This window comes from Helicoverpa zea, chromosome 13 (genome assembly GCF_022581195.2).
Source record: "Helicoverpa zea isolate HzStark_Cry1AcR chromosome 13, ilHelZeax1.1, whole genome shotgun sequence".
NCBI classification, from domain to species: domain Eukaryota; kingdom Metazoa; phylum Arthropoda; class Insecta; order Lepidoptera; family Noctuidae; genus Helicoverpa; species Helicoverpa zea.
In genome coordinates, this window is record NC_061464.1 from 1,952,014 (window position 1) to 2,024,102 (window position 72,089).

General features: G+C 36.2%; 5 protein-coding genes and 1 long non-coding RNA gene across 6 annotated transcripts; 1 reads left to right on the plus strand and 5 right to left on the minus strand.

The window, feature by feature from the left end:
• Positions 1-4,533: 4,533 nt before the first annotated feature.
• Positions 4,534-6,621, minus strand: LOC124635970. Its single transcript, XR_006985092.1, has 2 exons — positions 5,601-6,621; positions 4,534-5,151 (listed from the first exon to the last, which is right to left on the minus strand). It is a non-coding gene; the product is annotated as an uncharacterized LOC124635970 (long non-coding RNA).
• Positions 6,622-18,141: 11,520 nt separating this feature from the next.
• Positions 18,142-22,211, minus strand: LOC124636005. The gene is made up of 4 exons (XM_047171966.1): positions 22,067-22,211; positions 20,112-20,906; positions 18,459-18,611; positions 18,142-18,233 (listed from the first exon to the last, which is right to left on the minus strand). The coding sequence occupies exons 1-4, from the start codon at positions 22,209-22,211 to the stop codon at positions 18,142-18,144; spliced, it is 1,185 nt and encodes a 394-aa protein (XP_047027922.1).
• A 151-nt stretch (positions 22,212-22,362) lies between these two features.
• Positions 22,363-25,793, plus strand: LOC124635825 (protein ALP1-like). Its single transcript, XM_047171780.1, has 2 exons — positions 22,363-22,779; positions 23,650-25,793. The coding sequence occupies exons 1-2, from the start codon at positions 22,487-22,489 to the stop codon at positions 24,533-24,535; spliced, it is 1,179 nt and encodes a 392-aa protein (XP_047027736.1). The 5' UTR covers positions 22,363-22,486; the 3' UTR covers positions 24,536-25,793.
• On the minus strand, positions 22,803-26,202 carry LOC124635827. Its single transcript, XM_047171782.1, has 2 exons — positions 25,795-26,202; positions 22,803-23,619 (listed from the first exon to the last, which is right to left on the minus strand). The coding sequence occupies exons 1-2, from the start codon at positions 25,985-25,987 to the stop codon at positions 22,826-22,828; spliced, it is 987 nt and encodes a 328-aa protein (XP_047027738.1). The 5' UTR covers positions 25,988-26,202; the 3' UTR covers positions 22,803-22,825.
• Positions 26,203-40,210: 14,008 nt separating this feature from the next.
• Positions 40,211-51,873, minus strand: LOC124636006. Its single transcript, XM_047171967.1, has 5 exons — positions 51,661-51,873; positions 51,429-51,549; positions 51,075-51,296; positions 50,710-50,847; positions 40,211-40,759 (listed from the first exon to the last, which is right to left on the minus strand). The coding sequence occupies exons 1-5, from the start codon at positions 51,759-51,761 to the stop codon at positions 40,211-40,213; spliced, it is 1,131 nt and encodes a 376-aa protein (XP_047027923.1). The 5' UTR covers positions 51,762-51,873.
• Positions 51,874-54,853: 2,980 nt separating this feature from the next.
• On the minus strand, positions 54,854-70,431 carry LOC124636009. The gene is made up of 5 exons (XM_047171968.1): positions 68,267-70,431; positions 67,621-67,756; positions 56,043-56,175; positions 55,060-55,343; positions 54,854-54,889 (listed from the first exon to the last, which is right to left on the minus strand). Exons 1-5 carry the CDS (start codon positions 70,429-70,431, stop codon positions 54,854-54,856), a joined length of 2,754 nt encoding a protein of 917 aa, XP_047027924.1.
• Positions 70,432-72,089: the final 1,658 nt, after the last annotated feature.

Here is a 72,089-nt window from a genome sequence, read left to right on the forward strand (position 1 = left end):
ACAAAGCCGATTGTACGAACAAATCAACAATGACTTAATAGATATTCCTCCTGCCAAAGCATTGCCCGTAATACACAATGATAAACCAACCAACATTGCTGCAACCGCAGCTTTGCCCTATATTATTGTAGGAGATGAAGCATTTGGGTTATCTAGCCATGTCATGCGGCCATATGCTCGAGCTCTCGATTTAAACTACAAAAAAAAAAATATTCAATTATAGGTTAACGAGAGCGCGACGTTATATTGAGTGTACATTTGGTATCATGGCTAATAAATTTCGCATACTCCGTCGTCCATTGAACGTTGGAAAAGACAAAGCAATTTGTTTTCTTAAAACAATTTGTATTTTGCATAATTTTATAAGATCAAGAAGTCAAATTAATGACTTTCATGATATTGTCATTATACCAGACCATATACGTTCAGTTCGGGGGTTAATTGGAAATACCCACAGAGATTCGTATACATTACGCGATAACTTCGCAGATTATTTCGTTGCAGACGGACAGCTGTCATGGCAAGATCGCAGTATTTATTGAAGGCTTTTTTATAATTTATGTACATTCAATAATTGAATTTTTACGGTTTTTTACCACACATTTTTTATTAACATAGCAGGCATATTTTAATAATATACCTAATGATTTTATTTGTTAAATTCATCGGATGTAACCAGTTGCGCCGCCATGACAGTCGAAAATTATAAGAAATTCAGTATTCTTACATTAAATAGGTAAAATGTTATGTAATTACCAGTGGTCGGAATAGGTAGAGCTATTTTGGCTACTTGCGACATGAGGACATAACATGGATATGCCAAATATTTCCCGGAATCCCGGGAATTCTTGGAATTAAAAAAACATTGTTCAAGTAGTTTTTATAGGAATAAGTAGAAGTATTTTTGTTATTTGCTACATGCGGACATAACATAGATATGCCAAATATTTCCAAAAATTCCGGGAATTATCGAAATTAAAAAAAAAACAACTAAGTACTTTCTTTTGTCAGTGCTTAATTAGAACATTATATTTAAATGGATAATCCACTTTTATTAGTTTACTATAGTAAATAGGAGACATGGAATATAAATAAAATGCGATGATCGAGTTAGATATATTATTTAATTTTCAAAACAGTTGACATTACTGGTTGGTCTGTCTACAACGATATATAAATATACTTAACTAAAGTAGTAAGTAGCAAATAAATTACAAAAATATGCATAAAGAACTTTGTACTATATCATTCGTAAAAATGTAATTATGACATTTTCAGCATTAATAACGCCGTCGTATTGAAAACATTGATAGAGAGTAGGTATTTTCACGACTCGCAGTGACGTGAAGCCGTTTCCTTATGTTAATCTTTAACGATTAGTAACAAAACTTTACGATACACTTTCTATTCCTAGAAGCTCTTGACATGCTCGTAAATGAAAGACTTCACGCTACTGCGCGTGATGAAAATAATTAACTATTTTTTTATTAATTTAATCTTTTTATTAAATTATTCTAAACCGGTAGACGATGATGTTTCATCGTCTACCAATTCTTCGCTGAAAAACCCATCACCATCTACGGAATTGAAATAAATGACCATCAGTTTTTCTATATTATCCATTTTTAATGTATTTCTTTTTACATCCATAATCCATTTATATATGGAAAATGAACGTTCGACATCTGTTGAGGTCATTGGAGCAAATTTGCATTTCAATAAAATTTGGTCATCTGTTTCATTTCTTACAATTTTTTCACTCCATTCTCGTAATATATCTATATCCGGATTTCTTTCTATAACTTTTTCAATTTTATTTTTAATATTTTCTGATGCACACTCATTTATACAAGTTCTGACTGTATCTAATATTAAAAATGAATCACTTAGCGTCAAGTGGTGCTTTTGTAATTCTTTTAAAGCAAACGGTATAACTGAAAAATATTCATCTATATATTGTAACTCGTTTTGTATGTTTTCTTTTTGTAATATGTTTTTCGCGTTTCGGATAGCTATTGCATCAGAGCTGCATAAATGAGACAAAACATCTTTTATTGCATCAAAATGTTTTGCGTAGTATGATGCTGCCTCCAACCAAGTACCCCACCTTGTAATAATTGGTTGTGGAGGTAGTGGTAAGTCAGGGTATTTTCTTTTAAAAATGCGAACACGGCTTGGCGCTTTTAGAAATATTTTTTTTACATTTGATATCAAAATATCCACATCATTATATTCCATTCGAATTTGCTCAGAAACACGATGAAGTGCGTGAGCAAAACATGTTACATGTTTTAATTGTGGTAAATAGCATTTCAATTTTTGCCCTGCAGATATCATATATGCTACACTATCAGTACATAGTATTAAAATATTAGGGTCATAAACAAACTTGGGTTTCAAAAATAAAAATAAAATCAAAGTCGTATTTTGTTTGGTTCGAATCAGCATTTATTTTGAGAAACATAAAATAATTATAATAAAAATATTCTCAGAGATCAAAGCTTTGATTTTAATTAGTTTTTCAATATTTTAATTTATAACTGTCCACAGAAAAGACTTCACAATCAACAGAAAAGACAAAAGTTGTAATTTGTCTAAATAATTCTAAACTAAATAAAAGAGTTTTATTAAAATTACAACAATCTGGCTGTATTAATCATCTTCACATAAAAAATGTCATAAAATAAACAATCCTCTCGTTTTGAAAAAATAATGAATTTATGTCCACAGAAGGGATTTATTTTCGGTTGACTTAAATCAAACATAATGTCAACCAAACTGAACGTAAAATAATATAGAAATAAACATAATGAGACATATCATATTGTTTTATTCGTCATCGCCACTATCAGTGTAGGGATCGACAAAAGGTTTTTGAGACTGCTTAGGTCGTACAATGAAGTCGCCTTCGCTGCTGCTGTCTGTGGGCAATGGATGACGATAGCGAGGTGTAAAAATAACATCAGAGTCATCAGAGTCTGAAAGGAACTTGGATCTCTCATCCTGCAGAGGTAAAGACACGTCTGAATCATCAGAGTCTGGCAGGAAACCAAATCTTTTACAGGGACGTGATGGGACATTATGAGAAGTACCTCCATCAGGTGTAATCTGATCTGACCTATAAGTTATTGTAGAAGCATTAGCCGTGTCTTCACTTCTCGGAGAAACGTTCCTTGCGTCAGCCATACTCAAGGGACTATGCGTTTGTGTATTATTGGACGGAACCTTTATCTGGCCAATTTCAAAATGCGGGCAAACAGCATTAGATGCACAAGACAGACAACTAAGCCTTCGGGCATGTAAAATATTTGGATCATTTTGATTCCAAGAAAGTTGATGTATCTTAAATGTCCCTTTATAAGCTTTCATCGCATTTTTATCTACTATTTCTTGAATGTCTTCAATATTTGGATCCCCAATTCCGTAGATCTCAATTCCTTTACAGTTCTCTTTTAGACATAACATAAGTGAGTCATAGTCAGACACATCTTTGCCCATCGCAACCGAACTGTCGCACAGCCTTTTTATGCAGCCACCTACTCCGTCTGGAGCACCTTTGCCATGCCCCTTTTCGCTATAGTGCCAAACAATATCGGTCACGTCATTTAATTCTCGACTAATGAATTTAACAATTAAAAGAAACATAGTTTTGTTTCGGTATTGGGTCGTTGGGCCGTCACTCAAAATATGTAGTTCTGTTAAATTTGGACTGAGTTCTTTAATTCGCTGTAGAATTGGTTTAAGGTGGGCACAGATCATAACAGGATCATGGCGTAAATTTTTTGAAATAGAACACATGGATGTAGTTTGGAAACCATTATTCGGAAATTCTGCCGCGCTATAATAAACGCAAGTATGAAGAGACAATTGAGGCTTCGAGCCACCAAAATGAGCCGACTGAACCTCAGCACTATACTTACAATTATAGTTTTCGGAAAAGTCTACATGCAACAAGCCTTTGGTAGACGTTAATTGTTGTTTAAATGTTTGTATTGATCTCATTTGATGAATCATATTAGCTACATGTTGCATGAATACTGGTAAATTTAAATGTAATAACTTCACTAGCGCACCTATCGTAGTTTTAACAGTTTCTTTAACACATTTCTTGCACTTTTTCTGTACACCTTTGATAACTACATCCACGTCTTTTGTAACCCATCTATCATAAGTTATATAATCGTTTTCGGCAAAGTTATTAAAATCAATTTTCTTATAAAGACAGCTCTGACACTCTCTCTCTAAACATTTAGGAGTCAGTGTATTATTACAACACAATGCCTTAGCGGCATCGGATGCAGATCCGTAAGAAACAACTTTCGATTTTTGAAGTGATCGAATTATGTGATCATTATTTTCGTGTAACGTACAGAGACACGTGTTTCTTGAAGCTGCTTTTGGAAACAGAACCCAAAAAGGTCTATATCTCCTAAAAGTCTGATATGAAATATTAAATCCTGTTTTGAGTTTAAATATTATGTGTAAGTTTAAAAGTGTGTCATTTAGTAAACGAATTTGCCTTTTGCTTTTTTCCCTAGTTATTGTTTCATTTTTACCTGCAGTTAATCTACTATATTCGTCATTTATTAAAAAATCATGCACAGCTTTTCTTATATCCGTTTTCAAGACTTTATTTCTAGAACTCGACTTCGATGCTTTCTGTTTTCTTTCTTCTAGTCTTCGTATTCTCATTCTATACTTTTTAATTACCTTCCCCATCTGAAACACCTTTTTCTTTAAAGCCTCATTTTCAGCTTTTCTTGCTCTTTTATTTCGGGCAGCTACTGCACGTCCAGATTCAACTCGCGAGAGTGAGGAAGACGGACTTGCCGGTGGAGTATTTTCTTGTATAAGTGATTCAGTAGCTTTTCGCATCTTTAATAATTGTCGCCGTTTCTTCGATTTTTCGCGCCACATTTTTCTTATTTGCCGCTGTTGCCTCGGTGTAAACTGATCAATTGTTTTAATATCTCCTCTATCCTTTTTCTTATGGTATCTTTCTCTATCTTGTTTGCGTATCTCTTCAACAGCAGCTTCAGTTAACTTAGCCCGAGCTCGACGCATACTTAATTTTTTTTGTTCACGCCGTCTCATCTTTTTTTCTTCATCAGTAAGATTCTTTAGTGTATTTTTTCTAGGCATTTTAATTTACTGAAACAATGACAATGAACCATGTACCCACACCAAGCCAAGCATTAAAAAAGACATAACACGTAAATGCAACACAATATTGGTAAAAAAGTCCCATAATAAACATGACAATAAATATATTATACATGGCATAATATCCTATGCAAAGTAACAAAAACAAATGCTCTAGCTGTTCAACACATAATTTGTTTGCAAAAAGCAAGTTTTAGTCTTAATAGATGTCACTTCTGTGGACACAGTCTTTTCCGTGTCAATGTCCACAGAAAAGTCTACGTCCACAGAAGTGACTGTCTACGGAAAAGTTTGTCCACGGATGAGAAAATCAATCAAATCAAGCGTAAAAACACGTCAAAATTTTAGGTTAGAATTTAAAAAGCAATGCTTGTAAAAATGGCGTCCCATAACAATTGATGTTAATAGATTTCCATAATATTTGATAAAACACTTACCGTGGTATCGAAGTCACAGAAAAGTCGCAATGATCTTTTATATTATACTGAAATAATCTTTGATTTAAGCAATTTTTGTTTTTTAATTGACGGAGCGCATGCAGACCGAAACCAAGGTATCTTAAACTGACAGCGATTGAAATGTTACCAGTTCAAATAAACAATTTAGGCTGCGTTCCAAATATTGAGAATTCAAACATTGTATATATTATGACCACGGAAAGAGTCGCGGACCTAATAACAAATTGTTCATGTATCATAATTTGAAGAAATTTTATTTAAATATTGTATAACAGTGGAAAAATGGATTTTGATTATATTAATAACGGTTAAAAGAGGTGATGTATTAGTATTTGTAAATTATTACATTTTAATTTTGATCATGAAGTTTGAAACCGCGTTTGGAAACGGTCCACGGAGGGGTACAAAAAGGATGTTTATATTTTAATATTTTTAAAACTAATAATTAAAATGTAAAAATTACCTGGTAAATTAATGGTGTACACTCATATTAAATAACTGTAAGTATAAATATGGTTGATTTACATTGTTTTAGTTAAGTTTGAGTCAACGCACACATAATTTTAATGTTCTGTTTATGACCCATTATCAACTTTTTCTTCAAACGAGTTTTGCCATAGATTTTCAAGACACTGTATTACAAAGTTGGCAATGGTTTGTCCATTAACCACCTCTAACATCTTGCAGGCAATTAAATATGGCCGATTTGAGATATTCTCATGCAATGGTTTTATCAAAAAATGTACAATATTTCTACCTAAAAAATCTGTTGTCTCGTCTAATGATATCCACAATTTTTCAGTTTGATTTTTTTCATAAATTGTTTTGATTTTGTTAGTAAAAACTTTATCTAAATATACTTTTCGTAACAGCGACTCATCGGGTACTTTACGACTAGTACAAGTACAACAACAAACAGTACAGATATATTTCTGAAAAAACTCCTTGAATGCTGGATTTTTCATCTGCGACCAGGGAATATTGCACAGAACCAGAAACTTGATCAGCTGGCTTATTCGCTAACTTTCGAATTCTCAGATGTCAACTGGCCTCAGTTGTCATCGGAACTTTGATGTCAACCTATAAGTTCAAAACATTGGTATTCTGTATCGCATGAAGTGGATATCGGTGGATATCGTTACACGGTTGCTGACGCCAAAACTACGATGACAACTTGACAACTCTATTTTTTTATCGACTATTATACTGCTAAGTAGGAAATACCCTATTAGCATTACATTACTACGTTTGAGAGAACGCTTTATTTTCAGCGTGTTATATGTTTAAAAACAATCTGTGGCGGTAAAATTCAGTATTTGCTTTCTATTGTGTGTGAACTTGGTGTCTAAAATTCCGTGTGGTTGAACAATATTTTAACTGAGAATATTGTGAGTATTGTAGTTATTATAAATTTTACAACGTAAACAATATTTTGATATGTAGATTCCTATGTTTTGCATGCAAAACAAAAATTGGTACACTACAGGAAGGTAACTTTACGTACTTGAGTAGGTCGTCCCATACATTGAGAGCATCGGTTACCTCACTTACTAAATGAAGGTTGAGACATGCTGCAAATTAGTAACATCAAATTATGTAATATTGGTATTTATTTAACTTTTTACGTTATAAATTCTTACTTTTAGCTCAATTGCAACAGCAGTGTTTTGTTGAGCACGTTGCAGAAACGGACGTAACTCTGCCGAAACTCGCTGAAACCTTGATTTGTTGATACGGAAATTTGCCATGAATTCCTTCTCCCGTAAATCCAGAGAATTATTGCAATCTCGCATACGACGTTTCTGGATTCTGGATAAACTTCGTTTTGTCTCTTATTCCACAAATGCCAGCAAAAATACACGCGAAATTTTTATTCCACACAAAGAAAGATAAAACAAATTAAAATAATACAAATAAAAATAACACTATCAAAAAATAAAGGAAACGACTCAGGGTTTGTATTTCTATTGGAATCGCAAAATTAGAGAAATCTAATATGTCTGATGCAACAATATAGTATAGACATCCCAGTGATGAGGCATAAAACACTGCTATTTGTAGTGTATTTCAAAAAATGACATTGGCTATCAATTTGATGTCCACTGGGCTTACGGAATCGCAATATAACGTTTATCGATACAGAAACCGCTGTCAAAATGAGTCATGGTGGATATCAGCCTGTGTCGATGCTGATGACGTCATCTCATTTGGTAACTGGCGTTAGCGAATAAGAAAATAGCTGTTTGACAATTTACTGATGTACACTTTACCAATTGATGATATCTGCGAGCTGTCAGTAGAGTTAGCGAATAAGGCTACAGGTCGGAATAAAATTCCTCCGGAGGCCGTTTAAACGTTCCCTTGTGCACGGCTCCTTCGACATGTCTATTGATGTTACATTTTTTCGCCGTTATATGGCTCTCGCACTTCGAGCAATATATTGAACGACTAGCGTGGTCGTATAACAGCTCTGGATATTCGGATATCCACTTTTGTACTGTTTCTTCCTTGATATTTGGCATTTTTGGCTTTTCTTGTTTATCGCCCTAAAACAATAGTAAACAGTTAAAATCTTTCCAATAAATAGTCGAAATAAAAACGGTGTGAAAAATTCACGAAAAATTGTTCCACACACAGTTGCACAATTGCACAGTAAGTATGAGATACATAATTCAAATGCATTTTGTTAGCCGATTAAGACAATCAGATAGAACACTGTCAAGCTCATGTCCGAAAATATTTAGGTAAGAGCAGTCAATAGCCAATGAAAATGGTTATTGTGGGAAAACGCGGTACTTGAAGGGGTGTGCGAGGGGGAGGACTTAGTCCACCTTGTATTGTAATTGACTTAGCTTTTAACACAAGATTATATTAGAAAAAAGCGGTCAGGTGCGTGTCGGATCACCTACAAGGTGTAGGGTAGCGGAAGAGCACAATTTACGTAAACAAGTTCCCTGCTACTCAGGTCACTAACGAAAAATTCCACTTCAAACTTTTGTATATCAAAATTGGCTGTGACAAACAGACGGACAAGGCAAAACTATAAAGCTTCCTTTGGAACTTCGGAAGCCTGAAAAAATATGTATTTAGCAGAGGACAATTACTTTACTTTTTCACTAAATGTCCTTTGTAGATATTATAAAAATAAAAAACACTTACCCAAATGTGGTAGGTAAATCAAATAAACAGTTTCAAATGTATCCAGTCCGCAAAAAACAAATCAAAATTCGTAAATCCAAGCCAAAGTATTCGTGTTAGTAAGATTCCAGAAACCAGTTAACAAGCCAACGTCAAATAAAATAAGGAACACAATAAATCACACGTGCGCACTCTACAAGCCGAAACAAAAGAGTGAGTGAAGCCCGCTGTACCTGTATTTGTATAAGTGAGACAGCTAATACTTTAGACGTTTTAAGATAGAAAGAGACAAAAAATAAGCGACGAAAACAGCGCTTACGACGGGTTGGCAACATGGAGCATAAACATATAATAATAAAAGAGAGATAAATTGGTTTGTTCTTGATGTATCGATAACTTAGTGTAGCAGGAGCTGGTCAGGAAAACTCGTAGACTGATTTGACAATTGTGTATTACATTAATTACAATAAATACGAAATAACAAAATGCGGCGTCACCGCCGTGGTAAAATGAGAAGCGCCGTCTCGCTCGCAGCGGCGCAGGCGAGCGCTCGTGCCCGCCGATCCCGCGCCCCTCCCGCTGCCCGCGTAAACCCGGCGCTAGCACTCCCCTCGCGCTCCCCCTCAGCCGTCGCGTACCTCCAGCCGGTGGCAGCGATATTATCTTTTTCTATTCTGTATTGTGTAGGCATTTAATATTTCCTTGTGCAGTAAAGTATATTTAGTATCGTTTCTAACAGTTTTACTTAATTAATTCATATTTCACGAAGCTACCTCTAACAACGTTCCAGGATCCCTGTGTGTGTTTATAAGTAAGTATATACTGTTTGGGTGCTCACCTACTACCTGCTCATAACTGCCCACTTACCCATATTAACTCACTTAAATCAATCGACAATTTCAAAATCCCGGGATTTCAGAGGCATGTCCATGTTAATATCAATGTTTGCGGTCATTCACCCCAAATAGCTCTACCTATTCCGACCACTGGTAATTACGCATAAAATGAAACTTTTTTTCTTTCATTACACATCCAGTGATGTGTAGTTTGTACAGTGTCTAAAAACACAAGTAGGCATCTTTTTTACTAAAATATTATTGGTACTCAAACACATGTAGACGCGACACCGATTGGAGCGTGACTAACTGCATGGTAGGCAATTACCTTCCATTGCTCTTGCCTTTGAAAGACTATATGAAAGACTAAGAGTATAACTAATCTAGTTATATAAAATCATAGGATGTAACCAAATAACTTAGATTGTTGTAAACTAAAGTTGAGAGATGTCAAAGAAAAACCTACAAAACTACAAAACGCACGCTTATTTTACAAAGTTACTAGCCCAATTCTAAAACCAATATAATAAATATTTTAGTTGATAATTGTTTTATTTATTTACCTACCGATCCACTGTTTCTGCCCTAAAATGATTTTGAACCCTAAATACACCGATAGTGTGAAGTAGTGTGAAGCTCGCAGTCGTGAACATACTGGTTGTCTCGTGACGCGCAAAATGGCGGCGACCGCGTGGCCGAAAGAAAGAACTTTGGAATTTATCGAGCAATAATTATATAAAACCATACCAATATTATGGGACATTGTTCACACGAATTTCACAATGTTCAGAAATACGCAGTATCTCTGCACTAGTTTTGAATATAAGCATGATTTTATATTTACATAGGTCAGGCCCGGTCTGGCTCCATTGGAGGCCCTCGGCTAGATGGTGATTTGAGGCCCCCCCCCCATAACATAAATAATTATTACATAAAGAAGTTAAAAAAAAATTGTGTTAACCGTGCGGCCGTTGGTAGGCTGGTAGTCAGGCTGGCCGACAGGTAGGTAGGTAGGGGTCCAAATAAAGTACACAATTTGGTAGAAATTGAGACTTTATTTAAGCCAACTTCTGTTGCCCTAACCACGAATAGATCTCGAGGTAGAAGGTACACTGGGAACACTGGCCTGAACCGTGGTGTAGCTCCGACGACGGCCCAGCTCCTTTCCAGGTTGCACTTCCAGGTCTCCAGCAGGACCCAGGTAGTTCCAGACAGGATCAGGTCTGGTCTTTCACTCGCCGCCAGGTAGAACGTTGCGTAGCGAGGGTTTAAAGTAGAATGTAAAAACTCGAACGTAGAAAATCCAACGTAGAAATAAATCCTGGAAGCGCAGAGACAAGGCTAGCATTAGCAGAGCTTAGGCCACGTTGCCGGGTCCAAAGGTCACAGTGTCCCAGCAAACAAAGTGAACAAAGAACAGCTGCTTTAGATAGAAATTTAGCAAGAAGAACACCTTACAATAGTATTTAAGCAATGCATGGAAACTTACCCCAGCGGGATTTCCGATTATAATTTGTCTAGCACAAATAAGTAGAAATTAGACAGGTACGCAATACTGAAGGTCAAGTAAAAAAAACGTGTGACACAGCCGTCACGTCTGATGCAATTTGGTCGTCTGCCGCGTCTCCGGCCCGAATGCACTCGAGGCACCACCGTCGCGCGCAGCGAAACCAGTTCACCCGTTTAGAGATGCGTAGGCGCAATAGTTACGAGGACCTTTGTGTAAATAATTAATATTGGGTTCCGTATATGAATTATGTTAATTTTAATATATTATAATTTTTTTTATTTCATTTATTTTAGTTTACTTTAGGTGTTTTATTAATTTTAGAATAATCTATTGTAATTATTTGTATTTTTTTTTAATTTCTAACCTATTCTTAGAGCTAGGAAAGTACAACGTTACAGTACCCCGCCGCAAAGTGAAGAATTTTTCGTACTTAGAATAGAAAAATCCGCTATCACTACTAACTGCAAACTTACTAATACGTTCAGGCTAACATTCATACTTCACGCTCACATAAACAAATCACACCGTCTGTAAGTCTTTTAGTTTATGACTGGAGACCCTAACAAACAGAGTCACAATTATATAGTATCAATTGTTCTCGTTAGTAAGTTTGTATGTAAAGAAATTTATACAATATTTAATACATAAGTTAAGTAGATAAGATGTTACTATTAAGACTAGGCTAGACTATTTACTTTATTAAGGTTAGATATATTATTAGCTGATTATAATTATTATGTTTTATATTGCATATATTTATTATGTTTTATAATTTGTGATTTTAATATCTTTGATATGCCAGGAACCTAGTAATTTTCCAGACATATCAGCTAACTCGTAGACAAGAGGAGACTTTTTACCAATTATTTTACATTTTATAAATTTTGGTGCTAACTTTTTATTAAAATATTTATCTTTGTCACTAAGGTAAAACGTCTTTCTCCACACTACATCACCAACATTGAATTCAGCCGGTTTTCGGCGTAAATTATAATGTTGACAATTACGACTGTGAGCTTGTAGAAGTAGTGACTGAACTTTGTTAAAGATAGAAGACAGGACGCCTATGTTCTCCGCGTAGGAGTCGCGAGGTTGAAAAGTTAAATCATCGTCAGTATCAGCATCGATATAATGTGTACCGCAAGTCACTAGTTCACGTCCGTATACAAGAAATGAGGGTGTGTAGCCAGTAACTTCATTTACGGAACAATTCACAGCGAATTGTATTTTAGGTACTAGTATATCCCAAATACGTTGATCGTTAGAGATGAACGTGGAAATGGCGGTCATTATAGTTTTGTTATAACGTTCAACAGTGTTTACATGTGGTGAATATTTAGGCGTAAAATGCAACTTAGGTACTTTATATTTATCTAGCATTTGTTTTAGCGTGGTACTTACAAATTGTTTACCATTATCCAATATTACCGTGGAAGGAATGCCATGTATTAGAAATACCTGTTCCTCCAGTATTCTGGTAATAATTTCAGCGGTAGCGCGCTTGATTGGAAATAGTAAGCAATACTTACTAAAACAACAAGTGACGACTAGAATAAAGGTGTTTAGTTTCCTAGTAGGAGGTAGGGGTCCTACTAGGTCCACGCTAATAACTTGAAAAGGTCTCATACAATGTTTAGGTCTACCCATTTCACCTAGAATCGCGTGATTTTGGTGTTTGTGCGCGATGCAAGTATCACAAGAAGTAACAGCTTTTACAACGTCAGCATGCATACCAGGCCAGAAATAACTGAGACTTAAACGTTTAAAAGTTTTAAAAATACCAAAATGACCAGCTGTTGGATCCGAGTGGTTTTCGAGTACAATAGCTTGTCTTGACTCAGCAGGAATTACTTCTTTCCACTCGAACTCTTTATGTAAAGGGTTATTAGTTTTTGAATAACGGAATAATCTATTGTTTTTAATTAGGTAATTAGGAAATGATGTAGGAGAATTTTGACAACCATGAAATATATTTAAGTACCACTGATCATTAGTGTTAGGTAGGACATTGTTAGAATGTATAGCTGAAATTTTACATGAATGTGACAATGCATCAGGGATTACATTATCAACGCCACGCCTGTGTTTAATTTCAAAATTAAAAGCTGATAGACGGACACCCCAGCGAGCTAACCGTCCAGATGGGTTGCTTAGATTTAGAAACCACTTGAGAGCTGAATGGTCAGTATAGACGACAAACTTCATACCATTATCCAGATAGCATCTCCAGTGTTCCAAAGCTACTAAAACAGCCAAAGCTTCACGCTCCGTAATGCTATAGTTCCTTTCAGGTCCAGTCAAAGTTCTACTATAGTAGGCAATAGGGTGTTCTACTCCTTCTATGGTTTGGGTTAGCATACCTCCAACACCATAGTCGCTAGCATCCGTATGTACTTGAAAGGGAAGGTCAAAATTAGGGCAAGATAGAATAGGGGCAGAGACTAGTAATTCTCTTAATTTATTAAAAGATTCTTCGGCTTGGGTAGTCCAAGCAAAAGGATTAGATTTTTTATTTGTCGAAGTTAATTTATTTAACGGACCAGCAATTGAGCTAAAATTAGGGACAAACTTCCGGTACCACGAAGCTATACCCAGAAATCGTTTAACTTCTTTCTTATTTGTAGGTGTAGGGTAATTAACAATAGTCTCAATTTTAGAAGGATCAACATGAAGACCTTTAGAGTTTACTACATAGCCAAGATATTTAAGCTCATTACGAAAGAAAACAGATTTTTCAAAGTTTATAGTTAAATTCTCCATTTTTAATTTTTTATGAACTTTCAGGAGAAGAGAAATATGAGATTCAAAATCAGAACTAGCTACTACAATATCATCTACGTAAACAAATACAGAGTTTTCAAATTCAGGTCCATAGAATAAGGTATCAACGAGTCTTTGTTGTGTAGCCGGTGAATTTGTCAACCCGAATGGCATAGTGACAAATCTGTAGGTACCACGATGCGGAATGTAGAACGCAGTCTTGTTACGGTCAGCTTCAGAAATAGGTATCTGCCAAAACGCTCTAGATAGGTCTATACTACTTAGGTATTTAGCATTTTTCAGGTTGTCTAGAATTTCAGATATGTAGGGTAACTTGTAGGCATCCTTTTTAGTCACAGAGTTTAGTTTTCTGCTATCTAGACAGAACCTAAGCTTGCCATCTTTTTTAGGTATGAGCAAGACAGGAGAAGACCAAGGACTCTCGCATTCTTCAACCACACCTAGCGCTAGCATTTCATCTAGTTCTTCAGATAAAATACGTTGCTTCTCTGGAGAAACGCGGTAATATCTTTGCCTAATAGGTAAAGAATCTCCAGTGTCAATGCGATGCATAACTAGATTAGTTCTACCCAAACCACACTTTTCAGTAGAAATATTTTTAAACTGATCGATAATGTTATCAGCTGTAACACGTTGACCTTCAGTAAGTTCATTATAGGAACGTAACATACCATTAGCTTCCGAGACTGTGTTTACATTAGTAGGGCAATTAGATAAACTGTGTAGTGAAATAGATTTAGAAAATTTTGGAAAGAGATTAAATTTTGTCCAAAAATCGACACCGAGAATAAGATTGGTTTTTATAGTAGGTATAACATAAGCTTTTAAAATATGAAACTGATTTTCAAATGTTACGGGTAAATTAACATAACCAATAGTAGGTAAATTTCCGCCTCCTGCAGCAGTAAAGGTTTTAAGGTCTTTATGAATAGCCAGTCCAATAGATTTTAGATAGTCATGACAATTGTTGCCTAGAATAGTTGCTGCTGAGCCAGAGTCCAGTAATCCACACAATGTAATATTACCTACCAGGACAGTTGCGTAGGGACGTATATCATCTATAGGTTTTTTATCGAAGATTGTTGTAACAAAATAGCTTGAAAAGAATGTTTTAATAGTTAATAGCCAATTTTGCCAATCGTTTTCATCAAAATTTTTAGAGTTTTTAGTTTTAGTTTTGTCATTTATATTACAACAATCTTCAGTAGTTAGTTTTTTGAATTAGATTTAGAGTGACAGTTAGGGCAATTAGGATATTTAACATCTTTAGTTCCACATTTAAAACAAATAGGGTACCTGTTAGCTTTACATTGACTTAAGGGATGATCAGAGTTACGACAACGTGGACAGAAAACAGTTTTTATATTTGAACTAGCCTGTGCTATAGCAGCTACACTAGTGTTTGGTTTTTTATTGAAATTATAAGAATTATTATTAAAATGTTGATTTTTAAAATTATTTTTAGTGTAAGATGAATTATTATCGGGATTGTTATTATATTTATTATTATATCTATGTTGATTGTAGAATTTAGGTTTATTTAAATTAGGTTCATTAAATTTTGAGAAGGCAAGATCTGGAGCTAGGGTTTCACCCGTAATTCTAGGAGGTTCTTTAAACTGAGAAGTTAAGGACTGAATTCTTTCAAAGTTCCTGCAGATTGTTTTTAAGCTGTCAATAGAATTTATAGTTGATGAATTAGAAGCCAACACACTAGCATAACAAGGTCGAATATTATGTAGAAGGATCTCTAGTTTTTCTTGTTCTGATATATCTTTACTAAGCCTGGAGAATAATTCTTTCATTTTAGCAAAGTAGATTGTGATTGTCTCAGTATCACCTTGAGTGCGCTGCCGAATCTCAGACAGAAGTCGGTAGTCATAGTAAAAGTGACTAAAATCCTGAACCAGTACAGCCACCAGTTCCTCCCACGTAGACACAGAGGTTCTGATGCTACGGTACCAATGTAACGCGTCACCCGTAAATATTTCCGTAGCGTAAGCTAACAATTTAGAAGAAGATATATTCCTAGCCGTGCTGTATTCTCTCACTCTCTGTATAAAGGCGTGAACGCAAGACTTACCATTATACTTAAGTTTTTGTAAATCACTAATATGTGAACGGTCACAATGTATCGATACGTTAGATGGAACATCACTAGATGCAATTGAATGAACAACTTCTGCTACAGGCTCACAGCTAGTAGGATTAGCAGATTTATTTAAAGCGTCTAATTTTGCCGAAAGTGCAGTAATATGTTTTGTTAGTGATTTTATTTTGTCCGCATATTTAGAATCCGAACCATCTAAACGTTTTATACGGTGATATAGGTGATTGCATAAGGCCCTAGTACGTTCGAAAAGATTATTATCAAACTTATCCTCAAGAGTCTTAACGCGTGATAATAGCTCGCTTAAAGATGTGCTAGCACCCGAAATATCAACGTCCGGTTCTATGCCCGATTCGCAAATATCCGAAGTAGGAATAATAGGTGTAAGTTTATTAATTTGTTTACGGAGTTCAAGTACCGTTGACGCAGGTTCCTCGCCTCTAATTAGCACCTCGTACACTAACTCATTTTTGTTAAGCAAAAAGAATTTAATAGGGTAAGTTTCCATGACGCTTACAGTGCAGAAATTAAGAAAATGAAAACAGAAACAGATAACTAACTATTAGATAAAGAAATGATAATGAAATGAAGATGAAATGGTGTTCTTTACAACTAGAAGTAACTACTACCTTTTATTACGATGAGGTGATGAAAAATGAATACCCAAATAAAAAAATTAAATGAGAAGAAAATAAGTGGGTAGGTGAAAAACAAAAAAATGAAAATGATAGAAATGAAAGGAAGAAAAATGTGCGAACTGTTACGTATAACGATATTAATAAGATGAAATCATTTATAAAGTAGCTTTAGTCCCTAATTTACAATAATAGTTTCAATTTGCAGTTAACATTACATGTAGTTTTATTGTTATTGAACTCGAAATAATTATTTAAAATAATAACCGATATGCTTTCCAAAAGTAACGTGTACAATACGCAACAGTTAACAAATAACATAAAACAGAAAGAAAAAACAGAAACACAAAGAGCACAGTATAATATTATGACAAAGTACGTACCAGTTCGCCGAGTCACCGTCTCGTTCACAATAACTTGTAGGTAGGTGATTATTTAGCAGCTGACCAATAGTCTAGAATCTAGACGTGATTAGGCAACAGAAACCACGGTAAGGGCGCCACTGCGGCCGTTGGTAGGCTGGTAGTCAGGCTGGCCGACAGGTAGGTAGGTAGGGGTCCAAATAAAGTACACAATTTGGTAGAAATTGAGACTTTATTTAAGCCAACTTCTGTTGCCCTAACCACGAATAGATCTCGAGGTAGAAGGTACACTGGGAACACTGGCCTGAACCGTGGTGTAGCTCCGACGACGGCCCAGCTCCTTTCCAGGTTGCACTTCCAGGTCTCCAGCAGGACCCAGGTAGTTCCAGACAGGATCAGGTCTGGTCTTTCACTCGCCGCCAGGTAGAACGTTGCGTAGCGAGGGTTTAAAGTAGAATGTAAAAACTCGAACGTAGAAAATCCAACGTAGAAATAAATCCTGGAAGCGCAGAGACAAGGCTAGCATTAGCAGAGCTTAGGCCACGTTGCCGGGTCCAAAGGTCACAGTGTCCCAGCAAACAAAGTGAACAAAGAACAGCTGCTTTAGATAGAAATTTAGCAAGAAGAACACCTTACAATAGTATTTAAGCAATGCATGGAAACTTACCCCAGCGGGATTTCCGATTATAATTTGTCTAGCACAAATAAGTAGAAATTAGACAGGTACGCAATACTGAAGGTCAAGTAAAAAAAACGTGTGACACAGCCGTCACGTCTGATGCAATTTGGTCGTCTGCCGCGTCTCCGGCCCGAATGCACTCGAGGCACCACCGTCGCGCGCAGCGAAACCAGTTCACCCGTTTAGAGATGCGTAGGCGCAATAGTTACGAGGACCTTTGTGTAAATAATTAATATTGGGTTCCGTATATGAATTATGTTAATTTTAATATATTATAATTTTTTTTATTTCATTTATTTTAGTTTACTTTAGGTGTTTTATTAATTTTAGAATAATCTATTGTAATTATTTGTATTTTTTTTTAATTTCTAACCTATTCTTAGAGCTAGGAAAGTACAACGTTACAACCGTACAAAGACGACAAAAATTCCTACCATAGTGATAGTAGCCTTATTAACGATTGCCTAGCCTATCCCATCAGTTTTCTTTTAAGTTCGTCACTACTACTGGCCACGACATTAATGATTTCTTCTCTGTCGATGTCAGAAAACAAGTCTCTCTCTATGTTCATAAAAATAAGGCTAGACATAAGGTCTTGGCCTAAACTAGCCCTAAGACGATTCTTAATTATTTTTAACTTCGAAAAAACCCGTTCACATGTAACCTGTGTACAGGGTATCGTTAGGATAAATTTATAAACTACATATAAGTTAGTGAACAATCCTGATCCAGAGAGTTCAAAAATAACTGAGAAGGCGCATGACAAACACTTGAAACATTTTTTACTGTCATTGCAGAAACCACGAAAATTGTCTTCTTCTGATTCAGGTTCCGAATCGAGTTCACGGTCTTTTAAAATTTCTTCTGCTTTGTTTGATTCTTCGTCTGGGATCTGTTCATCTTGAGTTTTTACAACTTTTATGAAACTTTTGTACTGATCTGCAAATTGTTTAAGTTCTATTAATAATATACTTCTTTCAACATTGCAAAGTTTTGAGATACAAGAGAGGACTCCAGCCGGAAAGTCTTTTGTCGTCATTATGTCATTAAATTTTCTTGGATTTAACCAAGAAAGGTCCTCTAAAATTTCTCTGTTGGGGCAAAATCTTTCTTCTATGCTTATTCTAGCACAGTCTAACATATTGAAAAATACATGCTTGAAATGTTGAGCTGCTGATATTTCAGGAGCATCATCACTGGATTGTTCCCCAGGCATTCGTTTTTTCTTTGAAATTCTTCTTTCCGTAAAGTCCAATTGTAATTCCAAATCAATATTGCTATCTTCCAATTTACTGTTAACAGCAGTCGCATACTCTTTTGTTTTCGTGTACAAAAATTCAAAATGTTTGTCATTTCTTTTTTCATTGATCTGTTTAAGTAGTGTTTGAACCAAATCCCAAGCAATAGCGTAGTCCAATGTTTTAGTTTGCAAATATTTCGAAACAGGCGTTATAACAAGAAACATATCTAGTAAAACGAATGAAATAAATAGGTTTTCAAATTTCGCCCATTGACTTGCCAAATTTCTGGCCATATATCTGGATTTGCAATCAAAATTACCATCAGATATTTCTTTGAATACGGTAATGACGTTAGTTAATTTGTCCGTGGCAATTTCCCCGCTCCTTAAAACACTTTCATCAATTATCGATGACAGAGCCTTATGTTTACTCCACCACCCAGTGGCTCCTATTTTTTGCAGTCTATAAAGTTTGTCGTGGGCGGTATGTTGTTTTTTTGTTTCTTTCTCCCACACTGCCATTCGTTTGTAAGATGTACTCAGAAAAACTGCAGATTCCTCTACCAATCCAAATACGTTTTCTGCTTGAAGAAACTTTACTGTCGAGTCAGCTACTACTAAGTTTAAGACGTGAGCCATACAGTGAGTATAAATCATATTTTCATTTGCCTTTTTGAAGTGAGCCTGTAAGCCATTGTAACACCCTTTCATATTACTTGCCCCGTCGAATGAACACGCAACTATATTTGATGCTTGAATTCCGTACTTTGCTAATTCCGATGTTATTCGCTCGTACAATGCTTGTCCACTAGAGTCATCAATAACAGTCATCTCTAGTAGCCTTTCATAAACCTTTCCTTGGACAACGTAGCGTACGCATATAGCTAATTGGTCCATCACTGCCACATCTTGGGTAGAGTCTACCATCACGCTGTAAATAATACTATCTTTGAGGTCTTTCAATATGATATTACGTCCAATTGTAGCAATCGTTTTAATTAACTTGTTTATAAACGATTTGGACAAAAATGTGATCAAAGAGCCTCGCCCGTACTGTCTTTTGGTTGACTTTCCGACAAGTTTTCTTTTCTCAATTGTTTTTTGTTTATGTTTCTTACTCTCCTCAATGCACTGTTTCACATGGTTTTGTAAAATGACGTCATAGTTTGCAACCATCATGACAAGTTCGAGAAAATTACCATGATTTTCTACAGAGTCAAGTGAGTAGGCCCCTTCTGCTTTGTCCCCTCTGTAAGCAATGCCTTGTCTACCCAGAAATAAAACTATGTCAATCAAACGATGAACAACTAATCTTCTTGTGTGAACTTCTCTTTCCCGTTGTTTAGATTGGTGTCCCGCTAGAAGCCTCTCAATATCACGACCTTTTAGGCATTGAAAAGCTGTCTTGGCCGCAAGTTCATGATAATGGGAGTTTTCATGAGTTTCCAGCGATTTATAAATGTGTTTTGGTGTAACATCATGTCCAGTAATAAATGTGGAATCTCTGTTATCCTTGCCTCCGAAAGCCATACAACAAGAACAATATACTTTGTTGAGCTCAATGGAATAAGATAACCATTTTCTGTGTATTTTTTCTCCATTCGGCAAAAGACGATAGTAGAGTTTGGATGGATCAAACGGAAGTTTAACTCCTTTTCCCTCATGAACTTGGATTGGATGTTTTTCCATAAAAGCTTTTTTTATTCCAATGTGATCACTTTCATTTGGACATATGAAACAACCAAGGTTTTTCTTAGAAGCATCAAGCGTGTCTTGTTTAGATTCTTCATCGCTGATTTCTGAATCAGAGTCAGAGCTTATTGACGAATCCCTGTCGAAATGCGTCAACGACGGTTTGGGGTGGTCTAGATTTAGGTCTAGAAAATTTTGATTGCTAGTAGTAGTTTCTTCCCTCTTATTTTCACTCCCACCCGACGATGTAGCTACAGTAGCCTCTGCTTGGATTGAAGGAGGCTCAATTTGATCTTCGTTTCCTGAAAATAAGTAATAACATCGTGGGTGCAAAATAATACGAAATACAGTAGTCTTATACAAAACATCTTAAACAATTATTCTGTTTACATTAGCCTTTTAAAATAATTTAATCTTACAATCGTAGGCGTGGCAAATGTCCCCAAAACAATATAGAAAACTAAGTATTATTAAAATTATTCATAATAAACTTTAATAACGGTCATGGAAATTCGGAAAGTTAAGCATTATAATAAGACTAGCTTCTGCCCCTAGCTTCGCCCGGGTGGATTTCGGTTATATCGGACTCCTTCAGGAACATATAATTTTTCCTGAATAAAAAGTATCCTATGTGTTAGTCCCGGTAATAATCTACCTATGTGCCAAATTTCATTGAAATCGGTTCAGTAGTTTTTGCGTGAAAGAGTAACAAACATCCATACATCCATACTTACAAACTTTCGCCTTTATAATAGTAGTAGGATTGGCTCTCTTATAGAGCTGAAAATGACGTCGGGTAAATATCAAATAAATGAACACATCTTCAGGCTTAAATGAATGAAAGAGAGCACTAACAACGGCAAAAACTGGAGGAAACTATTTCAGAGTGCATTTGGGTAAAGTTGAGAGGGGTGAGGGGTAGAGGGGTGGGTAGAACTGGGAACAATCCGAGTCCGAAATTCACTGATAAGATGCGATGGCGTCCGCGTCGGTGGCGATGCGTAAACATCCTGTCAACTAAACGGAAGGTCATTCACCTGATTATGGATCTGTTGCAAAGTATATTTATGAAAATTACAATCAATTTAAATTTTTTTACAGTATTTATGATTCTACACTAAGGTATCAATAAGTTTTAATTTGTATTTAACTTATAGCTGCAATAATATGTAAAGGCCTATTCTTAAAATTGCTTTAAGTCTTAAATTTAAAAAATATGACCAATAGTACCTAGTTTTTATACAACAACAATAGTTAATGATTTAAGGGAGTTTTTGCCATACCCAGTAAAAAAGAACGTCCGATTTTTTTATATTTTGAATACATCTATGTATGAATCACATTTACTGTTTATCACACATTTTACTCCAAAAATTTACTTTAGCAACAAATACAAACAATCAAAAGTATTTTAAGTTAAGGGCTTATATGCTCATAAAAATCTTCTGATATTTCCGCCTACCTGTTTGCGTTTTTTCAATGTTTTCAGGATTGGAACTGGAACCAGCTAACCATAAATTCAAACTTTGTGAACTTTGTTTTATTTCGAAAGATTTCCTCTCCTTCTTTTTTCTTTTACTTGCACCACTTGGGTGCACACGTTTCATTTTATAAACTGAAAAATTCACCTTTAAATTTCAAACAAACTCACAACGCACATCAACTCACCGACAGCAGGTCAATTCAACTGACAGCAAACAGCTACGACGCGACATGCAGGTGCGCGCGGGGGGGTGACCGAGTACTTCGAGCACCGAGCGACTTAGGCCCGCCGCTGACTGCAACTTTTTGTCACCGTGACTTATTGTTACTGTCACCTGCTGTCACCCACGATGCGCTCACTGAAACTGTTCTTGGGTGACAAATCGCGTTCATTTCTGCTATGGACTTCAACGAGGTTGCCGTGATTTGCGCTCTTGAAATACATAGAAGAAAAATGAAACGGAAAAAACGCTACTGGGTGCACCCTTTATACACGGAAAGATTATTCAAAGGAAAATTCTACACTATATATTCTGAATTGCGTCAATACCCACCAAAGTTTTTTAATTATTTTCGTATGTCTATAAACTCTTTCGATGAGTTGCTGGCTTTGGTAGGTCCTGTGATTACACATCAAGATACAAGATTTCGGAAAGCTATTCCAGCAGAAGAAAGGTTAACGGTAACTTTGAGGTAAGTAACAAAAACTACATCAATTATTTATTTAAACAAAAAATCTTTATTCGGAGGCATACAAATTTGCAATATCACAATCATCTAAAGAGTAATTTGACACATATGATTGCACAGTTTCGTTCGACCGCGGAGGAGAAATATCATAAAAAGATTGAGTAGATGTAGAGGGTGCAGAGGGATTAAAACATTGTTGTGAAAGTACGCTAGGTGGTGGTGGTGGTGGTTGAGATTGTGGTTGGGTTGTAGATATTATTGGCTGAAGAAGTATACGAGGTGGTGCTGGTTGGGCTGGGGATATAAGCTGTTGCGAAATTATTCGAGGTTGTTGTGGTTGAGGAAGAATATATGTTGCAGCTGTAGAATTGTAATTAGTAAAGCTATTAGAAGATTGGGTATAATATTTCAGGGTGTTTAAAATCGCAATCTGTGCATCAATTTTCTGGCCTGGTGGAATAGACTTTAATAATGGAACCAAAGATAATGCGAAATAATTATCTGGGTCTGGTAGTGTCTGGATGTTTTGGTGGTTTGTTTTGTCTCTTAATATTTCTAATAAAGATTCTTCGTAACTTTTATTCTTCTTCTTTTCTCGTGTTGGTTGTGTTATTCCTGGTGTAGAAGAATCGTTCTCACTAATTGTTTCTTCGTCAAGCGATGGCACATTACTTGAGGTTTCTCTCCCTGCCTCCATAGAAGGTACCAAAAACAGTAGCTTATCAAAGTACACGTATCGTTTTCGTTTAGGTGCAGCTTGCCCTGATTTTACGTCTTTTTGGCAACGAAGCTCCCTCGAAAAACAAGCTCTTAAATTTTTCCAACGACGTTGTATCACTTTAACTGTAAAAAATATTATTCTTATATTTACAGGTATTTAGCAAGTGGTGCAAGTTTCAATGCATTATCTTTTGAATACCTAATTGGAGCCACAACACTTCGTAATATTGTAAATTCAACGTGCCAATCTATATGGGAAGCATTGCAACCTCTGTACATGGCAGAAAAAAATGAAGAAGACTGGTATAAAATTGCTGATCAGTTTTACGAGCGTACTAACTTTCCTAATATTATCGGCGCCGTCGATGGTAAACATGTTAGAATAACGAATCCAAAGTACGGTGGATCTGATTATTTTAATTATAAAAAATATTTCTCTATGGTTTTGATGGCATGGGTAGACGCAGATTATAAATTCATCTACATTGACGTCGGATCACAAGGAAGCGCAAGCGACTCGACGATTTTAAAAAAATCGAATACTGGCAGAAGGCTTCAAGGGAATTTATTAAATATTCCGATTGGACGAAGTCTGCCTAATGATGAAAATGGAAAAATAATGCCTTTTTGCATTGTAGGTGATGAAGCCTTTGGTTTGTCGAAAAATATCTTACGACCGTTTTCCAAGAGAGGACTTACAGTTGCTAAAAGAATCTTTAACTATAGACATACACGAGCACGTCGAATGGTGGAATGCACTTTTGGAATACTGTGTAATAAATGGAGAATTCTACACAGACCTATCGATGTTAACGTAGAATTTTGTGATAAGATTGTAATGGCTTGCTGTATATTACATAACTATGTACGCGTTAAAGATGGAATTCAATTCACAGATACCGCGTACGAATGTACGCTAAGCAATACGTCAACAAATCAGTGGCATCGAAACATGTCCTGTGTCAATATAAGAAATTATTTTACTTCTTATTTTATTTCACCACAAGGATCCGTACCGTGGCAATATGAAAAAATATAACTAAATATGTAACTTATGATAACAATAGTCACAAGTGCACACGCATAATTCATTTAAAGGAGATGTTTCAAATCCGACCCACTACATGTACAGTAAGGGTTGGACCACATCTGGCAGCACGGAATCGCCTTTTGGGCCAACCCTTATCCAGAAAAATCTATGGAATTCGGGAAAAATAGAGATCATTTGCTTAAATGCATACTTTTCTTGTTATAATTTATTATTTATTAATAAGTTTTATTGACTTTCAATATGGCGTCTCGCCATTTTATATACTCTGTTACCAAAAAATGACAACAATCCATGGATTTGACAATTAAGAAAAATAAACACGTCAAATGTCATTAATCAACCACCATGACGGTAGCTTAGGCCCATACTATAGTACGGGCATTTCGTCCGCCGTCCGGAGATACTATTTAATATAAAAGTTGTTTGCTGCATACTAAACTGCGCGGTTTACCGCTGCGGTTTACAGGCGGGAGAAATATAAGGTGCTTTAAAAATATCTGCCACGGCTTCAACGGGAGATAGTATTGTGTATGTAGACAACAATAGTGAAGACCGGAATAGTTAAATTTAGACTGCGAGATGATCTCTTGCGAATAAATAATCTCAAACTTGTACGCAATTTCTACTGGTAAAAAAAAATATGAGACATATTATGCTCAATAAGTAATAATCTTTACTAATGATGTATGCACGCAATACTGTCTCCCATTGCAGCCATGGCAGATATTTTTATATCACCTTATACAATCGCCGCATGCAGCGTCAAACCGCCACTTGAAACTAAAAGGACGGTTTTCCGCTTTTGAGTCATTTTGCAAGGTTTACTGGAGGGTCCATGATGAAATGAACTATATACAGCTAAGTACAATCTGTATAGTTTGATGGTGTGTAGCAGCATTGTCGAGCGGACATTGGCGGTAGAACCGCCAGTATATGGTATTAACCTTACAGCTATGATGGTTTTTTGATGTGTATTGCAATCTCATGTGTATATTTTTGTGTTTTAGAGCCAAATAAAGCCAAATTAAATTAATTGGATCATTGAAAATTGTTTGAAATATTTTTTTTGGGCCGGGCTCCATACATTTTGAAACGTCTCCTTTCAGTCTTATGTCAATGTGGGTAAATAATAATTCCGCAACGCTCTACTGATACCTATACCTAACCTATGCAAGAACTATAATTGCCTATCGCCCTAATTTAATGTAATAATTATAAATAAGTATAATAAACGCTAATAAAATTACCTGCGTTTTCTTTTTGTTCCTGTGATAAACTTCTTGTTGGAAATAAGTGTAATACAATTTCATCCCATAATCTTCGTTTTAAAATTTGATCAGAATATTGTTTTAAATTTTTTGTATATAATGCAGGCCTCTTCTCTATCTCCTCTATTAATAATTCATTGTCAATTTCTTCCTCTTGCAAAGAAGACGACATCTTTAAAAATACGTCTGCTCCGAACGCGCGGCGCAGGCTGAGTGACAAAAAGTCACCAGTGAGCGGACTCCCATAGTAATGTACAGGGCGAGTGACAGTCACGTCACTCCGGTGCTGCCTGTCGCTGCAACTTTTTGTCACGTCACCATAATGAGCGCACTCAGTATAGTTTTCATTGCACTTGACTAAGTGACAAAAAGTCACGTTGACAAAAAGTTGCAGTCAGCGGCGGGCCTAACTATTACTTTTTTAATATACCTAGGTTAACCTTAGCTGTAATTTAATAAAAAGTAGGTTACTGTTTATTTAAAATTGTTTTTGCTGTATTACGTCGCTGTGGAACAGTAAAACAAAATATTTTTTTATAATGAAAAAACTTTTGTATACTTGAATTTTTTGGCTTTTGGAGGCCCCCTTGAGCCGGAGGCCCTCGGCGATCGCCGACCAGCCGCCCTGGCCAGACCGGGCCTGACATAGGTATTATTGTAAATATTCCGAGTTTTTATTTTTATAGTTGGATTAATTGTTGAAAACATTTAATTGACACAAATACAATTGAAATAACTAATTATATATAACTAATTGCATAGATTATTAAAAATAAAAATTAGGCGCAAAGAATAGTTTACCTAACCTACGTTATTATAAAATAAAAAAAGAGTGTAGGTACTTACCTTGTATGTTTTTTTCTGCTTCACTCCAGTCATCAAAATTTTCAAACAGTACTTTACAAATGTCTAGCCATGCTTTTGATTTAGCGTCCCGGTCTTTAAATATTTCGCTTGATTGGTCCCATATGGCAGGACGACACTGAACTTCAACAATTACCCTTTCTGTATCAAAATTTGTCATTTTTTGTTATGGGCCGGGCACGCGCGTGCGGTCGGTTCGAGATAGCGCTGTCAACTGAACAAGCACGCGCGTGCACCCGCTAGCGGGCTTCGCGCGTGGACCCGTCCAACGTGATGCGTGATCACGTCGCGTGCATGCGTGCCCCATTGCACGGAAGTATCACGCGACGGGCTCACGAGCGTGTGCACGCGCATGGGCACGCGCGGGTCGTTTTTGTATGGACACGCGAGAGGCACGCTTAACGCAGTTTATGCCCTTAATTCCACGATGACAGGCTTTTCCCATGTGATATTTGAGTATTATTTCACGCTGTTCGTTTTCGTCTTCTCTATATAAACTAGGCGATTAGTACATTCAAACATTTTTATAGTGATCTTTTAAATAATGTTGCAATTATGTTAGAGAATTGTTCTCTATAGCGTTTGTCTTCAAAATAAATGAAGTATTTAATAATTGGTCTAATATATTCTTTATCATTGTTCTTTTATTTATAGAACTATTTACGTTATCAACTCTTCCAACATCGGAAAATTTGCAAAATTACCTGATTCCACTCTCCTTTTCCAAAGTGGCATTTTACCTAAAGAACTTTTCAGTCATCCAGACGCATCCACGATGGTGACGGCAGGACCCTGAAGAGGCAGGCTAATCTCGTTCAAATGAGTGAATATACCAAGTACGCTAGCCCTTCCACAAAATTTTCTCTCTCAAGATATTCATACAATGAATTTGCTTTGTTTTTCAGAAAAAGTAACACGTCTTCTCGCAACTCAAACAAGCGCTTCAATACTTGTCCCCTTGACGGCCAACGAAGTTCTGTGTAGTAAAGAAGTACTTCATGTTCTGACCCCATTTCTTGACAAAGTCTTTTAAACAGGCGGTGGTTTAAGGCTCTTGCTCTGATCAAGATAATTATTTTGACACATGTAGACATCACTTCCTCTTAAAAAAGTAGGCATAGTTCGTGAAGCCAAGGCAAGTCGATGCAAGACACAATGAGTGATTATAACATGAGGGCACTCTTTCTTGATCAAAGCCGCAAAACCAGACGTATTACCAAGCATTGCGGGAGCGCCATCGGTGCATGTGCTACCAAGTTTAGTTTTCCAGTGTAAATTTTGTTCGATGAAAAATCTTTTAATCATTACAAAGACATCTGAAGCCTTCGTAGTTTCTAAAAGTGAGTCGCAAAAAAACTCCTATTTGATACTACGCTTATCATGTTTTACATAACGGACAAACACCAAGAACTGGCTGCATTGTGATACATCGGTGCTTTCATCCAATTGCATACTGAACGGAAACAGCGAAGCATTCAATTCTTCATTAACCTGCTTTAAAAAATTTGACGACATTTCAACAATTCTAGATAGTAATTCAGCTTCAACCTTCATTCTTACCATACACAAGTTCTACAATATCCAGTGCGCAAGGCTTCACTAATGTTTCCGCGATAGTGTGTGGCTTCTTTTGCAGAGCAATACGGTAAGCAACCTTACAGGATGCCTCAATACTTGGTTTTTGTGTCTGGGTCTACATTTGCTGTGGGCATCTACATCCAAGTCTGGGTCAGTAGGAAAACTATCTACATCATGTTCATCTTCTAGCTCCATCAGACGATCTATATACTTAGTATAAACATATAGCGACATACTTAGTAAAAACTAATTTCAAAACAAACTAAGTAAAAAATAATTCACGGAGGCATGAGCCAAAAGGTAAACAAAGAAATCAATGTTATTCAAACTTTTATGTATTTTTTTAAATCATTTAATTTAATTTCAGTCCCATTTGTATAGCTAGCAGTTAGCTGTACTGTTCTTTTGTTATATTGCCTGAAAGCGTGACTCTATGATGCAATTATAATCAAACTATGCATTTATTTTCTGTTTCAATTTATCTTACATAGTTTAGGTGTACAAATAATTGTTTAATACTGTTACAAGGTACTAAACTATGAGGATAATAAAACCAACGATTCAGACGATTCTGACGAACTTTCACCAACATGGATAATGAAACGGTTTACTAAATCATCAATTATTATGCCATCAATTTTTAGCATCTTTTGCTCTTCATTTATCAGATGGTCAATGCATTTTTGCCAAGCCTCTTCTGTTATATTTTGAATTGCATTGGCTAACAAATTTTTAATGTCATTTAACTTATAGCTTTTATTATTCTGAGCAACATATCCTTTGACTTGGGCCCATATTAATTCAATAGGATTAAAATTCACAGTGGTGGAAGCCTCACCATTGTATGTCGCTTTTCTTGGGCCATTTCATCAACAATATATGTTTGGTACATATCTTTTACTTATTTTATTTTTAAAAGTAGCTGTGCTTTTACTTCTGATTCATCAAAATGTTTTTGTCTTTCAGCCATGCCTGCAATTCACTTTTTTTTTTGAAGATGTAGGAGTCTTTTCTCTTTGAGTGGTTTGATGCATTGTCCATGACAAATAACAGAGTTAGCATCTAATTTCAATAGAATTTGACTAAACCATTTCTCTAAGTTGTCTGAATCCATCTCAGAATGATAGTCCCCATCGCTCTTCTTTGTTTCAAAAATAAATTCGCCTCCTTCCAGAATGCCTGTGTTTGAGCCTGTGAACAAATTAATTATGTATACTTTTAAATACCACTGCCCTAACCAAGAGAATCCAGGCGGAATGTTATGTTAGTATTGTATTAAAATTAAACATTACCTTAGTGAACGATGATGAGTCGTTTTCCTTTTCCACTTGGATTTTTTAGTATTGGCTGCAGTTAGATTCATAACGAGGTACGGCAATTCAGTACTTTCTGGTTTCTGCAGTAAACGATGATGGACTATTTGGAGAATGCATACATTATCCCACAATGAGGATTCTGCAATCATCTATATTTTTTATGTGTTTCAAGGAGCTCCTTCATAGCTTTAATTTGTAAATAAGAGGGAAGTTTTTTGAGAATACTATTTGCTTGTCTTGTGAATAAATCGATTTCATCATCGCTGTCACAACTATTTCTAGAAGAAAAAGACGCTTTTTTAGGTAAATAAAAAAGATAAAAAGTCATTTAATCAACAGATTAGATATTTTACTTTATTCATTTTATTATCAAATCAAATCATCTTTATTGTCAGGCATCAAAGGCCCATAGATAAATACCTTAAAACTGGCATACATATGTTAATACAAAATTGTTAGTAAATAAAAACTTAAAACTATGTTAGTAGCACTTCACTTATGCACTATGTCACTGTGCGGTCCTGTGGCACTTGTCTGCGTCCCTTGCGTAGTTGTAAAGAACTCGTTTCATACAATGATTAATGATTTTCTCGGCGAAAAGTATTCTGAGATTTTTTTATAACTTCTTCTAACGTCTCATTTTCATGTTCTCCAAAACTGTTATAAAGGACATTGGGCAGATTGGTATACCCCACCAATAGCAATGTCATACATATCATTGGATAGGCCTTTTTATGTAGAACAACATTTACTATGACAGCTTTGCTGAAATATTTGTCCGTTCTGAGATATAGATCAAAAACTGTGCAAAAGTTAAACTAAAGTTAACTTAATAATCTATTGATATCTCAAGTTTTTAGAGGAAAAACTAAGTTCCACTAAGTGTAAGTCTCGTGAGTCCTACCTGCTGTGCCCGTTAGGGTCCACAAGTGTTATTATTATTTAGCATTTCAAGCTTATACTGTATCAACTGGATATTGGGCATGATGATAAACCCCACCAATAACAAAGTCATACATATCGATGGATAGGTCTTTTTAACTGGAACAACATTTACTATGACAGCTTTGTTCTATTGTTTGCCCGTTCTGAGATATGGCTAAAAAACAATACAACACTGTATTGATTTTCTTTGAAAAATAACAGCAATGTCTTTCTTTTAATTTTTTTTTTATAATCAATAAGTAAGTCGTGGTGGCCTTGTCGGTAAAGAACCAACCACTCAAGTGCGCGGGTTCGATTCCAAGTCAGGCAAGTACTAATGCAACTTTTCTAAGTTTGTATGTGCTGTCCACCTAAGTATATCTTGGACACCAATGACTGTGTTTCGGAGGGCACGTTAAACTGTAGGTTCCGGCTGTCATTGAACATCCTTGGCTGTCATTGCGGGTAGTCATAATTCAGTAAGTCTGACACCAGTCTAACCAAGAGGTAGTGAATTGCCCGGGTAGCTGGGTTGAGGAGGTCAGATAGGCAGTCACTCATTGTAAAACACTCAGCTGCATTCGGTTAAACTAAAAGCCGGTCGAATGAATATTTTTTATGTACTTTAGAATAAGAAAGATTTAATGATCATGAGAAAGAGAAACTCTTGTCTGAGAAACAGCCACAAGTGTCGATCGATATAAGGATCATAAGCAAATGCTTGGTGTGGTCGGTCCATGGTCGTGCATGGGTAACAACAGAAGACAAAGAGACTGGTAACCAATCTTATCAAGAGGTATCGAGTTGCCCAGATTACCGGGGTAAGGAGATCAGATAGGCAATTACATCCAGTTACACTGGAAGCCGACCGCAAGATAGCTGGAAAAAGGCTAATAAGATCATATTGAATTATTTAAATGTACAAAGTAACGTATGAACGAAATGTGGATATTATCCTTATATTCATATCGTCTATTTCATTTCGCACTGTACAGTATAGGTAAGGTGGAACTGCTAAATATAGTAACAAATGAAGACTCACAGCAGGTACTTAGTACATCGAAGACATACATAGATTTTCCTTTAAACACTTAATCTGCATTAATTTTAAGTTTGTTTTTTATCTATATCTCAGAACGGACAAACAATAGAACAAAGCTGTCATAGTAAATGTTGTTCCAGTTAAAAAGACCTATCCATCGATATGTATGACTTTGTTATTGGTGGGATTTATCATCATCCCCAAAATCCAGTTGGTACAGTATAATGTTGAAATGCTAAGAAATAGTAACACTTATGGACAATAATGGGCACAGCAGGTAGGACTCAGGAGACTTACACTTAGTGGAACTTAGTTTTTCCTCTAAAAACTTGAGATATGAGTAGATTATTAAGTTAACTTTAGTTTAACTTTTGCACAGTTTTTGATCTATATCTTAGAACGGACAAACATTTCGGCAAAGCTATCATAGTAAATGTTGTTCTACATAAAAAGGCCTATCCAAAGATATGTATGACATAGCTATTGGTGGGGTATACCAGGTCCCATATATTTGTGCCCATTGTCCTTTCAATCCCTTTCGGTCCTATACAGTTAAGTAATATATGGTTCTCGGGACTTGTGACGTCCTTCAACAATAGATTTATGTTGGAAACATTTAGGTTGTTGCGCTCACACGCTAAATTTAGCTGTGCAAGGAGGATTGTCTGCGACATAAGAATTGATTTTATTGAAAAACCTCGGGACACCTTTTCACACACGGTCGGTTAGCCCGATGGTAAATTCTGATAAACTACATTTAAGGGGTATAAAAGCAAATCCGATATATCCAATAAAATTTTTGGCAAACTCGTATTAATTTCACTGTTCAATTTGTCATTCGAACAAATAATTTTGTTGTATTTTGTGTATTTTATTTTTAATTATGCCGCCCCACACTTTGGCACTAAAACGCACTTGGTGATGCGTCTCTCGCACCAAATGTGGGTTATTAAACGACCACCAATGCTCGTTGTGCACGTTGTACAGTCCTACATGTGTTAAGAGTGCTTCATCCGTCCACAAGATGTTGGCGTCGCGGTGACTTAGAAGCCACTCGCATAAGTCTCGACGTGATGCTGGATCTGGGTCATGGATTTACTGGACGGGTTGAAAGTGGTATGGGTGGAGTCCGGAAGTGTTAAGCAGCTTCCATACTGCATAATGGCTGACACCAAAGCGACGTGCTGCATCGTGGGTACTGACTCTGGGATCTCGCTCGAAAAAAGCCAAACTTTGGTCTTCTATATCGACCGCCATTCGTGGTCTGCCAGAACCTTGCGCGTGGCTCGGAACAGGAAACTGCCCATGGTCGAGCAACCTTTGGGTAGCTGCTAAAATAGTCCTTGTATTGGGGACCCTGGGATTTGTTATTCTTTGTGTTCGAAGTCTGGGTATGCTCTCCAACGCGTACAGCCTGCGAGCAGCGCGTAAATTTTCGCCACTTTGTTAGGTACACTCGCACCATTTCGAAAAACTCGCGATTTGTGTAGTCCGGCATAATTAACGATACGGAGCGCCAGTGACCGCGGCGCCGGCATTTGCGCGGGAAGGAAGCGACGACGTCACGATAGCGCGGGCGCTGAGTCGCTGTCGATGATGTCGCGATTGCGAAACGATCCGATGCGAATTTAATGCGATGCGGAGCGATGCGGCTACTCTGTCCTACGTGCGCGCGAACCGTCCCCTCCGCGCCCTCCGCCGCCGTTTAGTCCAGTTAGCATTAAACATTTGTCATGGACGGACGGAAGCTAATGTTGTTGGAAAATTCATATCTTAAATATGAAATATTGAAGAAGTGTATAAAGCAGAGAAATTGAACTAATACTGTGTACTTAGAAAGGCATACTCATGGGGAATTTCATAATTTGTACCAGGATTTACGTACTCAACCCCTGTTGTTCAAGGAATACTGTCAAATGTTACCTACAACGTTTGACTATATTGTACAAGCCATTAAACCTGTTCTGCAATTTACTACAACAAATTTTCAGGAACCTATTTCTGTAAGAAAACTATGAAATAAATGTTAGAAATTACATATAATATTAATTAAGTTTAATTAGTAAGTATGTACGTAATATTGATTTGAACTAAAGAAGGTCGTCGTCAGTAGTATACATACTTTTATATTAATATTATAAAAAATATGTAATCATATTGGTTTATTTATTTACTTAGATATAACAATTACTTACATTAAGCTTTAAAAAAAAACTATTGTTTCTATATAGGTACCAAAGGAAAAAGAAAAGTAACTAGTTCACACATTACAAAGTACATTAACAAAGTTCACAATTAATTCTAACTATAATATAGTGCTAACTAAAGGCCGGTTTACACTTTGCGAAGTGTGAAGTGATAAGTGTTAAGCGTTAACTTTACGCGATAAGTCTCAAGTGTTAAGTAGTCTTTTCCATCTCCGTTTACACAGTGTTTAGGAAGAAGCTCATAGTGGTACTGTCCGTTGTGCATAGTGTCTCTAGAAATGGAAGATGAACAGCACCTAATATTGAGACAAATAATTAAGGAGATTGTATCTGTTGTGGTATCTGATATAGAAAATGAACTCAATTTTGAAATCGGGAATTCCCATCGCTTCACTCAGTTTCAATAGGGCCGCATCTCTCAGCTGTTTGTTTTTAAATTCTGCGCACTTTACATTGTATAGGCATTTAAACTTTATGTATTCTTGTACGAATTTTAAAGTATGTTGTTCCGTCCACTTCATTTTCGCTTTGAACTTGACACTGCGCACTTAACACACACGTATTTACACACTGATTAGTACAGGCAAATTGCGAGAGAGGGTAGTAGAAAAGTTGAGAGGGGGTAGTCACTTAACAACAAAAATATACCTTGATTCTATTCACTCGCACTAATCACTTTACGCTTCCTTTCACACCTTGATTACTAAACACCTGCAGTGTTAACTTAACAAAGTGTAAACCGGGCATTAATTTCAGTATCACTGATAAGCAAGATAACTTTAGATTAGGTAAATTAAAAAAGTCTCTACTCTTGTTTCCGGAGCGGGGAAACTATTGAAATTACTAAGTATTACTACTAAGGAATTTCGGGAGACAAATTAAAAGCGTGTTACCGATTCTGAGGTACTTTTAATTGTAAAAAAACTAATCTACTGTCTGACCCATCTCGGCGCGACATCTCCGGTGGGGCGACTTATCTACCTAAGTTCTTAAAATTATAGTCAGCACATTATACATGTGTGCGTACAGACTTAATCTAGGGCCGAAGGCTGGGTGGTCACCATAGCTCCTCCGACCTTAAGAGGAAAATTATCGGGAGAATCGATTTTAGATTGGTTCCGATAATTTTTCTTGAAACACGTGTATTTCAGCAATTTGAGCCGAACAACATAAACGGAAAATACAAAAATACTTAAAATAACTAAACCTAAGGTCACGTACACCAAGGACGCACTGAAGCTACTGTCCCTTTTATCAAAAACACTTTCGATCACTTCACTATGTTTTAACGAATACGCCATATATTTCACTTCGTCTAGATTTATGCCCTTCATATCAAGTGCACGTGTACTGGATAGCTGTGCGTTAGTGCGTAACTGAGGTAAGGCGATGATTGGTACTCTTTTCACCACATCGGACTCTATGAAGATACGATGATTAATGTGTATGCCATGAATCTCCACCTCACAGGGTTCTTCGATGGTCATCAGGTAAGTACCAAATACCAATTGTCTACTGGTCTCATCCTTGCATCGTTCTGTTAGTGTGGTCTTCTCTTCACTATACAGGATCCAGTTGTTGTTAGCGACTTGTTGGACTCTGACCTGTTCGATTTCTATTGGATGTTGTTTGCAAAGGGTAAGGTCGTTTTCGAAATTCATAAGCTGTTCGACACAGGTAAGTTCATAGAAGGGGATCCTGTTGTCTGCAGTGCAGAGGAAGCGAGCACCGGCAGAGAATGGTCTACACGGTATTGCGATTGGTGAGTATCTATTTTCTTTCGCCAATAGGTAAGGGTATTTGGGGAAAATAGCTAGGGTCTTATTTTCGGTGTCATGGAAAATTGGTAGGGAGTAAATCTTATAATAGTTATAAGTAACATTATCGGTAAGTGGTATCTCCATTATAAACGTTATTTGATTACTTTTAATAAATGATTTAACACATATAATCTCTTCTATTTTTAACAAGTTCGCTTCGGCGGGAGGATATATTAAGCTTTCATATTCGGATATTAATTTAAGATGATATAAAAGTTCTGAAGAATTAACAATTGATTGATGTAAAATAGAGACTCTGCTTAATGCAAGTGCAGTTTCGATTTCACTTAATCTAATAAATATAGTACGAAAGTTACTCATGAAAACATTGAACAACCCAGTTAAGTACGTCAGAAAAATCCAACTATTTTGCTGAGCAGTTAAATCTTTAATTAATGTTTCAATTTTAGTTAACCTGTTATGGAAGTTAATTGTATTCTGTTCAATAGTTTCAGTGGCATTAATAAAACTGTCAAACATTTTAGAGACCAATGTTAACCTTTTAGATATAGTGATTTGACCTTGATTCAATTTAGAAATGAGATTATCATACTTCAACGCATCATCATGATCCAAATTACCGGTAACAATTTTTATAATAGAGCCCAGTGGATTAATGAGTCCTCGTTTAGATCGTTTGGATGGTATAAGCTGTTGGTATTTTTCTACAGTTAAATCACGTATGGAATCTGTATGCATTTTAATAGTCATAATTTCTTGTGAGTATGATGCATTCCAATCAATTAAATTACAAAGCGCTTGATAGTTGGTAGAGATGTAGTTAAGGTCAGTATAAATTTGATCTAGGCTGATGATCTTTACAATAGTCCACTGATCAGTTTGGAAATATGCATGACCTTGTTTCACCGGTAAAACTCCTGGATTACCTTCAAGATTTTGCAGATGAAGGGCCAGCGACAGCATCGTGACTGTCATCAATAATATGCCGCACCTGTGGAGGACGTTTTATATTTTTAATAGGAATTTTGGTATCCCTTTCTCCTATTTTTATAGGTAAAATATTTTTATCTGCTTTGCCTGTTACTACAGCTTTTATATATCGGGGCTTATCCTTACTTTTACGCTTATTTATGTCTTTACCGAAAACAATTTCTCCTTTTTTAAACTTTATTTCACCTTCACCACCCTTACTCTCTCTATTCTTTTCTTTAATATTAACCATTTTGTCTGCTAAGTGTTCGTATAATGTTTTTATTCTTTTTGCATGATCTTTTACTAATTTTTGGAAATAACGTTTTTCTAATTCTATGCTAAACGGACTGCTTGAGTCGGTATGTCCGAAGACAACTTCAAATGGTGCAAGTTCAGTGACTGAGTGAATAGTGTGATTGTATGCCAGAACAGAATAAGTCATAACCGAAGCCGCATCAGTACATTGTTTTTCGTATTTGGCCAGTCTGTAAATTTCTATTATAGTGGAGTGGAACCTCTCAATAAGACCCATTGAATTGGGGTTATTAGGGGTTCCAATGTGGAAATCAATTTTATGTAAATTCAAAAATTCCTTAATTAGTTCATTATTAAATTCGGTTCCGGGGTCTGAGCTTATTCTTCTGGGTGTACCGTAATACGAAAAATATTTCATCAGTGCTCTAGTTACTTCGGGAGTTGATTTTCCCTGAGTTTCGATTGCCTGACCTAATTTGCTAAATGCGTCAATTATAGTTAAATAAGTTTTACCTTCTATACTAAAAAGATCTATAAATAGCTCTTGAAAAGGCGCGTCTTGGGTTTGTGTTAGTTGTAATATAGGTTTGATGGGTTTCCTATCATATTTCATTCTACGGCACCCATCGCAACTGTTTATGACTGCTGTTACAGTTTCCTGCATTCTATTCCAATAATAATTTCTACGGAGCCTAACTAGCGTTTCTTTTATGCCTCTATGACAGGTCTTTCCTTCATGGTGTTTAAGTATAAGTGCCTTTTGCTCTCCTTCATCTTCTACAAAAATAACTCTTTCTGTACATTCAAATAGGTTAATAGTTCCCTTTCTGAATAGTTCAATTATTATATTGCTAAATAGTTTCCGATGTTCATTCTCCTCAAAATAAATGAAATATTTTAATTTTGGCTGTATGTATTCCTTTAAAAAGTCCTTTACTAATTGCGGATTATCTTTTGGCAGGAAAACTTCTAATATCTTTTGTTTGTCACGTGACAGGTTCTTAACATGCATTTGATTTTTAAACCATGAAAATATTAAGATTTGATTCGGCTTGGTGTCGATCGCCTCATGTAAAATAGGTATACCGGTTGATTCTAATTCTACAGCGGAATGAACGGTTTCGTTCGACTTACTGGACACTGATCGTATTGGATACTCATTTGTATCGTAGTGAACTTCTCTAATATTGTCGGAAAAATCTATAGGACTACAGGTCATAGTTCGACTAGAATCAGATATCGTTACTGTTGATGAACCTTTACTATCTGCACATTCATTTAGATTTTTATCTTCCTTCTCATCAATATTAACTGCTAGAGACTGATTTTCGTCGTCTGTGAGTAAGGCATTGATTTTTATTCTGGACAGAGCGTCTGCATTTGTATTTTGTTTGCCGTTTTTGTGAATTAAATCAAAGTCGTAATCTTGCAAACGTAACCGCCAACGTGTGAGTTTGCTACTAGGGTCTTTAAGAGATTGGAGCCAAGTTAAGGGACGGTGGTCAGTATATATATAGAATTTTCTACCGTACAGATAGGGCCTAAAATGCTTTACTGCCCACACTATAGCGAGCAGTTCACGTTCGATGGTACTATAACGTGATTCTGTATCACTGAGGGTACGACTAGCATACGCAATGGGCTTGTCACTGCCAATCTGTCCTTGTGACAGCACAGCGCCTAGAGCGACATTGGATGCGTCGGTCGTCAGTATAAATGTTTTGTCATAGTCAGGGTATTGTAACAGTGGGGCATGTGTCAGGAGTTCCTTGCATTTGTTAAATGCGTCTATGTATTTCTGGTCAATAAAAATTTTGTTGCGCTTTTTTAAGCAGGCTGTCAATGGTTGAGTAATTTTTGCAAAATCTTTTATAAAACGTCTGTAGTAACCTACAAGTCCAAGAAAGCTCTTAATCTCTGTCGTTGTCTTTGGTAACGGGTAATTCAATACAGCGTTTATTTTGTCGTCATTAGGCTTTAGCCCGTCTTTAGTTATAGTGTGTCCAAGGTAGAGCACTTCTTTGCGTAAAAATTCAGATTTGTCTAATTGAATTTTCATGTTAGTTGTTCTAAGTCGGTCAAATACAATTCTTAATTTATTTATCATTTCGTCAAGGCTATTTCCGTAAATTATTATGTCATCCAAGTATACCATGCAGTGGAGTCCTTGCAGACCACGCAAAATATTATCCATGGTCCGTTGGAAGGTAGCAGGAGCGGTTTTAAGTCCAAACGGCATTCTGAGAAACTCAAAATGGCCATTTTGCGTCGAAAAAGCTGTCTTCTGTCTATCCTTCTCTTCTACTTCTATTTGGTGGTAGCCGCTTGCTAGATCCAATGTGGTGAAGTACACACTCTTTCCTAGTTTGTCGAAAAGGTCATTAATATTAGGTAGGGGGTATTTGTCGTCTATGGTTATGTCATTCAGTCGTCTGTAGTCTATTACCATCCTGTATTTAATTTCACCAGACGCATCCTTCTTTTTAGGGACAAGGTGAACTGGAGCACTCCAAGGGGAATGAGATTCTTGTATAACATTTTCATGAAGTAATTTTTCTACCTGATTATTTATTTCGTTTTGGATGAAAGGTGCCTGTCTATAGGGTTTAATGTATATAGGATCTTCATTTTTGGTACGTATGTGATGTTTAACCTGATTAGTAAACGTAAGGGGGATTTGGTCACAGTAGAATATGTCCTTATATTCCCTACAAAGTGCATAAATTTTCTCACGTTCTTCGCCATTGGTATGATCGAGTCTTAATTTATCTAAATTTTCTTCAAGTAATTTGTCAATTTCTAGAGGAGTATTGGTCGTAGTAAAATTAATGTTGTATTCTGTATTTTCATATGGCGTTACTGTGAAAGGTTGGCAAATAGTCAGTTGTTTTGGGCAATCTGAAGTGTTTTGAATTACTGTAAATGCGTATCCACTATCACAGTTTACTAAAGCACTAGGCATTCGTAGTCCATTTCGAAATTCTTGGTAGTCAAGAATAGCGTCACCTGAATATTGATCTACTGGCAATTTAAATCGTTGTTCTGAACGTGGCTGTACAGTAATTTTATAATTTAAATTATTATTGATTATTGGAATACAAGTGGAATTCGTTTTTAAGATTCGTTCTTTTAGATCAATAATTGCACCTAATTGCTGTAAAAGGTCGTTACCTATAAGCCCGTCATACCGTGGATCTACTTCGTATACATAGAACTTATGCCAATCGTCACTAACAAAGGTAGGTAGAAGAGGAATTTCTATTACTTCATTATGTCTACTAGTAGCATGAGTACTAACCACCTGAAAATTTTCATTACGTATATAGTCGTAAAAATACTCATATGCTTTTGTAGGACTAATGAACGATCTCATACTACCAGTATCTATCATCATTTTTGCGTCTATCTCTTCTACATAAATATACGGTAGCTCTAAATTAGAGTCAAAATTTAATTCTAAGATTTCTTGTCCGTCGAGGCACTCTCCTGAAAATCCAGTGCCTGAATTTCATTTTCTGATTGTAATTCATAGTCAACATGAGTCTCGTCATGATAATTAATTTCATTTGAGTCACCATAATAGTCATCGTCATAGTTAGAGTAATAGTTATTGTAATAAGGCTCATAGTCGTCAGCAGACAATTCATTTAAATTGAAACCTTGTGGTACATTCGATTTAGGTTGGGCTGTTCGCATAGACACATCAGTAGTTTGCGTTTGAGGTTTTAGTATTTGTGGGGTATTAGAATTATTGGGGGATTTGTAACCAAACTGCTGAGGTTGCAACGGTTTATAGCCAAACTGTGGCGGTGGCCTGTATCCTAATTGTTGGGGTGGCCTGTACCCAAATGGTTGAGGTGGCCTATACCCGAATTGTTGAGGTGGCCTGTACCCGAATTGTTGGGGTGGCCTGTACCCAAATTGTTGAGATTGGGGTAAGTACCCAGGCTTGGGGCGTGATGTTAATGCATTTGGTAATTGACCTTGGGGCTGATTGAATTTATTCTGTGGAATACCGAAATTAAATTTAGGTGTGGTAATATTATTTGGCAATAAAGGTTTGTATCCCGCTGGCGTCATTACCAATTTTGATCCGAAACTGCTAGATTGACCGTAAATGCGATTCCTAGTATTATACTGCTCTAAGAAATTAACTTCCTCAAGTACTATACTCAAGGCCGCTTCTAAACTAGAGGGTGCCTTAAGCCTTACAATACGAACCATATTCTCTGGGAGATTGTATAAGAACACATTCAAGGCCGTATTGTTATAAATAATTGTCTTTGCACTCTTCAAATCAGTATCCTCAATCATGTTGACCTTGGACATCAATAATGATCGAACACTTTGGATTCTATTACAAAATTCTAAATAACTTTCACCGGATTTAATTTTTAAGGATTCTAATTCGATATTAATGCACGCTTCGCTACGCGGGTCTCCAAAATGTTGAATAAGTAGATCTTTAAAAGCAGACCATGTCACAATATCTTCACGTTCTGATAAGAGCGCTGCGGCGTCATCTCTCAATCGACTAGTTAAAACATTATAAACGTAAAGATTTTGTTCGTGGCTACCCTTATATCGGTCAAGGACATACTGACACTTTCGCAAATAAAGATTTAACTGTCTTTTATCACCATTATACAAAGGTATTAATTGAATAATTTCTTTGGGTATTTGTTCAATAGTCACTGAAGTCGTCATGTTCACAGAGTAGAGAACGGAACAGATAAAACAATTCGTGAGAGTACAATTGACTATGCTATGAAACACACAAGATAACACAATTCAAACATAACACACGTAAATCAGAAAATAATTAGACGCAAAATGTATGTAATAGTTTAGGTAATAAAATTAAAAATATTAATGTATAAAATATATATATTTTTTTATATTAGGTGTAGAATTACATACACTTTACTTATTACTTTTAATAAAACACATTTATAAAAATATCAATGCAAAGAATACACTTGAGATAACAATTAATTGGCGTCTCTGAAAGTTTAACTACTCTATGTCGGTTCTATTTATAGAACACAATGAGATAAGCCAATAATCTAAATGAACACGTTATAATGAGAGAGGTTTAATCTCAAAATAATGTAGGTATTAAGTATTGGGGGATAGAGGAACATGGATTGGCGAAAAAATCACTCACCAGCCAGCTGCTACTCTCATCCTTGGTATTCCTTTGTTTGCCCACACGCACCAAGAGTAATTTATTTGGTTCGTCGGATTTCACTCGTCCTTAAATTCCCACAGCTATCGTGCAGCTCGTCCTCGAGACACGCGACGAATTTAAAACCGCGAAGAATTTAGGAATATAACAGCGAAATCCTACCGGCTGCGCCACTCTTGTTTCCGGAGCGGGGAAACTATTGAAATTACTAAGTATTACTACTAAGGAATTTCGGGAGACAAATTAAAAGCGTGTTACCGATTCTGAGGTACTTTTAATTGTAAAAAAACTAATCTACTGTCTGACCCATCTCGGCGCGACATCTCCGGTGGGGCGACTTATCTACCTAAGTTCTTAAAATTATAGTCAGCACATTATACATGTGTGCGTACAGACTTAATCTAGGGCCGAAGGCTGGGTGGTCACCATAGCTCTCTAGTAAACAAAAACAAAAAAAGTTTCAAAAATAAATAACTACACTATTGTAATCTTCTTATTATTTGATCTCTTATCTCTTAATATTCGACCTCTAATTAAATCTGTTGTGGCCTCACTTTCTATGTAGCTGTTTTGATTAGATTCACCACCACTTATACCTGGTAATTCTGGATCTAGAAATAATTTTAAGAAAAAATATTATGAGCTTAATTTTCATGATAGAAAACATTAAAGTTAACTAATAATGCCAACCCAGAATGACTTCCTTTGTGTCTTCTACTCCAAAATTAATCATTATATTATGTAGCACTGAGCATGCCAGAATTATGCGAGAGCATTTAAGTGGCTTGTAATGTAATACTCAATCCTTGTGACACAAGGATTGAGTATAAAACATAACATAAAACGCCATCGATTTTTAAGCCTTGATTTTTATTTTCAATGACTACTCTAGCTCTCATATGCTTTTCAGTATAGTTGGCTTCTGGAGTATCAGGACTAGCATTGGATATCAGAGTCATTAGCCATGAGCGTTGGGAGTAACCAGAGTCTCCTAGATACAACATTGGTAGATAAATAAATAAAATATTTATTTGTAATATTAGTAATAATGTGTATAGACTACCGATTTCCCTTCATACTTTTCAGGCTTAGGACTGGCAACCTATGACGTGGGGTTATTTCTAGGAATATTAAGTTGCATTTGTGTGATCTTTTGATTAGTTATTAATTACAGAATTATTTACATGTAAACCTACTTATTTTCAGTTGTTTACAGACGTGTCAACAAGATGTGCCTTTTTATAATATAATGAAACAGCAGAGGATATGTGCTTCCGAGCGTGCCACCATTTTAATGGGTCTTCGGTACGCTTTAAAAGCGGCTCATGAAGGTATTTGTCTACTTCGACGATTCCTGCTGCCGTTGGGTTGTCAGGTGTTTGTTTAACCACTTCTTAGTCAAACTCAAACCAAATGGAGTAACTAGGGCCGGGTTCTGGTTGCACTGGCTCTACCGCTGGCGTTGTTGTTGTCCTTGAGGAACTTCATCCAATTCAATTAAGTCTCTCAAAGCCCTATCGAATAATCTAGAGTCCTGGAATCCTTTGTTTTTAAAACTCCTCGATGTTTTTAACCTTATTTATAATTGCGGCTAGGGGCTATATGCTGTAACGCCGACTGGACGCAAAGGTTCAGAGTGTGGGCAAAGCAAGGAATTTGCCGCCAGTCACCCTCTCTTATAGCTGCTGTAATATTGGCAGCGTTATCGCTGGCCATTGCGGTTATTTTATTCTCAATACCCGCATGATATTTTTAAAATATACTGTTAGATTTTCGCTGGTGTGCCGTTCGTTATACTCCACACATCCAAGTTCTGGAATGTAATTTTGTTGTCTCTAATGTAGAGAAAATGTAATGTGCCGTAACAGCTAAACAACTTTGATTGTTGTCTGATGTCCAGCAGTCAGTCGTGAGGCAGGCTGCGTTGGCATTTTCTATTATGTGCCTAACCTTCTCTTCTTGTTTTGTGCACATTTTGGGAATTAACGATTGCGACAGTGTTTTTGTTGTTGGCAGTTTGTACCCTGGATTCAGCATATTTACAAACTTTTTAAATTCTTCGTCCTGCACTATACTGAAGGGATAATCAAAAAATAATCAAACGCAGAAGTTGCTCATCCAAAAGTTCAGCACGCCGAGGCGGCATGGATTTAGTGCTGTGCGCATAATCTCTGGTAGAAGGCTGATGAGAAGGTAACCCAACGGAGGATGGGCTGGGGGCAGGGGCGTTGGACTTGGCAGATTCTGTCGCAGTTGACGTTGGCGCAAGTGTCGCCCACAGAGTACTATAATAAAAAGGTAAAGAGTGCCCTCTATCGTGACTTTTAACCAAGACATGTTTGAAGCGCCCTCTGCATTTCAGAACAAGAACTACTGATCAATCACACACTCACACACGCACACGTTTACCTACACGCCTATACACACTAATGTAATTGATAATAGATTTATGTGAGCCTTGTATTTCCCAGTACCGAACTATTTTGTTCAAATTTTCTTGCGGAATATTTGTTTTATTATAAAATAAAATCAAATATTCACACCAAGAAAGTAAGAACAAAGTTCGGTACGGGGAAATACGGGCTAAATGCAAAAAAAATGGGTTTTAATTAATAAAACGACTAAGTACTTTAAGTTCATTCTCTTTATTTTCTATTTTTATAATTTTTGTGCTTATTATAATAATTAACAGCAGCTAATTCTATTTCATCATCGCCATCGTATTTTATATTTCCGGACAAAATCCGATTGACAGACCGACACCAACTGTAAATAATTATATTTAATGTTGAGTCGGTAAACATTTTATAAAGTTCGTCTTTGTGACTGGGACATTTAAATAAATTTGTTATTAGCAAGTCTGCTAACGAAGTGATATTTGACTTTAAAAACAATTTGGGCACGTTTTTTTTTCAGAAAAGAAATGGCCATGCTTTGTATTTCTTTAAATAAATATTCAGTTTTTCCACTGGGATAGCAAAGCCAATTCTTTTTTTGGTACTCTTTGGCTGTAATAAAAGAATTGTTTTTATTTGAATTGTTGTCTTATAATGATCGAGAGGGCGCCCCAAGACCAGATGGCGGGACGCAGTGTCGAAAGACTTGAAAGAGTGCCAGGTGTCCGAGAGCGACGTCACGGATAGAGCGAAGTGGAGAAGAAAAATAAGGAAAGCTGACCCCACCACCATGTGGGATGCATAGCAGGAAAGAGAGTTGTCTTATAATTCATTCTTACAATATTTGCAACCTTTGACAACTTTTTTAAGACGAAGTTTGCTTTGACCAGCATCATTTTCATGTTGCTGATCAAAGCAAACTTCATTGTTGAAATGAATTGTGTTTTTTTCTTCAGAAACATTTGGAGTAACTATTTTTTCTTTTAAAAAGAAATCTAAATTTTGAAGGCATTCATTAAAATCCTCCTCGCAATTACCTCTCCCCGAGTGAGGAGAGCTATAATTATTCAAAAGAAGCGCTTTAAACGCTCCTTCAAAACTTACTGTATTAGGCGCTATATTTCTTACTCCATAACTCCTAATGTTTCCAAAGAAATTTTCTAAAGGGTCTTGATTAAAGTTTCTGGTCATCATAGCATCGAGTCTATAATTACAAGACAACACTTGCCAAAGAAGTTCCATACCCTCTATCGTTTTAATCAAATTCGTAACAGACGGCACCACTTTCTCAACCAATCGGACTTTGTTCCCAACAGTAACTTTTTTGATAAATTTAACTGTCTTTAAGACAATTTTGGCTTTTTTCCACAGCTCATGATGAGGCGAGTTACGTTTTACAGGTCCTTTAAAAACTTTGCCATTTGGTATGGAGAAACTGTTCACATTCAGAGAGTCAAACAAATCGTCTATTAGAAGGGTCAAGTCAACTAGTTGTCGGCATTCTATAGGCAGATCGCCCCTTGCAGTCAAATGTTCAGTCACAACAGCAACACTGTGACTGAACAATTGTGTCGCCGACTTAACCCTCATTTTTTTATTTTTTCAGGATTAATATGCTCTTCTGTGAGCTTATACAAAAGTCTCAGCTCTCCATACGATTGATCGGCATCATACACCATTTTGAAACAGTCCCACTTTATGATTTTCTCCTCATTATTGGTAACATATCTAAGATCCTTTGTTATTAAATTGTTTCTAATGCCTTTTATTAGATGAGGAGTGTCATAAAGTGGGAATACGACGTGACCTTTAAAACGCATCACTTCATGACGCCATTCTTTCTTTACCTTCGCGTAAATAAATTACTTTTGTTTCAGTGACCAATTCTGTTATAGCGCTGACATTAACAGCACTTTGGTCACAAACAGTGTTTAAAATTATGAGACCACATTTAAAACATTGTTCGATTACAGCTTTTAATTTTGTTTTTAACTCGATTTTACTTAAGCAATTTGTAAAATAATATGCAATTGGCTGCTTATAATTATTTTTCACTGCCTTCACCATAAAGACCAGCACGTGGTCAGCGAATACTTCCTTAGAGTCCGAAGTATAACCTTCTAACTTATCTTTTTGGGCTGAATAAAAAATTTGCGGCGTGATTGACATTTCATCAAATATTAGACTACACAGCCTATCTGGGATCTGTTTTTTTAGCAAAGTTTTATTTATTTTTTCAAAAATTATATTATTAATGCCAGGTGCTAATTTAATTTGACTCAGTAGTCTTTTCATGGCTTTGCATGAAGGGAGAGCAAAATATTTATATAACAGCCTGTAGCACTTAGGGCTTTTTTTATATAAAGATAAACTTAGGATTTTCTCCTCAATTGTAAACCGTCTTCCTTTTGGTTTATATTTAGCTTGTTGCTGCATATGTACAAACAACTGAGCTGGTTTAGTCATATGTTGTATGACTTGTTTAAATATGATATTTTGTGACAACTTTTGTGCATTACTCAGTCGTTCCTTATACAGCTGGTCCCTTTTGCGCAAAACACTTATCTCCGTTTGCAGATACTTAATTTTCTTCTGGAATGGTCGTACTAAATTCGATCTGGTGTGGAAGGATCTTCCAGAAGCAACTGAAAATAAACAAATTGACACAATTACCAAATATGGTTCTCAATATTTCGGAGTATTATTAAAGAATTACTTGAATTCAGTAATAAATTAATAATATAATTATAATTTACCTGTGCTTTTACATCCGAGTGTACATCGGTGCGGCATTGTTGCAATGATGAGCAGACCACACACAGCAACACAAAAGCGTCCTTAGCGCGAAGTAAAACACAGTTTCTGGAAGATTATCTTGTTACCGAAACGGAGGAGTAAACTCGACTCGACGTTTATAACGAAGATATTATCACAAAAACTAGAATTTACACATAAAACAACCGCAAAACGTAATCAAGCGTGTACGCAGACTACGGCGACCATTTTACATGTGTCATGTCATTGACACTAAAATTAACTGCTTATACGAAGAGTTTAATATATTTTAATATTAATTTAACTAAAATTAACTAAGTATAAAAATAAAAGATGTGACTTTTAGAATTTTATTACAGAGACATCTATTGCTGATTAGACAAAACAGAACATAAGTTTCACCGTTAAGGAATGAAGATGGCGCTGCTTCATTAATCGTCAAGCTTGATGTAGGCAACTGTCCCCCCCCCCCTGGTGTCGCCTGTGGCCCACAGGCTGTGGGGCCTCAGGTGTCTGCTTCGTTGGCTGCCTGTCAGTAACAAGTATGTCTACCCAGGTAGCCACAATTTCCGGCCGATACGGAGAGAATGTTAGCAAAATATAGGCATTTTGCTTTTTTGGGTTCCACTTCCTCAAAGTGGTTTCAAACTGCACTCCGTTTTCGTGAACCTGACATTTTTTTGTTGTTATTTTTAACATTAACTGGACAAAGGACTTGTCCGAAAATGGTTTTTTATTATTTAAAAATTCCAACCAGAGTAAGTTAAATATATTTGGATAGACATCTCAAAACCCAGTGCTTCTGCATCTATCATACATTTTTAAACACCTCCACTTTTGAGAAAAATCGTATTTTTATTTTAGTGAGAATTTACTTCTAAAACGAACAAACCTTTTTCTAATCATCAAGTTAATAAAGTGAACACACCCAAAAAAAAGTTCTCTTGTCAAAATTGGCACATGAAAAGTGTCATTACTGTCAGTGTCAATCAATATTTGATTTAATCAATGTAAACAAAAACAATAATACGCTTGCTATTGCTGGTTGCATTATTTTTCGACTTGACTGAATGTTCACGAGCAAATTACAATATTTTACTAAGACCTCGACCAACAAAATGTGCATGTTTCAGCATATTACACAAGAGCTTATAATCAGCCGGAGATAATGAGTAATACTATAACTTATTACTATACTTATAAGACGACCCACCGACCCATTGTTCAAATCATCATCCTCCAAGCCTTTTCCCAATCGTGTTGGGGTCGGCTTCCAGTCTAACCGGATTCAGCTGAGTACCAGTGCTTTACAAGAAGCGACTGTCTATCTGACCTCCACAACCCAGTTACCCGGGCAACCCGATACCCCTTGGTTAGACTGGTGTCAGACTTACTGGCTTCTGACTACCCGTAACGACTGCCAAGGATGTTCAATGACAGCCGGGACCTACAGTTTAACGTGCCATCCGAAACACGGCCAATGGTGTCCAAGATATACTTAGAAAGTACATACAAACTTAGAAAAGTTGCATTGGTACTTGCCTGACCTGGGATCGAACCCATTGTTCAAATACATAGGATAAGAAATTATCCTATTTCTTTTATTGACGGGGAATCGAGATCAGAAGCCGATGAAAAGTCTTTCAACATTATGCTATTTAAAAACGGATTAATATCAGAATATCAAGCTATAATTAGACGCTAATGTACAGGTTTTGTAATGAATAAAACTTAGGTTTTTAAATAGTATTTATTTATTGATTTTCTTCATTTTCAACGTCTTCTCTTATTAAAATACTGTCGAGAAACTGCGCAGGTGGAGATATATTATTTTGATGCCGAGCCCATCCAAGATACCAGACTATTGTCATCACATGAGCACAGCTTCCAACAGTTCTTTTTCCAATTATGCAACTACAATAATAATCAGAAATGCAGTTTTGCCAATTAGTCTCTGCCACTTTCAATAAAATATATGTGTAATACACTCGACTACTAATGTGGCGTGACTTTATTCGTCCTCTGATTAATACTGTCTCATGTGATGACGAAATGCCTGAAATATTTATCAATTGTACATCTTCACTTACTTCTACAGTAAAAGTACCATTTGGCCGAATATGTTCCCCATAATAAGAGTGTGCCTGTTTAATTTGATAAATACCCAAACTAAATAAAACTAAATCTGACATCTCCATGATGGGGAACACATTCAGCTGTGGCATTTGAGCATTTATATGGACGAAACTGGCTCGGCGTCTATTAAGCTGATGCCTAATCACATGGTTAGCTAAATAGTTTTCCATGTTCATTCTCTGATTAGCTCTTTCCAGTATATTTTGAGCATCAGGATGGTCAGTCAAAACAGGATGAAAATGGTTTAAAATAGCTCCTGCAATTTTGAAGTCATTCATTAGGTTTTGAGACCCTATATTAAAATATTTATTTCGAAATATTTTGAAATCCCGTTTAAACCGACCATTTACAACTTCTACAACCCACCTGCACAGTGTCACTAGCCGTGATTTGTTGGCTTTTTCAGTCGATAATTGAGTTTCCCCTTCGCTTAGGGTCTCAGGTTTACAAACAGTATATCCCAAAGATGTCAATAATGGGATAGAGTCTCTAAAACCACGGTCGAGAATAAAAACATCATTCTGTCTAAAATATTGCCTTAACTCCGAATTTTCATTTTCGAACAACAGTCGCATAATTGTAGCGTCTGATGTTGTGGCTGCGTATGGGCCAAATATGTCTATAATGTGGCCATCAGTGGCCACCAGTAAAAAGGGTTTTACAAGATTTGCAAACTTGTGTAAGCTATATGTTTTTTTTTGGAACAGATAGTTAGATGATTTCTGTAAATATATGTATGTCCCATCGCAAATAATTATGGGGTTATTTTCTGCTGTTCCAAAAAGACCCTGTGGGATTAAAAGGTTTCTACTGGACAGGCTTGTTCGAGGAATATGATTTACACCTAAATGTCTAGGTACATAAAATTCGTTCAAGCAGTGACGTGCCTTTTTCATATAACTGCATGCCACCGATTTATTCATGCTCATTAATGATGCAATTCGTCTAATTGGCTCCCCAGTTCTTATTTTCATGAGGTACAATCCTAAAGCTGTTTTAGGTTTTTTACATATATTTGACAATTCACTTGTAATACAGCTCAGTAGTGCTAAAAAGTTCAATACAGTTAAGCCTGTCCAATAACGACAAATATGGTTGTTCATATTTTCAACATTTTCAAAATCAATAATGTTTACTGTTTTTTTTCTTAATAAATCTAGCATTTCTACTATATGACTTTGAGTAAACTGCGTTGTAAACTGATATTCAGTCAACAGTTCCCAATTATATACACTTGCATGTTCTTCACATACTCGGGCATTAGGTGAGACATACAATTTGTAGTCAATTAATATTTGTTTCTTAATGTAAATAGGAACTCTTAGACGTTCCGAGTTTGTACAATCGGGAACAAAACAATGGTTAGATGAATTTGGAGTTCGACTGTAACCTTCTAGTTCAACAAGTACATTGTCATTTTGAACTATGTCCATATCAATTTCCGAACTGAATGTACTTACAGGTGCTACTACAGAGCTGGACCTACTTTCTGCATTGTCACTAGTTTCTTGGGACTCTCTTGGTGGTTCAATGACTTGTAGAATATTGCTGTGGGCCCTTTGCCAACAGGCATTACATGCTCGACCATTTGGTGGAATCTGAAATAAAGCTTTCAATAAATGTGTGTTCTGGTAAACAGCAGTACAAATAAAGTGTAAATCTTCTTCTTATATATAAAAATGGATTGCTGTTCGTTAGTCTCACTAAAACTCGAGAATGGCTGGACCAATTTGGCTTATTTTGGTTTTAAAATGTTCGTAGAGGTCCAGGGAAGGTTTAAATGATTCGAAGTTTGTTGGGTCAGCTAGTATTTAATATATTTTACCTGTCGGGGGCTGATGATGCCAGCTACATAAGCCCGCTCAGGATGATCATCCGTTAAGGGACGAGAACGTCTGCCCGTTCTTCTTGAAATGGATATACCACACCAAACACAAACTGATTGATGACCTAGCTGTCGACCACCAATATTATTCTCATTTCTGTTGTTCAGTTCCGTGAGTATAAGGTTCATGCATTCTTGGCAAATGCGATCTCCATCAGTTACCTATGAACAAACCAATATGTTAGGTTAGACATACACACTATCATTCTTATGCATGTTCTTTGAGCAAACAATGCTTTTTAATCTTTTTCAACATAAATCCCTAATAAAGTAGGTAAGTTAAAAATACATTACCTGCCGAGTAATCCATTCTTCAAGTATTGAGACTATTTCAGGACTCATGCTTAAAGCATCATAGTCATACTGCTGATTAGCATGTATACCTATGTTACAATTCACGCAGAGAGCCATTATACTGTAACAATAAATAAAAGCAGAACATAAAGTTAATGATTGAAAACTATAAGGCACTTATTAAAAGAAAAAGTGGAAATAAATCCCTTATTGAATAAAGAACAGTACTTACATTCGGGGTAATCCGAAAGCCGAAGTCTTAATCACGTGCAATATCAAATAACCGGTACGAAAAAGCAAAGTCGTCAGAGTTATAAGTTCATAAATAATCATGTGCAAGTAGAAGAATCCGTAAAATCAGAAAAATCAGCAAAGCACAATAATAACAATAAAGTACGAGCGAACCAATGGCGCGATCGAACGATACTGTGACATTCCAAGTCAATAGGGGTGTTATATGAAATCAATTAATTGAAGAATCGATTTTTCTAGGCAGAAAAATCGATTTATCAATCGATTTATTATACAAAATCAAATGTTGATTGTCTAGGACATTCTTTATGTTGTATTATGTATTTCTAATTAAAAATACATTTGGAAAATAAATGTCTTCTTGTCAGTGGCAATAAAATAATTGTTATTATCGAACTCTCGCATCACAAGAATTTCAATCCGAGATAACTTTGAAGCTTGTCCTAAGTTAGCACATCTCTAACGCCAGTGACGGATGAATGTCAAATACATTAAGACATTGACACTGAGTGGCGGAGCTTTTTTTAAGGGCTGCCAACAACAAATAAAATAGTAATAACATCAATTATTATTTTATCGTTTTTCTCTTAAATGGGGGGTTTTAAAAATATTATTTCAGTAGTTCCAAGTTCCGTATTTTTGTCATATTTACTTGAGCAGAGTTTGATGCTGGTTGGATTTTTCTCGGAATAAAAAACCAACGTCCATACAAAAAGCGGACAACTCCTTTATTTACACTTAAACTAAAGTACAATTAGTCCAATAAAAAAGTTTAGTAAAATAAAATTATTAACACTGATTGTCGATGCAACGAGAACAAAACAATAGGTACTTATCCTATCGCTTCACTTATTCCCGATCCCGTACGATAACGCACGGACACGGACACAGGTCAGCCTTGAATTAAAGAAATATTGAATTTAATTTTGTAAATCGCAAAAACATATACACACTAAGGTCATGTGTCCAACAATGAAACACTAAAAATTCATAGTCTCATACACCTTTTGTTACTACAGATACAACTCTAGTTTTTTGCAGGTATATAGGAAATTTCATTGGGTACCGGATGTCGTTGATGGTTTTTTTTAATTAAATTGTAATCAATCAGCAAAAAAGAAAATCTTTAAAATGTGGGGTACACAATGAAACACTACAAATTCAACAATGAAACATAATATTGAATAATGGCTGTCTCATTCTTTGTGGAACATAATGAGTAGGTGAATGTCAAAAAATACTTGAGTTCAATCTAAAACGGTTCTATTCCTAATTTCACTTTATAAAGACTCGTCACATTACTTATAATAGGTAATAACGACACTTAATAAAAACATATGAAAAAGTAACTACAACTTACTGGCTATATTTATGGCACTCATTAATTAAACTCTAGCCCTTTCAGACCGGAATTATTTTTTTTTTCTCAATCAATCTAAAAAAAAATCCTGTATCTAGAGTGGGCCACAAGAAATAAAGAAAAAATAAAGAAAAAATTCCAGGCAGTCGACTTTTCAAGAAAAATCAGTTTTTCTTTTTGTGCACAAATGTGCACATCCGTCCTATGTGATGATAAAAGTAGTATATTAGGATTTACTTGGAACAATAAAATGTAGTCAGTGTTTGAGTTTTTTTATTAGAAATTTTTAATTGTTTTTGTGAAAATAATTAGACAAAATATTATCATTAAAAATTAACAAAAAAAAACATAAGATCAGGTATGTACTTCTTTGGAGTCGATACAGAAATCAGTCTTCTACAATCAAATAGTGTTTTTTTTTGTTTACGTATGAAATGCTAGGAAACAATTTTTGTCTTTGGTGAGACACAAGTGAATTTTGCATTTGATGCATTTTATTCGGGTTCTTCCCGTGCATCCCACCCTCTTGCACCGCGTCCCAAGTCCTTCGTCATGTGCAGGAAAATGCCCAACACCGTCTCGAGCTATTTCAGCTTCAGGACGAATCTCTCCTGGTCTTCTAGGTATGATCTGTGGAGCTGGGCTACTGCCACTTGGCCGTCCTCTTTTCCCAATGTTTATTTTATTGCGTAACACCAGACTATCAGCTAACCGACGACGAAAGTGAAGTAAAGTGAGTTGTTTATTTTTTGGTACGCCAACTAAATCACTATCAATTTGGTACTCGCGGAATGCTTGAACCACTGCCAAATCTGCATGAAATATCATACGAAGGGTCCATTTTTTTGATTTTATAAATGTTCTGTAATAGCTCATCAGTTGATCTAATAAATCAACTCCACCCATTGCATGATTATACTTTTTGACCACTTCGGGGCGTTCAACTTCGATAAATTTCTTCTCCTTTTTACACCACCTTCTAACGAAATCTTTATCTCCAATGCCAATAAAATTGGAAGCAAGATGTGTAACTTTACTGTCTAACCACTTGACCACAGTCACGTCATCATCATAACTACTCACTTCTTGAGAAAACCCTCGAGGCTTTTTGTTTATTTCCTTATCTGTTATCAGTGATGGATTTGCAAATCTGTTTACACGAGCTGTGCATGCAGCCATAATACCTTTCTGTTTCAAAATTTGTAGAATATGATACGACGAAAAGTAATTGTCAAAATACAACTCGTGGCCCTTGCTTTCTCCAATTCTCTTTGTGAGGTGAAGGACAATAGCTGCACCATAACCAATTTTTTTTGTAAAATTTTTGTCTAGTTCTGGACCAGAGCTTTGATAAAGTATGAAATCATAGGCTTGGCCATTTTTACCACACAAAAAAAATATCTTGAGGCCCCATGGACAGGGTTTACCCTTTATGTACTGCTTGGCAATATGTTTACCGGTAAAAGGAACTATCTGCTCATCCACACATAGCTCTTTTTCAAGTGGCAATTCCAAACACCGATACCTAACTGCATCAAATATTGGTCGTACCTTATAAAATGCATCATTACAACCAGCTGGAACTGTTGTATTATCAACAAGGTGTAAATTGTTACGGAGTTCAAAAAATCGATCTCGGGCCATATTTTCTGAAAATAAGGGAATACTGATGGTTGTTTCCCAGTACATTTTCAAGCATGGGTATCTAAATATACCACTGGCCAAGTGTAATCCAAATAAAATTTCTAATTCATCTGCAGTAGTAGGTTTGAACCTTAGCCTATTTGAAAATGTTGCATATAAGTTGGTCATTTCAGCCATAGTTACAAATAACTGTTTTGGCACATACCTGTAATAATAATCAAGTGGGGATTCTACTCTAGGGTCAATTGATATTGGTGGAAACCAATCTGATGCAATCGTATTTATTAGTTTTCTATGTCTCCATCTAATGTTTTGCTTAGGCGTAATATTCTGTAGTATGTTTTCATTCGAGGTATCTACTTCTGTTGTAGGTACTTCGGAAACTAATTCGTTGCAGGTGTCAGGAAATTCTGGATCCTGATCATTCATTCCGATCCAGGATGAGCTAGGTCCTTCATCGTCGTCTGAGTCAGGTGGGAATACCTCTCTTTGGTTGTGGTTTATGACATCTGCACCAACTCGAACACACTGCGACTCCCTTTCAGACGTAAATCCTAACTGTTCATCATCATCAGATGACAACTCCAAATCAGAAAGATCTCCTTCATTCAGTGCTCTCAAAGCGTCCGGCGAAAACATAATATCAGTATTTGTTTTACCTGGAAATATAAACTAATGCTTTACCCCAAGTTTTAGCATCAAGTAAATCAAAATAATACCTTCAAATAACATTTGTAATTGTTTTTTGAAATACCGTCAGATGAATTGGACAAACCGTAAAAACATCGTATATGCCGGATGTGTACAATTGTGAACAAATGTAATAAAATAGTTATTTGGTACAAAAACAGAATAAAATACACCAAATAAAGATTACATTTGAGTATAGTACTACAACACGTCAATTCGTAATTTTGCAGTGGATATATTACGCAATTTCCTTTTTTTTAGAAACAAAACAATCAGCTTACCTACACAGCTCCAACTTTGGTCACCAACTGGTCGAAACTTGACAAAAAAGTACCAAAATATGCTAAGAGATGGCGTTAGTAGTATCGCATTTTAGAGAATATAATGTGAACTTATGGATACAACCGGTCTCAATTGCAATTGATGCAAAAAAATATATAAATATATTTTTTATATTTAATGTGTACAAATGTTCACGCCAGGTCTGAAAGGGCTAGTTAGGCAATTGGCCATGTGCAAAGCGAGAAGTGGCGGACAGATAACGACCGCAGCGCACAACATGGCAGAAATTGGAAACAAATGCGGACGATCAGCTGTCAAATGTGTTGATTGCAGTACAAAATCAAAGCAAAGTATCTTCCTTTAGAATATTTATTTTGAACAAATACTAGGTTTGCCCCACTGTTGTTCATTACTGGTCTTTGACAGGCTGGATATTAAAGCACTAACATGCTTGCACTTGCCGCTCTGATTATAGACACAGTCACATTTTACATCAGTGACGACACGAGCACCATTGATCTGTAAAAAATAATAAGAAGGATAAGAAGCTTACAATTAGTAAATTGGAAATGACTTACATGTAATAGCATTCTGGCATCACATAAACATTACTTACGTTTAAACTGGTTTTGTATGGTGTTAATGTCACAGATGTCTGACGAATTACGTGGGCTCGTATTAAGTAGCTCTGGCCGTTATGTCGCAGTTCTTCCACATGTCTTACATGCTCGGCTAATACTAATTTATTGCCTTTTGTCTCAGTTTGTGGTTTTGAAACTAATATTATGTGTAATAGTTTCAAACCCGGTTTTTATCATTGTATTAATTTTACAGTAAAACTATTGAATAAATTGCACTTAAATAATGTCAACAATACTACACTTCTGGACACATCTATTGGCCCACCTTGTATCTTCAGTTTCGTTTGGTCCTAGCTAATTTTTTATATTAGGTCGAGCAAAAGGTTTTTATGCAGTTTTGAAGTTGTTTTTTTTTTATACAAAATTATGTAGCTCTAGGCTATCACTATCGATTTTAATCATTTACTTTATACAATTTCTATAAAAAAAACACTATATTCGTTATAAGGGACCCCCCACACTAGCGTCTTTCGAGCGTCGTCGTCGTGCCAGCGTCCGCGCAACGTCCACCCGACGCTGGTCGGCTGCCGAACGCCGAGCGTGCGCGGCGCTGGCGTCGCGTAGCCGCGACGCGATTCAACGTTTTTTGCGAACAAGTACAATGCTCAACGCAATCTATTTGCCCCGCTCCCCACCAGTACCTCGCCCTCTTGCGCCGCACGCGTCGCGTCAGTTGTAACGTCGTCAGTATAGAGTGCACACGTAATATCCAAAATGCAGTCATCGCTCGAAGATGTGTTTGATACTGAACTTTTTATTCAAGAAATACAAAATCGGCCTGTGTTGTGGGATATGTCAAAAAGAGAATATAGTGATCGCATTCTTAAAAGAAAGGCTTGGGAAGAGATGTGTACTTTGTTTATTCGAGAGTTTGAAATAAAAACAACAAGAGAAAAAAATGAAAAGTGTAAGTGTAAACTTTTATATTTTGTCACTTTGCCATGTTAATGAACCGAGACTTGAAACGAAGTAATTAGCAAATTTATTTCTTTCAGCGAATCCGGTCGATAGCCGTATGATTTCTTGTATATCGATATTTTCATTATTCACTGTTGCGGAATTCGATGGTATGTTGGTAAGTAGCATCATTAAAAAGTAACTATTTTTAACTGAGGTATGTGTATGGAACTTGGTACTTATTCAGATCTCATTTCTTTTATAGGCGAAGCGTTCCCATATTATCGAACTTGGCAGTCTTTCACATTTATGTTTTGGGTGGTTGAATCTTTCTTGACCTAACAAAATTATGTAGTATGCAACAAGTTTTTATTATTTCTTCACTAAAATCTAATCCCACATTCAAAGGTCTATGAAAAATTCTCCACTTGTTTGTCATGATGCCGAAACTGCACTCTATGTACCTTCTTGCACGGCTTAGTCTGTAATTGTACACTCTTTGTTGGTGTGATAAATGTTTTCCCGGGTAAGGTCGTTGCATATAAGCTGATAAAGGGAATGCTTCATCGCCTATGTAGGAGCTTTAAACTGTATTTGTATGTGTCCAATTTCAAATTAATATTTCATGAGCTACACAATTCAAACAGCTTAATCTTCTGGCATGGATAACATGAGGATTTTGTTTATGCCATGTAATTTGGTGACTTTCAAGCGTACCTTTAAATGACGTGTAGCGCTGTCACGTCTAGCGTGTGGTAGGTTTAGTTTTAAATTAAACTCCACATTGTGTACATAAAAATTTATTGGTAAGGTCGCGATTCGGATGCCCGTCAGTTAAATTTAAATTGCTCTACGGAGGTAAGCGCGCTAGCACTGTCCTGGCTTCACGTGGAGAGATGTCCGGTGATGAAGCTCAGCCTAGGAGGCGCTTCTGGGTGGACGACCCGCAGATGGTGATGCAGTATGGTAGAGGGTAGTGGGTGCACGGTGCCTCTCAGCAGTGGCCCGGAGTTTAAGCCCGAACTTTGGGACTCTGGAATTCACGTCCATTCAAATTAGTATCCATGCTTGAATGTCCTCCTCCGACTGTGTTTGCCGCGGAAGCAGGAAGCAGAAACGCAGTGCGCTCAAGGCGAATGTAAACAGCCGAAAATGAAATATTATATAAAATGTATACAAATAAGATACAGGGATAAGCAAAATAATGAGAATAACTCTGACTGCTTATGATAATGAAAATGGTTAAGAATGATGTTACAAATGTGCAAAGCAAGGAAAAGATGAAATCTGCAAGTGCGCGGTAGACTATTCCACTATAAGTGGAATAGTCAAGAGTTCGTAAGCATATTTTTCCTACTATTGAACAAGAGTCAAACAAGTTTTTCTCAGGACTCCTGGGATAGATTTTGAAATACTTTGGTTTAGGTACTAAGCCTATAGAACATTGTACACTATGCAGTTATTGTGGGCAATCTTTGAGCCCAACTTCCATACAAAGAATAGCATTGTGCTTTACTTTCATTTTAGGTATCTTATCTTTATTGCAGTGATTCTCAGACTTTTTATAAGTTTCAGTCCTTTGTAGGTTGGGTTGTTTCTATATAATAATTGTATGTGTTCCCACTTTGCTACTTTTTCTTGGCCATCCATGGAATATTTATTTTTTTTTGTTATAAGTATATTTCGTAACCCTTTCAATAAATGAGGGAGGTCATATAATGGAATCACAGTCTTCCCTTCAACCTCAAATATTGAGTGTTTTAAAATTTTATTGTTTCTTAAGTACTTCTGTCGAGTGTCTTCAATTAAATAATTGATTGCGCTTACATTTGACATTCCCTGGTCACATACAGTAGCCATAACAGTAAATCCTATTCTGTTTCGGATTATTTGTTTTATCAGTCGTGCCAAAACTTCTTTTCGTGTACTCAGCAGAAAATGAGTAGAAAATCGGCTGTTTGTAGTTTTTTACAATGCCTCTGATCATGAATACCAACACATGATCTGCAGTTTTTCTTACTGATTCTCCTTCATAATTACAAATCCCGTTATTCGGTCTTTTCTTCTGTTGTAGTCGAAGTGCGAAGTGATAGCCATCTCATCGAATATTAATGTACATAATTTTTCATGTTCTTTCATTCCTTTTCATTTTTCATGCAATTTGTTAAAAATGTTTTCATTAAATCCTGGCTTCAAACCAAGCTTTTGAAATAAGCCTACTCAAAGTTACTGAAGATAACAAGATGAAAATTTTGCTGAGCCATCTATAAGCTAGCATTAGTAATCAAGTGTCATTGATTTGTGTATTTTGGTGGTCAAAAATGTACAATCGAAAGAAAATTATGTGTGTGAGAGAGACGTAAAAAGGACAATGCTAAAAAAACCCCAAGCCCGGCGCAAAAGAAAAGTAACTCAAATACTGCATAGAAGGCATCATCGAAATCAATGGTTATATGTGTAAAATTGCTATTTGATTTTAATACAGGGGTTACAAATACACAAATCAATGACACTTGATTACTAATCCTAATGTTAATTCGTTGTGTTGTGTGTTATGTTTTTAGAGTTCATAGTAGTAATAGCAGAATTAAAAATATTTTCTCTATAATCCGTTATGAGTAAAAATAAACATAAATAATGTTAGTATTTTACCTACGTTGACCTTGGAGGTGCTGCTAACCCTTTCTGTCACTGGTGACAATATTTTATTATAATTTAAGGACAATAATTATAAAAAATGATTTGTGACCTGACGTCAGCAGATCATTGCTTCGATTAAAATCCATCTGAAGCAATGGTCGAAGATGCTATATCTTCGATTAAAATCCATCTGAAGCAATGATCTGCTGACGTCAGGTAAGCGTTTTCGATAAAAAATCAACAAAAAAAAATATAACTTGCCCTTAGCGGCATTATACATTTCCTGTTTTTGCTTGCTTTTCACACTCGCGTCATATAGGTAGCTACTTACCAGTCCACCGCAACTTCGTAGTAATTTTTGTGTTTTAAAAATGTATGGTATGTGGCATCGTTTTAATGGAGATCTTTAAAAACTGTATACGATGTGGGATATAATATCAGTACGTTTTTGTTCCAAGGAGTCCCGTTTCATAGAAGTGGTGTTTACTTTCTCTTTGGTACTTACCTAATGGGTCTTGCAGGACACGACATGTAGCTGGACTGAGATAAAATTACGATAAGCTACCTATTGCGGTATATTTAAGGGTATTAGGTAAGAAAAAAACAGTTAAGTTTACATTTAAGTTTAATTCTAAATCAAACATCTATACATATAATAAATCTGTAGAAAAGTAATTTTTGTACATTGAAGAAATTGACAAAAAAAATAGCCAGCATGTTAAAGGATAACTAACAGAACCCATTTCCATCATTTTTGTCATTTTTATCTGTTTGTCTGTTTGTCTGTTTATCTGTTTGTTTGTTCGGGATTCACGTAAAATCTACGAATTCAATGCAGACAATGCTTATATACAAAAATTCTACGTAACTTGGGGTATTATTTAGTTTTTGTTTCATCGAAATCGATTCACTCTATCAAAAGATATGATTAATTTTGTGAATTCAAGATGTAAAATATTACAACACGCAATCTGTTTGTCAAAACTGTACATTTGAATGTTGTACTTATATTAGTTGATCGGCTTATTATTAACCTTTACACAGAAAATCACACCTTCATAAGTAACTTCGGAAGAAAAAAAAATATGAAAATTTTGTTTAGCCAAGGTTAAAGTAGCTCCATCTGTGGTAATCTGTGTTAAATAAAATACATAAAATTTGACAAAGGAGCGAGGTAGTAAATGACAATAAATTACCATACATTCTTTATAGAGGATTATTATTTCAACAGATGGAGTTGTGTATTTTCCGTAATTCACCATATTTTAACACGTAGTGTAATTTTTCGATAGACATTTCAATAGTGTTTGTCAGTTTGCCGTGCCACATCAAAATCCAATTATAATTATTACCTTGATGAAAGGAAAATTAATAGTTCTCAGCCAAATTTAAAACGGTGCCATCTAAATTATTTTTTGAACATTATGTCAAAAATGATGACTTTAGTATAACAATTAATTATCATTTAAAGTTACAGATGGAGTTCATATCAGGATTTTTTCATAAACATAGTTTAGCTTATCTTCCACTAATGTGGTGGCCTTAAAACAAATTACTTTGAGTGAGTAGTATTAAGTAGACCTTAATTATTTTTTCTGATGCAAAATATGTAAACTTAATCCTAGAAGAAATGAGGATCTGTCTCTCGCAAGCGCTGCTAAGCGTGAGGTAGGTAGGTAATGTAGGATTCTGTAGCTTTAAGAACAAGCCCAGATACAAAGTCTAGATAAGAAATGGGAGCTTTCTCGATTTAATACCATACACACGTAAAATGCTTTATGCGTCTAAAAACGTACAAATTGCGCGTCGCATACCAGAGACATGCTTACTTTCAACTTCTGATCGCAAATACACTGGTCACGATTACGAACAGTCTCAGTAAGCCGAGCCAAGTCTAAAAAAAAAACACCTTTTATATAAAACTACGTTTGATGTCATTCAATCACAAAGACAGAATTGTTTTCTGTTGCATATCCTATCCACCTGTATCCTATCCTAATCCAGCATGCATTGCAGGTGTGCATTGCACAAAAACCAATGGTATCCTATTCGAGAAGTCAAAAGAGTCGACCTGCCAACGTCAGCTTCTGCGCTAAGCAAGTGTTCTTAATAGTACCATCAGAATTACATTCATCGTTGAATGAGGTGAATAAATTTTCAGAAACCACAATAACAGTAGGAGCCAAAGCATATGATCGCTCTGATTTGTTCGTTCATCAGATCTTTGAAAGTGTTTCGGTGGATACTTACTGTCGTCCTGTGTGACACAAATATGGTATATAAACGTCCTCCGCAAGAGCGAAATTTTCCCGGTGTGCGATAGTGACGCACAGTATACAACACTTATGTTTCTTTCGATTTGCTGGCTCCACCAAGAAATGACAAATTGCAAGCGTACATTATGAAAACCTTGGCAAAACTGCAGGTTTCAAGTACGAACACATGAAGTGGACTCTCACAGATACGTACATTTTGCCTATTCGTGAACTAATGCAAACATTTCGGTGGAGTCCCGGCCTAGGCCTCCCCCACATTAGGCGTGCGCGATCCTCGGGCGTGTGAGTAGCGCGGGCGCCGCGCGGGCGCCGCGCGTGCGTCGCGAGCGCGCTGCGTGAGCGTCGCGTTTTGCTGCCCTGCACCGCGCACGCGCCGCTCTCCTTGACGTTTAACTGCTAAGGCGTTTAGCGGGCGGCGGGGATAGCGGGCGAAGGGGTAAGAACGCAACTCGAGAGCCGCGTGCTCGCCGCGAGCGCGTCGCTTGCACTCTTCACACATGCCGCAGGGCAGCAAAACGCGACGTTCATGCAGCGTGCTCGCGACGCCCGCGCTACTCACACGGCCGAGGATCGCGCACGCCTAATGTGGGGTCAGCCTTACCATAGTGAGTAAGTGCACAGAAAATCCCCGTCATACAAGTGTTTCTCCCCAGTAGTGAAACTATGCGCCTGCTGATGATGATGACTCATTTTATCATCCATCCAGCTATTCCCCAACTATGTTGGTGTTGGCTTCCAGTCACCGAATCTGTTTGAGTACCAATATTTTGCTTGGAGCGACTACCTATCTACCTATCTTCAATCCAGTCAACTACACAAGCCGATATCCATGGTAAGACTGACAGACTTTCTGGCTTCTGATTAGTCGCAGCAGCTGCAGAAAATGTACAAATGACAGCTCTGTCAGATTCAAAGCATATAGACATAGATTATAACTGTTTCCTGTTAAAATTACTTAGGCACCATACGTAATAATTTTCCAAATTGGCTGACTGGATCCAGAGATATTCACAACGTCACAAACTTTACTTCTTTTGTTTAGATAAATGGTCACATCCACAACACAACCTTGATCAATGAATCTATGCGACTGCTAAGTGCTAATCCTAATTATACTGTCACGTGAAAGAATGCACCTACGGGATAAGTAGTATTTTGACTATTCTATATTGCCCACGCAGACGAAGTTGCGGGCAACAGCTAGTTGCTAAATAAAACAGTTTTATGAAACCAGTTCTGCCGCAACCCCAGCTTATTACTTATATGTTTCATTGATTCTAATTTTGCATTATGAGTTAAACGTAAATTGAGATATGAATTCGCTAACGCCTTCACCAATTGAATATCATGTGGATCTTCAAATATAGATTGAGGAGGATGTGGTGGATCTAACAATGTATGTAGTTTGCTATAAAATTCTTGGACAACATACATGATAATTTTATTTTTGTGTACGTCTTATAATGATTGATTTGATAATGTAATGAACAGTTTTTCAGTGTACTTCAGAATTTCAAATACAAATCTGGAAACATGCTTAAGTTTTCCTCTATCAATGAAAGCAGTAAATGCAGAAAATTGTGATATGTCGACACAGTAGTTGTGATCTATGGTCTTGTTATTCAATAACACTACACGACAATTTGAACAAGAAATTATGTCAATCATCCCGTTCACGATATATCCAGCAATATCCTACTAATATTATAAACGCAAAAGTTTGTATGTATGGATGTATGGATGTTTGTTACTCTTTCACGCAAAAACTACTGAATGGATTTTAATGAAACTTTACAATAATATAGCTTATACATCAGAATAACACATAGGCTACAATTTGTAAACATATTGTTCGAAATACTAAACCTGCGCAGACGAAGTCGCGGGCACCAGCTAGTAATAAATAATGTTCAGTTTAAAATCTGAAACACAAGCGTTATCTACGAGATCCAACAAATCATCTATTGATGTCGACTGCTCTCTATTACATTCCTCCACAACAGCCCCCTTTGTGTTCCTAAATTCTAGTACAGGAGTCAATTCATAATCATTAGTGGTGCAATTGGCATTTATGCTGGGCTTAATACTATTTTTGAACAATAACTTTCGCAAAATATATCTAAATTGCATTGCACTGGGGTTATCATTTGCTCCACCGCGAGCTCTCACGCAAGAAAAGAACATCTCTAGATGGTCCTGGGAACATTTATAGGTTAAGAAATATTTGAACTCATCATAGCGTTTTTCTTGATGGAACAACATACGAAGGACACAATTCTTTTATAAATGCTCTAAACGATTCGCTTTCGACGATTGTAAAAGGCAAATAATTTTTGACAATCATTAGTAAGGAGCAACTTATTAAGAGTTTCAGTTTTATTTAATGACAGCGGTTTTGCAAAATATTGATTAATTTGATTATTTTTATTTCAATCTAGAGGACGACTATTCGGAACAGGAGTTGCTGGTATAAATTGAGTGAAACCATCGGTGCAGGCGGAAGATGACTCACCTTGAGCTTGAGACGTAGATGGAGTCGCATGTGAAAGAGGTGTAGCAACACTAGTGTCATTATTTATAGCCATAAGCTTTAAGCTGTAAATAATTAGGATTTTTTTTCAATGTCTTCGACATGGATAGAAAAAAATGACCCAAGTCATCTAAATTATCGGATGCTGTAAGAATTTGTTTTAACTCGGCTCGTTCCTTCGTTCGCTTCTGGTTATTATTTTGTAATTGAGCAGTTCGGAGACATCGTCCAATTTCTGTTCTTAGCTTTCGAAGAAAGGCCGGAAAATTGGGTAGATTGTGTAGCATTCGAAAGAAGATCTTCTAATTGAATTTGCTCTGAATCATTTTACAGTTGATCGTGTGTAGTAACTGACGAGGCTGACATTTGTGTATCAGTGTCTTGATCAGGGCTTCTTATCGATTCTGAATCATTCCTGAAAGAGTATCGTTTTCTATTTTGCATATGTGGTAGCATAAACTCCATTACTTTTTGATACTTCCATTGGCAGGTTTGTTTTGCCGCCTGACCACTTCTGGTAGAACTTTGTCTTTTAATTGCGTCACGATGATTGTCACTCAATTTTTTCCACTTCGCTTTAGCAGTTTTTACTGTAAGAAGTTGAAGAAGAAGATACGGAAAACGGACCCCGTCACAAGACGGGATAAACTCTAAGAAGAAGAAGAAGTTTTTCCTGTAAGAATACAATAAAAGTTATGTCCCATGTCACTTGATGTACTTGCATAGTTCCACGAAAAGGCCAGATATTGCAGTTTTTAATTTTGTATTCAATTTCTTTTGCTGTAGTATCATCGATATTTATTACATCAATTCCTTTACAGCTTTCATGTAAACAATCAATAAATTCATTGTTTTCACAAATATTTTGTAAAAATAAATGTTGTCCACCAAATAGATGTTGCTTTTAATAACATTATACTATACGCTAAAAGTGACTTATTTTTAAGCCATAATGTTTATTATTGAGTTATTGAAGTGATTTAAATGTCTTATTTAGGAAAACATACTCGAACGTTAAGTTTACTTGAAAGGTTTTTATAAATGGTCGAATTTGTATGAAGAGTGTGAGTGGTAACAGTCCACCGAGATTGACTTTTCTATAATAATTGTGTTGTGGAAAGTTTATTTTTATTGAATCTGTAATTATGAGTACGTTAATAAATAATTAATTATTATTTTTACTATAAAATAATAATACGCTCAAATTTATATAATTTTTTTTATTTTTGTCTGTAACAAAATTTTACGCGGTTATGACAATGACCCACCTATTAATGGAAGGATCACCACTGTCGGATGAATAATTTTCATGTGACTTTACGTATTAAATATAGTAATTGTTTACTTTTGTTTTTTAATTGTTCTTAATTTACCTACTTGCAAGATAAATTACAAGCAAAAATATAATGTTTTTTCTTCATTCCTTTTGTGATTTAAGCCTTTCTAACTCTACAGTCAGTCTTTGTACGCACCGTTTTCGCCGCAGAATGTCATTTTTTTCTTTTAGTTTTTTATTTTTTCGCCCTACCTGGCTACGATAGCGACGACGTGCTTTTTCAGGTTCGAATACCACTGGTTTAACTTTTTTAAGTTTAGCATGTCTCCATTGTTTTCTTACATCTTGTTTTTCATTTTCGCTCATATCGACTATTTTTCGTTTTTTAGCTTTCGTTCTTTCTAAGGTTCTCTTTTTAATTTCTTCAAAGGAGACCGCCAGAAATCCATATATCGTTAGGCCAAAGTGTGAACAGGAATCGTTTATGTGTTATTTAATAGATAAAACACGTACATATCAATATCAGAAAGATTTTTTTCAAAACTCTATGGGAATTAGGAAGAAAATATGTTTTTGGTTCACTAGGTTTAGGTTATGCGGCAAATGGTAAGAATTGTATTTATAATGCCAAAATGTATTGTAGGATTACTTGCTTGGTTCCTTAAAACTTTGCTTGAACAATTTCTTGAAATAAAACAACGTCTTGCACACGGAAAAAATATATTCGTACTGTCAAAATGTACCAAGGAATGTATTACAAGAGTGGACTGTAAACATAGGAACAAGGAACTGGTATAATCACTGGAGTGAATGGAGTTGACGAATAATCTAACTAAACATACCGCCCACCAAAGGACGTAGTACTTTCAACTCGAGAAACAGAACACAAACTTAAATTGATTAACATGAGTATTCAACGTGAGTATCAAAGCTAAATAACAATTACTATCTTGTGTACAAAATCCGCCCACCGTGAAATACTCAGATAAAACAATGACCACTTACTTATTTTCCATTATATCAAGACAATAACACTTATAAAGTGAAACTTAAAATCTATCAGAAAATTAAACAATTAAACTTAATGGGTCCAACAACACCCAAATAAACTTAAACTGTATTCATAACATAACATTTAGCAAGTGAATTTACAAGAAAAAAAAAAACTAAACAATAGTTTTATTTAGGTAAAAAACAAAGTTTGCTTATGGGGCGTTTCAATTCGCCCTTCTTGCACTTAATTAATACTACACGTGAAATATTATCTGGGCCGTAATATTTTTTAATTATTTTGCCAAGAATCCATTTAGCAGGTGGAATACCATCATCCTTTAAAATTACTACATCACCAACTTCAGGCTCAGATGTTTTAACGTTCCATTTATGTCTTTGATTTAAATTAACTAAATATTCTTTGTACCAACGTTTCCAGAAATTATTGACTATTTTTTGTGTTAATCTCCACCTATCAAGACCTACAATGTTATGATTAGAGTTATCTTCATCAGGAATATTTATCAATGGCTCACCTACAAGAAAATGTCCCGGTGTTAAAGCTTGGGGCTCATTAGGATCATCACTCATTACTGTGATCGGTCGAGAGTTGAGACAAGCCTCAACTTGTGTTAAAACAGTTGATAGCTCCTCATAAGTGAGAGTGCTATCACCTATTACTTTATATAAATGTGTTTTAACACTACGTACTCCAGCCTCCCACAGACCTCCAAAATTAGGTGCATGTGGAGGTATGAAATGCCATGTTGTATGTTCCAAGCTCAATAAATATTCTACCTCGCGAGGCAAAGATGACTTAGCACGATCGAACATCTCACGAAGCTGTCTATTTGCACCAACAAAATTAGTACCATTATGACTAAACAAATCTTGACAATGACCTCTTCGTGCTGTGAAACGCTTAAACGCTGCAATGAAAGCCTTTGAAGACAAATCAGTTACAACCTCCAAATGAATAGCTCGAGTACTCATACAAATAAATAAACAAACATATCCTTTATAGGTTTTAGCTCCTCTTCCAGTAGAAAATTTAAGATTTATGGGACCCATATAATCACAACCAGATGATTTAAAAGGCCGGGTTGGCTTCAATCTGACTTCTGGAATCTGCCCCATCAATTGGTCAGTTTTAGACTTAGAATATCTCAAACATTTAACACACGATCTATAATGACCTTTAACTAACTCCTTGGCTCTCAATATCCAATATTTCGTTTTCAAATAGCACAACATAGCTTGAGGTCCACCATGAAGCGTTCTAAGATGAGCCTCATTCACGATAAGCTTCGTAAGATGGCTCTTAGCTGGAAGAACTATAGGATGCTTCGTGTCATACCTTACTTGTGACTTGTCAATTCGACCACCGACTCTTAGAATCCCATTTTCATCAAGAATGGGACAAAGTGTACGTAGTTTACTCCTCTTAGCCACAAATTTCTTTAGCTTTAATTGCTTTATATCTTCACTAAAATTCTCTTCTTGAATTTGTTTGATGCATACAATTAAACTCTCCTTTAATTCTGATGGTGTAACAACATTTGTATATAATTTCCTCTTTTCCTTAGGTAGTCTCAAATTCTGTAAAACTCTTCTCCAATAAGATATAGCTTTTAATGTTTTTGATAGTGAGGAAAACATAGTCCAGATGAATTCATTATTAAATACAGGTAAGGCTGTCAAGGCTGAATGTCTTTCTTCTTCATGAGTGTCTTCTATTATGTCAAAATTGTCAAACTCTATGCTTGATTGTGAAAGCCAAGAAGGTCCTGACCACCATAACAAATGTTCTGATAAATCTTGTGCAGCTAGGCCTCTTGATACACAGTCAGCTGGATTAAAATCAGTAGTAACATGCCTCCATTGCGTTGAATCTAAAATGTTTAGAATTTCTGAAACACGATTACTTACAAAAGTAGTCCAACGACTAGAGCCTCCTCTCAGCCATGCTAAGACTATTGTCGAGTCAGACCAGGCATATAAGTTCTCCTTTGGAATGTTCATTATTTGTGCAACTTCAAATAGTAACTTTGCTGCTAGAACTGCTCCGCATAGTTCCAATCTAGGAATTGATATTTCTTTCTCAATAGGAGCAACCTTACTCTTTGCTGAGACTAAACTCGCACAAATTTCGTTATCATTTTTAATAATACGAATGTATACAGCAGCACCATATGCTACCTTTGAAGCATCTGCAAATGCATGTAACTCAATTCTTTGACCTGGACTGAAACAGTACCATCGTGGTATGTTTATCTGCTGTAAATGTATTAAACTCGTTCTAAATTGTAACCATTCATTCACTAAATCTGGTGTCAGTGTGTCATCCCAATCAAGCTTTGACTTCCATACCTTTTGGATAAATATTTTTGCTGTAATTATCACAGGAGCGATCCATCCCAAAGGGTCATACAACCTGGCCACCTCTGATAATACTTGCCGTTTAGTAATAGGCTGCTTCACTTCTGGTAAATCAACTGAATACTGAAAACAATCTAAATTCCTGTGCCATTTCAATCCTAGTATCTTCATGACATTAGTTGATTTTAATTTTAATGAATCATTATTACTGTTATTGTCTTCACCAATATATGTTAACAAGTCTTGATTATTGCTGCTGAATTTCTGTAGTTCGAAGCCACCACTGCTCATTAACTTGTTCATTTCATTATATATATGTTTAGCCTCTTGTAGCGTCTCACAGCCGGTCAGAAGATCGTCCATGTAATAATCCTTTTTAGTAATACTAGATGCTGTGGGATATCTTGCTTGTTCTTCATCAGCTAACCTCTGAAGGGTTTTTACTGCCAAATATGGAGCACAAGCAGTACCGAAGGTTACTCGTAGTAATCTGAAATGTTGTAATGGCTGATCTGATTGAGGTCTCCATAAAATCCTTTGGAAGTCCGTGTCTTCTGAACTGACTTTCACCATTCGGAACATCTTGACTATATCTGCTACTATGCAGATCCTGTGGCTTCTCCAGCGCATTACAATATGTCTTAAATCTTGTTGTAACTTAGGACCCACCATGAGATTGTCATTAAGTGAAATGTTGTTCAGTCCTTTACATGAAGCGTCAAAAACTACTCGTACCTTTGTGGTGTCCTTGTCTTCTTTAACTACGGCATGGTGTGGAAGATAAACTGCTTTGGGATTATCTACCTCTTCTTTTATTTGTGTCATGTGATTCATTGTAATATATTCTTGTAGAACCTTGTTGTACTCTTCCTTTAATTTGGGATCCTTTTGTAGCTTCTTCTCTAAAAATTCATATCTTCTTTTGGCTATTACTACTGAATTTCCATATTGACACTCTGGATCTTCTTTATCAAAAGGCAGTTTGACTATAAAACTCCCCTCCTCATCTCTTGTTGTTGTCTTGTTATAATATTCTTCACATCTTTGTTCCACATCCGTCATCCTTTTATGAATTAAGTTGGGCTCATTTTCCATTTCCCAGAATTTCCTTAGCAGCTCATCGCCACCTAAGTGCAAATGCATGGTTATTATTCCATGGTGAGTAGAAGGAGAATTGTTTGACACTTTCCCTGACAATACCCAACCCAAGGTAGTGTTTTGGGCCAATATTTTATTGTGACGAATGATGCCATCTAATAAAATCTCACTGTATACCTCTGCCCCTAGAAGAATATCAATTTTACTTGGTGTAGCATAACCTGGATCAGCTAGTGGTATTTTCTCTAAATGTAGCCAATCAGGAGCCTGTAACTCGGTTGAAGGAAGTAATGACGTAACCGATCGCAAAACGTATGCATTTACTTGGATTGAAGCCCCAGGGTTGTGACGTGAAACCACTTGAAGAGAAACCATATACTTAACACTAATGTGGTCACTACCCCCAATGCCCGTAATTGTACCACTAATACGCTTACGGGGAAGTCCAAGTAACTGAACAACCGATTCACTGATAAACGATGCTTGCGATCCCTGATCCAATAATCCTCTCAATGGTTGCTTGTACCCGTGCTCGTTATATGCCCAAATAGACACAGTAGCTAACAAAACTTGACTTGGTTCTAGAGTTTCACTCGAAAAGTTTGTAGAAATAGATGTACTCACAGGACTGGTTGACTCGCTCTGCGCTAAAACGCTCACGCTATTTGGTACACCACTCTCCTCTCGATCGAAATGCAGTAATGAGTGGTGCCTTCTGCCACATCGTTTGCAGCTCATTGAATTGCGACATTTAATAACTGGATGGGATGGAGAGAGACAATTAAAACACAAATTATTATTCTTGACATAATCCTGCCTATCTTTTACACTAAGTTGACTAAATTCCTTGCAATATGGTAAAGAATGTTCACCTTTACACATGGTACATACGTTAGAATGACTTGTACTATTTTTAATTGAACCATGGAAAGATTTAGATTTTGTGTTGGTGTTATTACGCACTTTGTTAAAGTCTACCATTTCTAATGACCTGAATCTAGATTCTAAAAAGTCTGACAGTTGTGCCCATGTTGGCAGATTATCATTTAACAAACCTAGATGATATTCCCACTGCTTTATGGATTCCGCATCAAGTCTGGAAACTACAAGGTAGATGACAAACACATCATTTATTTGTTCGTTGTTTATGCCCATACTACTTAACGACTTTAGACAAGATGAGGTTGTATCTAGTAAATTTCTAATTGCACTGGAAGATTCTGCAGTTACCGGTTTTTGGGCGAACATCATTTTCATAATTGAATTACAATTATAACGCTTATTTTCATAACGCTTAATCAGGCATTGCCAGGCTTCTTCATAGTTGGATTCTGTAATGGAAAAATTACGTAAAAGCAATTCTGGTTCACCTGACAAGTTCCCTTTCAGATAATGTAATTTTTGAACGGCCGACAACTTTTTGTTATTGTGCACCAGTGACGTAAACATATCGCAGAAAGATTGCCATTCCACATATCTTCCGCTGAAGGTGGGCAACTGAACTCGAGGTAATTTGGCTTCACTTTCATTTGAAATTATTGTTGACTTCGATGTTCCCGTCGTTTCCGATGAGCTCGACGTAATATACTGTTGTAAGGCTTCTTTCAGTGACATTTTATAGGAAACGTAAGATTCCTCGAACTGTTCGCACATATCTTCAGTGAAATATGAATCTTCTCGATCTTTCGGCGTGGCTTTTGTAA

Coding starts and splice junctions, on each gene's coding strand:
- LOC124636005 (XM_047171966.1), bottom strand. CDS start 22,211: ATGAAACGTGTGCACCCAAGTGGTGCAAGTAAAAGAAAAAAGAAGGAG. Junction 20,907..22,066: donor CATTGAAAAAACGCAAACAG/GTAGGCGGAAAT, acceptor ACTTATTTTCAG/GAAACGAAGATCAAATTGAG. Junction 18,612..20,111: donor TGACTCTGTAGAAAATCATG/GTAATTTTCTCG, acceptor AACAATTTGCAG/ATCAGTACAAAAGTTTCATA.
- LOC124635827 (XM_047171782.1), bottom strand. CDS start 25,987: ATGTCGTCTTCTTTGCAAGAGGAAGAAATTGACAATGAATTATTAATA. Junction 23,620..25,794: donor GGAACAAAAAGAAAACGCAG/GTAATTTTATTA, acceptor TATTTTTTACAG/TTAAAGTGATACAACGTCGT.
- LOC124636006 (XM_047171967.1), bottom strand. CDS start 51,761: ATGATTATTTATGAACTTATAACTCTGACGACTTTGCTTTTTCGTACC. Junction 50,848..51,074: donor GCATCATCAGCCCCCGACAG/GTAAAATATATT, acceptor GCTTTATTTCAG/ATTCCACCAAATGGTCGAGC. Junction 40,760..50,709: donor CCAGCTCTGTAGTAGCACCT/GTAAGTACATTC, acceptor GGTATTCCACAG/AATAAATTCAATCAGCCCCA.
- LOC124635825 (XM_047171780.1), top strand. CDS start 22,487: ATGGACTTCAACGAGGTTGCCGTGATTTGCGCTCTTGAAATACATAGA. Junction 22,780..23,649: donor AGGTTAACGGTAACTTTGAG/GTAAGTAACAAA, acceptor TTATATTTACAG/GTATTTAGCAAGTGGTGCAA.
- LOC124636009 (XM_047171968.1), bottom strand. CDS start 70,431: ATGCATTTGCACTTAGGTGGCGATGAGCTGCTAAGGAAATTCTGGGAA. Junction 67,757..68,266: donor ATTGACAAGTCACAAGTAAG/GTATGACACGAA, acceptor TGGTGCAAATAG/ACAGCTTCGTGAGATGTTCG. Junction 55,344..56,042: donor ACAACAGTGGGGCAAACCTA/GTATTTGTTCAA, acceptor TTATATTTCCAG/GTAAAACAAATACTGATATT.